This window comes from Oryzias latipes, chromosome 4 (genome assembly GCF_002234675.1).
Source record: "Oryzias latipes chromosome 4, ASM223467v1".
Classification (NCBI taxonomy): Eukaryota; Metazoa; Chordata; class Actinopteri; order Beloniformes; family Adrianichthyidae; genus Oryzias; species Oryzias latipes.
This window is the reverse complement of record NC_019862.2, coordinates 29,938,219-30,007,040: the sequence shown is the minus strand read 5'-3', so window position 1 is coordinate 30,007,040 and position 68,822 is coordinate 29,938,219. Positions and strand designations below refer to the sequence as shown.

At 42.6% G+C, this 68,822-nt stretch overlaps 4 protein-coding genes across 5 annotated transcripts; 3 read left to right on the top strand and 1 right to left on the bottom strand.

Moving 5' to 3' along the window:
* The first annotated feature begins 1,695 nt into the window (after positions 1–1,695).
* On the top strand, positions 1,696–4,418 carry LOC101158267 (sphingosine 1-phosphate receptor 3). The gene is made up of 2 exons (XM_004068348.4): positions 1,696–1,917; positions 2,320–4,418. The coding sequence occupies exon 2, from the start codon at positions 2,427–2,429 to the stop codon at positions 3,624–3,626; it is 1,200 nt and encodes a 399-aa protein (XP_004068396.1). The 5' UTR covers positions 1,696–1,917; positions 2,320–2,426; the 3' UTR covers positions 3,627–4,418.
* A 12,955-nt stretch (positions 4,419–17,373) lies between these two features.
* On the bottom strand, positions 17,374–44,467 carry LOC101158013 (SH2 domain-containing adapter protein D). Of its 2 annotated transcripts, XM_011474513.3 has the most exons (8): positions 44,238–44,467; positions 43,358–43,727; positions 41,609–41,759; positions 36,509–36,727; positions 26,395–26,472; positions 25,641–25,815; positions 22,804–22,923; positions 17,374–18,520 (listed from the first exon to the last, which is right to left on the bottom strand). In XM_011474513.3, exons 2-8 carry the CDS (start codon positions 43,685–43,687, stop codon positions 18,334–18,336), a joined length of 1,260 nt encoding a protein of 419 aa, XP_011472815.1. In that variant the 5' UTR covers positions 43,688–43,727; positions 44,238–44,467; the 3' UTR covers positions 17,374–18,333. The 2 variants fall into 2 exon arrangements, with proteins under 2 accessions (XP_011472815.1, XP_004068395.1); XM_004068347.4 differs by lacking the exon at positions 26,395–26,472.
* Positions 44,468–48,437: 3,970 nt separating this feature from the next.
* LOC101156486 (ankyrin repeat domain-containing protein 24) lies at positions 48,438–68,136 on the top strand. The gene is made up of 20 exons (XM_020702835.2): positions 48,438–48,735; positions 48,870–49,000; positions 51,762–51,850; positions 51,946–52,010; positions 52,084–52,141; positions 54,240–54,310; positions 54,383–54,489; positions 55,090–55,262; positions 56,363–56,411; positions 56,597–56,714; positions 57,449–57,568; positions 57,767–57,896; positions 58,008–58,138; positions 59,474–59,658; positions 60,821–61,557; positions 61,631–61,941; positions 63,367–63,600; positions 64,689–65,096; positions 65,680–65,745; positions 68,026–68,136. The coding sequence occupies exons 1-20, from the start codon at positions 48,664–48,666 to the stop codon at positions 68,092–68,094; spliced, it is 3,324 nt and encodes a 1,107-aa protein (XP_020558494.1). The 5' UTR covers positions 48,438–48,663; the 3' UTR covers positions 68,095–68,136.
* On the top strand, positions 56,444–58,668 carry LOC110014992. Its single transcript, XM_020702721.1, has 4 exons — positions 56,444–57,373; positions 57,449–57,568; positions 57,767–57,896; positions 58,008–58,668. Exons 1-4 carry the CDS (start codon positions 56,921–56,923, stop codon positions 58,235–58,237), a joined length of 933 nt encoding a protein of 310 aa, XP_020558380.1. The 5' UTR covers positions 56,444–56,920; the 3' UTR covers positions 58,238–58,668.
* Positions 68,137–68,822: the final 686 nt, after the last annotated feature.

Sequence of the window (68,822 nt, the reverse complement as noted above, 5' to 3'; positions counted from 1 at the left end):
CCAACCGGTCCGTCTGTGTCCGTTTTTGTCCCACAGGTCATAACAGAAATAAAAAAGCATCTTCATCCTGGGAACGTCTTGACAATTAACCACTGGCTCCAAACGGCTGCTTCTCCCAAAATGACTCAGTGAAAGCCCAGTGGGACATTTCTGCACAGATTTTTCCCTCTTTATTAAAGATCTTAGGTATTTTCTTCTTATTTCACTCCCACATGCATTGTATTGCACAATATCTTGCATAAATGACACTTCCTTAAGTATGATTAGAATCATTTTTGCAGGTGCGAAGTGATCCCTCTGCAGCCAACATCAGCTCAGCCTCTGGACAGATGTGTGGCAGAGGCGTGTGTGCGTGTCTGGGCGTCGTTGTGGGTAACGTCAGAAGGCGGGTGAAGGTCGAGGGCTTCCTTTTCCACTGCCACAGTTCCCACCACTCTCATCATTCCACAGCACCCAACTCAGTGTGGCATGCGTCAGTCCCTCTTGACTCACAACGCACATCCAGGCCCGACGGTAAAACGCACCAACACTCAAGCACAAACAGGTATGGGGGCGCGTGGTTCCTACAAAACCTTTAAGACAAGGCTGGTTTTCATGATCTGATGACATTTTCTCCAAAACAACCAGACTGTCTGATACCAGCTGGCCTTTGCGGTGCTTTGTGGGGTAAAAAAAGAGCTTGTCAAAGAGTCTGTACCTCTGTCGCTGCTCAGGGTAAAGTCAACAGCTGTGGAGGCCAATCATTAATCGGCACCGCCGAGCTGACGTCTGTAAGCGGACCGAGCGGCCTGAAAGTCAGCAGTTGGGCCAGAGGGGGACAAGAACTCCACTTTCTATCACTATTTACAGCTCTGTGTTAACCAGGTCTGTCATCCATCACGGTCTCATAGTTTCTGGCTTGTTCAAACTGTTCCAGCTTTTTCAGTGGCAGAGAAAAATAACCTGCACCCATGGGGACGAACATGGGGACAGACCAGTTTCTAGCAAGTCGTAAAAAGGGATCAAAGAAAAACTTTGGATTTTTCTATCCCTTTGCACACGTGGAAGCTCGGGATTGGGCAGAATTATTATTAGAACAAGTGCTATCAAGAAAAGCTTTCCTGAGTTTCCAATGAAATGTAGATTTTTTTTTAACACCCCATGTGTCGAGTGGAAAAGAATACATAAAAACTCTACGAAGCTTGATGACAGTCTTTGGTAAATGTAATGAACTATTGAGTAAATTCTTGAGTTTATTATTGGTCTTTGGATGCGGATATTTTCACAGACCGTGTGGATGGTCTTGTTAACAGAATCTTTGATGGGGATTCTGATGTCAGAGGCATAAATATTTCAAAAAGGAATAAACGTCAGGCCATTTCTGTGAAGTAAACAAAATCAATTCAGCTGTTGCTGCTGCAGCACAGAGTGCTGAAGACCAAACAGAGGGGGCCCAAACGTTGGCAGTTGGTCTGCAGCAGCCCCCCCTGCACGTGAGACACACTTCCTTCCAAAACTCCAACCTTGGTAAAATCTCTGAATCACCACTGAAACACCTTTCTGTGGAAACACTCATCAAAGGGGGACTCCAGGCGTGTGCCTCACGGTTTTCATCAATAAACGGTTAAGGGAGCCTCCCACCCGTTCTCTGTGGGAGGAGGCACAGCGCGGGACTGCAGGGGCCAGTGTGCATAGGAGGGGGGTGGGGGGGGGGGGGGGGGGTCCCGAACTCCAGTCATCAAGCGCGTTAGAAGGATACAACTGAACTGTGCAAGTCTTCAAAGGACTGACATAAAAACTCCGGACTTTTTCTTTTAAGTCTCCACTTTTCTCCCTCAATGGTCGTGGAGCGGCACGTTTTTTTTTTACGCACGAGGCGAGAATTACCGACCGTTAATTTCCAACGCGTGGGGGGGGGGATGCTCTCATGACCAGAAGGTAAGAAAAGTCGTTAAAACTGAAAATTCGAAGCAGCAGAAAGTTTTAAAAAGTTCTTTAAACAAAGTGTAAACGCAGGAAAGGATTCTGTCAAAGCAAAGATGGAAATATTTTTGCTGAATTTTAAAGTCATGTTCACTGAACCTCTTCTAGTGGACCAAAATATCTAATAAATAATCGATAATAAGGGTTGGAATTATCCTAGATGTGTCAGTTTTTCTTTGATTTGAGGTATTTTAACTTTTATCAAAATCTACTGTGAACATGGATGAATATTGCAGTGATCCCATTACTATTGAGGGTTTTTTAAAGTGCTTCTTTTAAGTTTTTGTACTTTCACAAACTTACATTTTAGAACCTAAAATAACACAAATGTTGTCTCATCTCCTCTGATGGAGGAAGGCTGCATGATGGGAGCTGGGACTCGTCCAGGCTGAGGAGCATCTGTTTCCAGAGCTGTGGCGCCCTCTGCTGTTCGGCTAAAGAAAGTCTGGACGGGGGGCGGCAGGATGGGGCGCATCATGGAAGAAGGGATGAACTTTGTCATCGTCAATCACTACAACCACTCGGGGAAGTGGGAGCGGCCCCGCAGCGGCGGGGCCTGCAAGATGGCCGTGCTGCTGTTCATCTGCGTGTTGATCGTCCTGGAGAACGTCACCGTGCTGCTCGCCCTGTGGAGGAACAAGCGCTTCCACAGCCGCATGTACTTCCTCATAGGGAACTTGGCTCTGTCCGACTTGCTGGCCGGCGTGGCCTACGTGGTCAACATCTTCACTTCGGGGCGCAACACCTTCTTCCTGACCCCCCGGCAGTGGTTGGCCAGAGAGGGCAGCATGTTCGTGGCGCTGAGTGCCTCCACCTTCAGCCTTCTGGCGATTGGGATTGAAAGGCACATGACGATGGTGCGTCTACGTCCTTGTGAGACGGCGGGCCGAGGTCGACTTCTGGCCCTGCTGGTGGCCTGCTGGCTTGTGTCAGTGCTGCTCAGCGCTCTGCCCAGCCTGGGTTGGAACTGCCTGAACAATCTGCCTTCCTGCTCCACGGTCCTGCCGCTCTATGCAAAGAGCTACATCGCCTTCTGCATAAGTGTCTTCAGCGCCTTGCTGGTGGCGATCATCATCCTCTACATCAGGATCTACCGCCTGGTGACGTCCAGCAGTCGCAGGGTGAGCAGCCGCCCATCGGAGCGCTCTCTGGCACTGCTGCGGACGGTGGTCATTGTTCTGGGAGTCTTTGTCATGTGCTGGGCTCCCTTGTTTCTCCTGCTCCTGCTGGACGTCGGCTGCAGCCCAGACGTATGCCCAGTCCTCTACCAGGTGGACTGGTTCATCGCCCTGGCGGTGCTCAACTCCGCCCTGAATCCTCTGATTTACACCCTGTCCAGCAGGGAGATGAGGGTCGCCTTCTTCCGGCTGCTGTGCTGCTGTCAGACGGGCATGGATGCGGCGGGGGCTCCGGCGGTGGGCAACCTTCACCTTGGCACCGTCATTCCCACAGCAGAAAACAGCAAGACCAGTCTGGGTGGAGGTGGCGGCGGCGTTCCTGGAAAGCCCTCAGCAAACAAAGGGAAACTTCCTGCAGCTGTGAACTCAGACTCCAAACATGGAGACCCTTCAGTCACCGCCGTGGCCCTCCCCTCGGGGCCCGCCGACCTGCTCTCGGCTGTGCTGGTGAAGGCGGGGGCGCTGCCAGCCCTCAACAAGTTCTAAATAAAACCCACTGACATTAACCTGCTGTCAGCCACTTTTAGTTTGTGCACTACAGCTCACGTTGCACGGAGAAGCGGACTCCAAGTTGGAACCAAACAGTTGATTAGAGCGTGTCTTTCTCTTCACTATTGATTCTGTCAGTTACTTTGTTGATGTATTTTTGTAGTCAGACAATCAATTTGTGGCACTTTTTCATGTAAACATGCGGGAGTTGTACCTGCACTTTTTTTTATCATCGCTATTTATTTTCTGTGAAAAAATATTTCCCACCCGAATAACTCGCGTGTATTTTTTGCTTTGTGTGCATTAAAAAAATTCCCATCACCGTATTTTGGAAACGATTTCACGTGGGAGACGGGGGCGAGCTGCCCGACTGACTGACGGATCGACTGACCAACCAGCGGCCTCATGAGGCTGCAACACTTCTCACACTCCAGAAATACAGACCGGGTATAAAAGGCACTGCTATTTCTAGACTCCAACCACTGATGGAGAACAGTTTCGGATTTGCCCTGCTGATGGCGCTGCAGGAGAAGGGATGTTTTTTAACCTCCACGTCTTGATTACCACTCTTGGTTTCATCAGTCTGAGCTCCACTGTGAGCTTAATTAACCAAAAAACACTTGCTTGCCATCAGCACATGTAGAAACCACTCACACATCAGCTGACTAACCACTAGTGAATATTAGTGCTGGATGTGACTTCTTTTTTTGTCGTTGGAATTTTCTGCCAGAGAGTGATGTAGTGCCTGACTCTTTTACAAAGCAAATAAAATTCTATTTCCTGTTCTGACATTTTTTTTCCTCGTCTCATTTCGTTTCATTTAATCGCTGCAAACCACTTGACACTTGCAAAAATTTTAGAGCCTCATTTTTGTCAGGAGCTGGGTTGGACCCGAAATGTAGGAGACAGGCCTTGGTGGCAGAAACTGAAACACTAATTATTGTCATATCATTAGTTTTCACAGCTATTTGAAAGGAAGTTCCATGTGACAGGATCAATAAAGTTCTATCGTCTTCTTGTTTCTGACAAAACCCCACATGAAAAAAGAAAAGATGACAAAGCAGATGGCATCACGAGGAACCAGATGCTTAAATAGGATAAAGAACAGAAAGAAAAAAACTGTGGATGATCCTCAACCTGGTGTGACTGACAACTTAAAACTGAACATTGAGAACCAAGGAAATAAAACTGAAAACACCAAATCCAGGAGAACGATCGTCAAAGTTTTTAGACATTCAAGATATTTAATCAGGTTTGAAGTGGATAAAACTTCCAGCTTTTCTCAAAATCAGCACAGTCCTGAGTGTTTTGTCTCATAAAGAGCTAGAATCTATAAATAAGAAAATCCTTTTTTTAAGAAGAATGTCAAAACCATTATGCTCCAAACTCTTAACAATAAAAACAACTTTAAAACTATAAAAACTTTAGTTTTTGGTTCAGTTTTATGGATGTTATTTTTAAGTTCAATAAATCTCGGCAAGTTAGATTGGCATTCATTTTTTAAACAAAGATTAAGATTTTATGTGAGTTTATGAAGATGGGTCAATATCTACCAAGATTCTAATTTTTTTACTTTTAAATGAGACATGTTCACTTACTACACTAGTTTTTTGTCACTGTAATCAAAACGAACTACAATTGGGTTCATAAAAACAAAAACAAAAAAAAACTATTTGTTTAAAACTAGCAAAATAATTATTGTATTGTAGCATAACATTGAATTTAAAGTAATTTTTACAGTTTTTTTTTTACAGTGGGATAAAAGTATATTTAGTCAGCCTCCACTGCAGGTTCTCCCACTTAAAAACATGAGAGAGTCATCATAGATAGACCGGAATGAGAGACAAAATGAGAAAAAAAATCATATTGACTGACTTTTAAAGAATTTCTTTATAAAAATTATGATGAAAAATAAGCATTTTGTCAAAAACATAAGTTATAGCAGTCAAACATTTTCTGTGACTCGTCACAAGGTTTTCACAAACTGTTGCTGGTATTTTGGCCCATTCCTCCATGCAGATCTCCTCTAGAGCAGTGATGTTTTGGGGTGGTCACTGGGCAACACAGCCTTTCAACTCCCTCGAAAGATTTTCTATGGGGTTGAGATCTGGAGACTGGCTAGGCTGCTCCAGGACCTTGAAATGCTTCTTATGAAGCCACTCCTTGGTTACCGGGGCACCGTGTGTTTGGGATTGTTGTCATGCTGAAAGACTTAGCCATGGTTCATCTTCAATACTGATGGAAGGAGGTTTTCACTCAAAATCTGACCATACATGGCGTCATTCATTCATTCTTTTACGCGGATTAGTCATCCTGGTCTCTTTGCTGAAAAACAGCCCAAAGCCTGATGTTTCCACCCCCATGCTTTATATGGTGTCCTTTGGATGCAGCTCTGCATTCTTTCTCCTCCAAACACTACCAGTAGAGTTTTTACCAATAAGTTGTGGTTTCATCTGACCATAGGACATTCTCCCAATCCTCTTCTGGATCATCCAAATGCTCTCTAGCAGACTGTAGACGGTTCTGCACATGTACTGGCTTTAGCAGGGGGACACGTCTGGCCCTGCAGGGTTTGAGTCCCTGGTGGTGTAGTGTGTTACTGATGGTAGCCTTTGTTACTTTGGTCCCGGCTCTCTGCAGATCATTCACTAGGTCCCCCGTGGGGTTCTGGGATCTTTGCTCACCGTTCTTGTGATCATTCTGACCCCACGGGGTGAGATCTTGCAGAGAGATGGAGGGAGATTCTCAGTGGTCTCGTATGTCTTCCATCTCCTAATAATTGCCCCCACAGGTGATTTCTTCACACCAAGCTGCTCACCTGTTGCAGATTCAGTCTCCCCAGCCTGGTGCAGGTCAACAATTTAGTTTCTGGTGTCCTTAGACAGCTCTTTGGTCTTGGTCATAGTGGAGTGTGACTGTGTGAGGATGTGGACAGGTGTCTTTCTATAGATAACCAGCTCAAACAGGAGCCATTAATACAGGTAACCAGTGGAGGACAGAGGATCCTCTACAGAAGAAGTTACAGGTCTGTGAGAGACGGAAATCTTGCTTGTTTGTAAGCGACCAAATACTCATTTTCCACCATAATTCTCTAACAAATTGTTAAAAAATCAGACAATGTGATTTTCTGGATTTTTTTTCTCATTTTGTCTCACATAGTTGATGAAAGTTACAGGCCTCTCTCATCTTTTTAAGTGGGACAAATTGGACAATTGGTGGGTGACCAAATAATCCTTCGATGTAGCTTATTTTTCTTTCTTTTGAATATTTGCGCGGCGGCCCTTGTTTCTAGGTTTAAATATCTAATTATCAGATGTCTTGCTATGTAAGAAGAGATCATTTTACTACATTTTAGTTACTTTCTTCTTGAGATTAGTGTTCGTTTCCTATTTTTAGCATCCTTCTTTTTGCAGTGCAGTTGCCTGTTTGCTCTCAACCGTCGCCTTGTCAACCAAGCTGCCGCTCTGTGCTTCATCTCCACATAATGTGTCAGGAATTAACAGCCTTTGAGTCTGAAATTCACTGCTCATCTCATAAAGGCTGAAGCCCAACATCACACACATTTATCGAAGCGGAATTATCCAAGTGAACAATTTATCAGCCAGAAGACAAAAAAGAAGTCCTTCTGTTTAACCTGTGACACTCATTTCTGAAGGATCTGATTGATATTCTCTGATCTCTATTCATCAGCAGACTTGGGTCAGATGCTGCTGAATTATTCAAAGAAATTCCTGAAATGATTGTGAGCGTTTTCCTGTCAGTGAGGTCACATACAGTATCAATTAGTCATGAAAAGTAGATTGCATGAACGAGCTGCGAAGGAAACTTTATCATACTGAAATACATTTTCCATTTTTAAAAATAATTTGGGTTCGTTGGGTTTCCTTTAACGAAGTTTGTTGCTGACCAGCAGGTTCTGCCTCTTGTACTGTACCATGAAAAGCAGGAAAATGAAACGTTGGCATTTCCTCCTCACTTCAGCTCAGATAAAACAGGACAGCAGAGTACCAAACGAGCATTATTAACTTAAAGGTCAAAGATTTTTCCCTGTCAGAAATGTTGGAGGACTTTTTAACACGATAGGAGGCCTTTAAAAAATGCACAGAATGGACCTTTTGCATCTGAATTTAGTGTGATTGTAAATCCAACACCTTCTTTTAATTCTCGCCACAGTTGTCCTGTTTTAATATATTGTATGTCCAAAAAAAGAGAATTTATTTTATTTTGGGGGAAAAAGCTGAATAAACTACATGTGGATCTGTACTTTAAACAGAATAAAACATATAATCAACAAATTAATTGTGTACTTAGTAAAAGTATAGTGATCACAACCTATTCAGACTTTATATATCAATTATTGTCAGACGGGTTGACTTTTATTGACACTCTCCAATCATCTTTGGATCTATTTCCAAAGCGTTCCCAGAGGTCTTTTAATTATGATTATCACGTTTTTAGGACAGAAAAAACAGTTTTTTTTATAAGAGATAGTTTCTGCAGAGCAGCAGGAGTTCATTAGAAGTTAGCCTCTGAGTTGTGGGCGGGACTGTTGGCGTGGAGCAACTCCACTCCCCTTCCCCTACCCATTACCCAAGTAACTTGTTGCACGCCTGGTGTAATTTCTACATCACAAATATCACTTTTTTTTAATTTTTTTTTTTCTGCTCCTGTTTCACAGTGATTTGAAGAACGAGATACTCAGAAATGCCATTTTGCATGTCATTTTCTTAATAAATGTTGTCCATCGTTAGAAAAAGAAGATATTAAAATCACCAAAAAGACAAGTTTTATCAGAAAAGATCTTTAAAACTCAAATTTTTTATGAAAAGAACACATAAAAAGAAAACAGCAAAAACAAAAAGGAGAGACTCTTGGACGTCAGTCTGGTTCGGTAAAGTCCTTTAAAATTTTGGCTGTATGTAAACACCCAAAATGTTAATGATGATCATTCATAGTTTAACACTATGTGCCCAAAAAGTTTCAGAGATCTGTGAGATTAATTTCTAAAGTTCTTCTGTTTGCATCCAGGCAGCATGACATGAAGGGAAATTCTCCAAAAATTAAAGGTAATCTGAGCAAAAGCGCTCAGCATTAACTCCCCTTTTAAATTCAATGGGAGCCGGTTTAGCTCGTGCTGGTTTGCGGCGCCTTCCGTCCGTGAAACCCAGGTTCGAATCCGGGCTGCTCCCTGTTCCCTTCTCTACCTCTGTGCCGGTCCCAAGCCCGGTTGCTTTGAGAAGGTTGCGTCAGGAAGGGCATCCGGCGTAAAACATTGCCAAATTTACCATGCGACTTGTTCGCTGTGGCGACCCCTGATGGGAAAAAGCCGAAAGAGAAACAACAGATGTCGAGGCCAAAGCCATCTCAGCTGTGTGGGGGTGGCACTCTTCAACAGTAAAGCTTTCTTCTGATGAAGTCACACAAGGAAAATGTTGACATTAGGATAAAATATTTGTCAAACTCATTTTTCTAACCATAATGTTGGGAGTTCCTCTGTATTTAGGGTCAGACCGAGGTCTTCAGCTTACAAGAAGCATTTCAGCATCCTAGCAGACCTTTATTAAACGTGGGGGGCTGTGCAGGAGTTAACTACCAGTTATGATCAGTACAGAGCAGATCCAGTATCACTTCATGCAAAACAACTTTTGACTGAAATGATGGACAAAAGTCCTCATCCAACCAGTGGTGTCCTGTAGTACCTTCCTTTGCCAGTTTTTCTTATTGTGTTTGGTTTTTTTAATGTTTCATTTTGGTTTCTGGAAATTACTTTTGTTTTCCAATTTTTGTTTTTTACAGAAACCGGCAAAGGTAGGTACTTTTCTTGTGACTGTAAGGCCATCGCGGATGTATGGACACCTCCTGTTTGAACTCTATAAATTTGGTGGATCCTGTCTTGGAGACGCGTGTCACATCCAACCAAAAAGTTAACTAAGCATAATTAATAGTTCAAAGTGACGGCTGGGAAAGGTGAGCTTTATTTTAGCTCCAGGTTTTCAAAACCTCTTTCAATTGCCAACGTTTTGATAGACTTTTTCTTCCAGCTTCATGACTCGACAAGCTTTGCCAAAGGGTGCTACTCACACCAAATAATGAAACTGTTGTATTTTTGTCATTACAGTGGAAATGATTGAAGGGCATCCAAGTTTTAATTTTTTTAATGCTCTCCCAATGAGGCTTCCACAGAAATCACGACTGTGGTTAAGTGGCACATAAATCTGACATCTATAAACGGATTAAGAATGTTATAAATAACAGATTCACGCACTGGTTTCCATTAGATTCTCAAACTGAAAGAGTTGAAGGAAACCAGCCACAATAAATATTAATAAATATAGTAGTAAATATTCCTTATTTTCATCTAAATGGAGGTGAAACAGATTATTTCAGTCACCTGGAACAGATGCTTAAATGGGCCGTGTGCTTATGCTGGTCAAATACCTTCATGAATCATGCCGGCTAAATAACCGTTAAAGAGCTTCTTTGAGGGTTTAGATACGGTGGATTTGTGTCATTCTATGTCTACAATACCTATTTGCATGTGACTAATGTGTACACAACAGAGGACAAGGGAATCACACCCCCTCCAGTCATCATGATCCTGGCTTTAGGCTGCCGCGTTCTGTGTGTGTGCTTTAGCGTGACGTTTCTGTGCTCGGCCATGTTGGAGCAGAAGAACAAAGACTCCATCTGGTCTGAGCCGCTGAATGAAACACCTCCTGATAGGATCTTTTTGATGTGGCGTGGAGGTGGAGAGGGGCCAGGCTCAACGGCGCGAGGAGTCTCATTTGATCGGGACGCTCACGCAGGGAAGCTCCCAGTTGGAGCCATTTCTTCCCTTTATGGCTGAACCGTGCTACTCTCACCAAGAGCGGCAGTCATTCGTTTTCCCTCACCTTTGCCTTCATAGCTTTCCAATCCAAGATTGTGTTCTGTAATTACACTTTGAACAAAGAAAGCAAAGAGCCAAGAAGATTTCGGTGATAAGCTCCTGTGGATCAGGGAGCAGCTGGGAAGGAGCTGAAGGAGAGGTGGCAAAGGTCACTGAGGGACGTCGGAGGGAGCCAGCTGAGATTTGGACTGGTGGACAGGCCTCTCAGTGTCCCATCGCCATGACACCTCCTGTCCAGTGCTGAACAAACAAGAAGAGGGAAAAGGTCATTTTATTTCTTTTTGCCCATCTACAACAATTAGCCCAATGAAAAAAAACATATTAGAACCAAAACCGGCTTTGTTTTTGGGGTACTTTCAGGGACCGTTTTTCTGACCCAAAAGAGCAGCCTTTAATACTCACTCCAATGATGGTGTTTTGGGTGTTTTCATCATGTTTTTAACCTTTTTTTTCTTTTTACAATGGAGGATATTTATAAAGACAATTATGATTAAAATTGCAAACTGAGTTTCTCTTTAGTCCTGAAACAGTCCAGCACATAACTGCAGGATGTAAGATGCTGGCAGGTAAAGCATACATGGAGCGCCACAATCAAGTGGCTGGAATGATATTCAGGAACATGTGTGCAGAATATGGACTGGAAACCCCAAGGTCAAAATGGGAAACACCTCCGAAGGTGGTAGAGAATGAGAGGGCAAAGATCCTGTGGGACTTCCAGATCCAGACTGATAGGATGGCAATGGCGAACCAACCAGACATTTTAGTGGTGGATAAAGAACAGAGGAAAGCCGTTGTGGTGGATGTGGCAGTGCCAAGCGATGGGAACATCAGGAAGAAGGAACATGAGAAACTGGAGAAATACCAGGGACTCAGAGAAGAACTGGAGAAAGCCTGGAAAGTGAAGGTGACAGTGGTGCCTGTGGTAATTGGAGCACTCGGGGCAGTAACCCCCAAGCTGGAGGAGTGGCTACAACAGATACCTGGAAAGACCTCAGACCTCTCAATCCAGAAAAGAACAGGAACAGCTAAGATACTGCAGGACCCTCAAGCTCCCAGGCTTCTGGTAGAGGACCCGAGCTTGGAGGAGAACCCACCCGCTGAGGGTGTTTTTTTTCTATTCTAAAATACTATTTTTAAGTACTAATTACTCAAGAACTACACAGTAAGAGCACAAAAATCCTTGTTAGGAGCTAGCTTTGTTGTGTGTATTAATATTATTTTTGTAGTAATACATAATTAGAAAATGATAAGGTGTTTTATTAGGAAAACAGAACGCGGCGACAATAGCGTTTCAATGCTCTGCTGTAAACTGTGTAATGGGGAGGGCATGACATTTCTAAAGCGGTTCTGGCTTAACCACGGCTGAGCGAACGGCCTTTCCAATGACGAAAGGCCAACAATGCAGAAGAAGAGTCAGAGCATATGACTGCGCATGCAGGGTTATGGTCTTTCACCCAGTACAAAGCCCATAATGTGGCCAAAAGTTCAACAGAGAACACAGATACAGTTTGCCACTCTGACACATAAACTGTCTTGTATCTCATCAATAAACGCCCCAAACCCAGTGTTTTGTGACCTACTGTCCTTTGACCCCTTGTTTACTGAGATATAACTCCAACTGCTGACATGCAATCCCTTTATCCATTCCAAGCAGATTCATATTCACATCTAGTTCTGGTAGGCACCACGGGAGCATTAAGGCCACATCAACCGTATCAGAGAGTCTCTCTTTACTCCCACAGGTTTCTACTTGTATAATGTGTGTCAGAAAGTTTACTCCAGAGTTCTAACCTCCAGCGCACAGTTACTAGATTGCGCACACTTGACTCTCATGAATTTATGAACCATCCCATAGTTAGTCTATGAAGACTATTGATTCCATCATAGTAGTAGGTTTAAGGGCTGTTACCTGGACTTTTCATTCATTTTCATTCATTCATTTATTTATTTGTTCCTTTCATGAAAATTGATGTTCAAATGTTTACATGTTTACATGTTTCTCTTACATATTGAACATTTTCATGATTGGAAGGGAGCAGAATTGAAGAACACAATTCTTATAATTATCTGCTCCCTTTTAAACATTACATTTACATTTCTCACACCATCACCTGTGCTCAGATTTCACAATGTACAGTTCCACTACACAGTAAATACATTCCATTCATTTAATACATACATTCCAAAAATTGCATTCAACAGTTTTTGAAGAATGGATGATAAATGGTAAGAAGTTCTCTTCTTTCTGGATACAATAACTACTAATTGTCAAAATTATCAAGTAGAATAAAGTGGATACATGAAGCAGAAATACCAATGTCTTGACTTTTGATGGATGTCATCATATTTTAGCGATTTTTGATGGATTGAATCAGGCCTTTAGGCTGAGAAAAGCATTGGCAGCCATCTTCAAGCAGCCATCTTGAAGATCTTAGACTTAGTTTTTAATTTTTTTAAACTTGTTCTGTCCAACAACTGAACAGATTAGAGCTGAAGGCCTTTTGTTTTGTGTTGGACAGGTTTTATTATTACAAAAAGAAGTTATATATCTTCGAAAAACCAGAGTGTAAACTTGTATAAACCCCATTTTGTTTATTATTATTTTTTAATTTTTATTTGTTACATTTAGTGTGTGTGAGGAGGGGAAGAGTGTGAGGGGGGTTGGGGGGTGGAAGAGAATTAAAGGGAGAGGTGGAGAAATTGGGGGATACAAGCGCTGATTTGAATGAGTTATTATTTTAAGCTGTGTAACAATTATACCCGATCTGCTGAGACAACAAATATTACATCAAAGGTGAAATTCTGACATAAAGATGAGCTGAAGATATATGTCCATCAATACACTGTGGGTTAGGAGGAGGGATGAAGCAGACAGGGAGCAGTGTGGCAGTGTGCACGAGCACGTGGGGGTGGAGATACATCCATACTGCTGAAGTGAACCGTGTGTTCATGAAGGGGAACCAGATCCTCCCAAGCCCGACCATAAGAGGGGGGGGGGACCCCCAAGCCAGGAGCACCCCTGGTGACGGGACCCACGAAGCCCAGGAGATGGGAGCCATAGGCATGGACTTAATTTTTTAAAGATAGAAGACCTTTCACCTCTTATCCAAAAGGCTTTGTTGACAAAGATTCCAGAGTTAGCTTTGCACTAAGTGAAGCTCAGAGTATTGTTTATTTCACTCTGCATTCCTTACCGACTGTTATATCTTGATCTTCTGTCTCCTGACATGTTTCGGTCTCTGTTTGCTTCTCGCCTCTCCAACTCTCCCCTGGATTTTGTCTCTCCTCTGATGATCTTATGCCTGTTATTGATCCCCGCCTGCCTGACCCTGATTTAGCTTTGTGGACTTCTATCTGTGCTAATAAACCTGCTGCATTTGGATCCAGCCATCTGCCTGTTCTTGAGACATAAAGAAAGTTCCAAGGATTTATTTCAAGAGGTATCACAATTTTATGTTTGGGTCACAACTGAAGTCGTGTTTGTTTTAGACCCAAAAATGTTAATGCTCCACCCGTTTGAAACCTCTAGGTTACATTTTGAATGAAAACTCCACATTTATAGAGGAGTCGAATCAATTCAATTTTATTTGTATAGCCCAAATTCACAACAACAGTCGTCTCGATGGGCTTCGTCGGTGTCATTCAGCCAATGGGATTGGCTGAAGGACCAGTGAGTTCAGTGACCACCAGGGGTTGATAAAACATGTTGCCAAGATGTTCAAAGGAAATATAATCTAAAGGGTTGGGGGTTTATGAGTCTTCCCTTTTTTGGTTTCCAGTCCCTTTTTCTCCAAAATTATTCAACAGTAAATATTTGTGGCGTAAAAAAAACCCAGATCAGACGCAAACTTTCAAATGATTGACGCCTATCTTCACCTCTGCACACAAACGCCGGCCTGTCTGCACACACAGAGGCAGGGAATTACCCAGCTGTGCACACAATGTCAATGCCACAAGAGCAGGATGGAGCGTACATGTCAGACCAGAGGCTGCTGCCCCCCCCCCCCCCCCAACCCCAACCCCAACCCCAACCCAGACACACTAATCCCTGCAGTTGTTGGCGGGCGTGGAGGAGATAGACTGAGGGTCAGAGGGAGCAGGTGTGTGCATGCCTTCAGAGGACTGCAATCAGAGAGGGTTTGGGGATCAAGGCAGCTGCTGTTTGCAAGGGGGGGTGGGGGGTGGGGGTGGAAAAAATATATCTTATCTGCTCTTTTCGGTCAGAGATATGCATGTTTACTTAGTGGTCTCTGAACTTACCCATATGTTAGTTAATCAGGTCAGGTGCTTACAATGACGTAGGTATGCCCCCCCCCCCCCTAATTAGTATAGTTTTCATTCAAAATTGAATGTAAAGATTTCAAATTTAGATAAAAATTACACTTAAAATGGACCCAAACATCTAAGGGTTGATTTTATTTTTTTAAAAGAATGTTAAACCATGAAATGAACTCGTAATCTTTATAAAACCCTCTTTCTACTTCTTACTAGAGGAGTGTTTCTGCAAAAACTCTGTCAACAGAGAAACGTTTTTGTTTTCCTGCAGATGTTTCTTGTGGTCAGAACGGGACAATTGCCCGCTGAAACACAGATTTCTGCAATGTTTTCAAACTATTTATCTATAGTATGGATAGTAAAGTATTTGTAGTTGCGCACATTAAAGACGTGTGAGTGATGCGGTCCAGGTTCTGTACAGCTTTTGGCAATTTTTTCCCCTGCGGACAGCCTGTATCCACATGTTGGGACAGTTGGAACTGAAGGTGCAGCGACTCCTCTCTGCGACCCTCCATAGGCCCAGACAACCAAAAAACCATGCAGGACCTGTCCGGGTCCATGTGGCTAAGGCTAAAAGTACAGACATTCTGTCCCGTAAAAGTGATGCTGAAGCCCCAGCATCCTTTCAGGATCTGCTGCTTGTTTTGGGCAAGCGAGCAGATGTGTCCTCGCCGCTGTGGTCCTGGGAAGATCACAGGTGTTCATTCCTCCCAGCTCATTTCATGGATTAACATCTGCCGTGGCTTCATAATTGTTGACACCACTCAGATGCTGATGTGACAGCTACACACTCACACCCACAGAGAGGATGCGCACCCACAGAACACGAGTGTTTTAAAGGTTTAGTGCCGTTTCGCTCCGCAGGCACAAAGAAACATGTGTTCCGAGCAAACGTCAGTCTGACTTCAATCAAAAAACATAACAAGTTTTTATAAAAATAAGTCAAATCAGAACCAAGAGTTAAAAACAAAAGCTCAAGGAGTGTGAGCATACTTGTCTGATTTTCATGCTGCCATGTTGTTATTATTCACATCCCTCCCCAGGGGGGCGTGTTTGAAAAATGGAACCGTCACCCCCCCCCCCCCCCCCCCCCCCCCATTTCAGCATCCAACTGTTACTCTTTGCAAACACCCCCACACACACCAGTTTGAAGTCTTGTTGAAAAGTAAAGCTAGGCGGCGGCGCCCCCCCCCCCCCCCCCCCCCCCCCAGTAGCAAGTGATCCTGCTCTTCTCCCCTCCGTCACGCGGGTAATCAGCCCCTGCTATTTCATTGGGCTCGGTAATGAAAGCAATCCCAATGCCTTTCACAGCAGCACAGCCCAAATAATGAGCGCCGCCTCACCCCTCCTCAGCCACACCCACGTCACCCCCCCCCCCCCAACCCAGCCCTGCTGTTAATGGATCAGGGGAAAGAAAATGTTTGAATATGCGAAGCCTGACGTCCTTTGTGCCTCTGTTCCTTCAAATTCTGAGCTGAAAGGGGAAGAAAATGTGATCGGTTATGCTCCAAATCACAGCAATCTTTGAGGGGTTTTCTGTTGGAACACAAATTATCCTCATTTTCCTGCACAGGCTGCTCACAGGCTAAGATTTCAGACAAAAAGCTACAAAAACTGGTTAAAAAAGAGCCAAGGAATGAAGCCTGTTGCCTAATTAGAGGCACGTCTTGGAAAATTAGAAATAAAACAAACATTGCCAGTTTTTGGAATATTCTAAGCAAAATCTTTTTGTTTTGTTGATTTGTGTTAATGAGCAAATGTCTAAATGTTGTTTTTAATTGTTGCTTTTAGCTTTCTAGTCTGGTGGCAACAGATGAAAAATAGCCGCTGGGCTAATGCATGCTCACTGCATGCAATGCTTTTAATGCTTTCTGTCCCTGAGAAATGGAAACACTGAACTGAAAGAAAAAAACAAAACAAGAAAATGAAAACCGCCTACACGTCCAGACCTCTTTGTAAAAACTCCAAAGCTTCTCAAACACGACTTTAAGACGTTTAGGAGCAGAATGATGAACGTCTAATTTTGCTGTTTATCTTTAGGTTTCTTATCAAAAGTTATCTGAGTTATACTAAAAACCACTAAACCTTTGAATAAAATGCTTTTCATCAATTCTATAAAAACGAAGTTCAGCAAATAAAAGTTCTTTCACAAATTGGCCAGTTTTATTTTATTTTAATCCACCCTGTCTCTGCAAAACTCTCAAAGATTTGGGTTTTGCTGGATGCGATCTAAGTGCAAACTCCTGCCGACAGCCGAGCCTGGTCATCTTTTTCCGTTTGGTCGGACACTTTTTTCCAGAATCGCAACATCTGAAGATTATCACCGGGACGACACAGGTTAATCTGGCCTTCAATCTACAGCCTTAAGGCTGTTTAAGGCAGGTCTCCATGGAGACGGAGCACAGCGGGATCATTTATCAAGAAAAAAAACAGGACAAAAGCTCTCCTGCAGCCTTCAGAAAGCATTTTTTTCTGTAATTATTTAGATATAAATATTTTCCAAAATCGGCTTTGGTGAAGTTCAGGTTTATATAAAAGACCCCAGAAAAACTTTTTAACACAGACTAAACAAAGCAATTCTTTGTGGACTAACATGTTTTATTTTAGCACATTTCCTTTAATAAACAATTATTTCAATTTGCTTCTTGTTTGTTAATTCAAGTGATCATCAGTTGTTATTAAAAATACTGCAGCCTTTGGAGAGCATTTTCAAGAACTGAACTCGTCAGAACGTGAAGGGTGGGCAGAGTGAAAACCTGTGTGAAAACGTGCTGCACATTGATCCAGTTTGCTGGCCTGAAAGTGTTTTTGCTTCATGCACAGACGGTCGTCGCCTAAAACAGCCTAAAACAACGAAAAACAGCATTTAGGACGAAGTCCGAGCCAACACAACCAGATGAGAAATAAACAAAGTCAACACAAATGCAAAGACCACACAATCTGCTTTTTACTACAAAACAGTCTTAAAGAAAAAGCAGTTTGGTTCAGTATAAAAAGGCTTTAAACTCCCACTGGGGTCTTACTGCTTCATTTTATTTCCATGTTTTACAAAAGGAATTCCAAAGATAAAATATGAACAAGATTTATTTATTTTTTTACCCCCCCACCAAACTTTTTTTTGGGTAATTTCATTGCGGCCTTAAAAATCTGTAAAATAGGACTTTCTAGGTTTAATTCATGTTTTTCTGCATAACTGGATTTTCTTTCAAAAATCTCTGCTGCGTTTTGTCTTTTTGTAAACTGTTGCATTGGTACATTCAGAGAGTTCTTCCAGCTGATTTCCATCCGCCGGGAAGGACATTTTAGAGAATTTAACCCGCTGGTGTCATCACACTAGTGATGGTAAATGGGCCTAAAGGTCAGGTCCTCCATTTGAAATGAATTGATATCCACCTAACGTGGTCCTTCGTTTCTCGAGGCTTGAAACATAAAAAAAAAAAAAAATGCAGTTAAAGACCAGAAAGAGGATCTGGGATCGTCCAGTCCAACATTCAGGTTTGCAGCTCCTTAAATCCTGCAGGAGGTCCAGGTGAGGTCAGGTCAGAGAGTCTGCACCAGCACAGGGAACAGCAGGGACAGGTGCTCGGCCCCCCGGATGGGGAGCTTGTGTGTGGTGTAAAAATGGATCAGCTCCGGGATGGTGTCAAAGGGCGGGCTGTTCTGTCCCAGCACGAACTTGCCGTCTTTACACTTGGCGAACTTCATGTGCATGAAACCCTGGCAGCTTCTGAAAGAGAACAAAAAAGCCAGGAAACAAGTTGTTGATGGAGGCAAAAAGAAGAAAGAGAGCGGGGGAGATCAAAGGCAAACGTGGAAAAATGGTGCAGGTGACAAAAGAGCGATGACAAGAAATGTAGGGCACATAAAACATCTCAGAGGCTTCCCCGCCGCTTCCTGCAAAGAGACAGCTTGGATTGATGTTCACCTATTCTCTCACTTTGTTTCAATCTAAAGTTAACTCCATGTGACACGAGTGGGAAGGAAGGAGGACTCCAGACGGAGGAATAAGTGGTGTAAAAATGCGAGGACATATGACGGCTGTGGACTCTGTTGAGCTGCGAACCTTAAAATGTCGGCAGATTTCTTCTTTAAGAGCCAGTCTACAGCAATGTGAGGCTAACTAAAGCAGAAAAGAACTCCTCTGATGGTAAACATGGATGCAAGCCCTCCTTTTTCGGGTCTAAACCACTTTGGAAGGACTTTCTTTGCATCAAAGTCTTTCATGTCGTTCACCACAGGGCAAAACAAAATATTTCACGTTTCCCACGTCTACATGAAGATCTCTCACTGAACATGAGATTGGTATCAGGACTGTTACATGAAAGCTCTATCTAAACCAAATTCCCCTTTCAGAGCCAAACTGCTGCTTCCGCACAGAAGGAGGCAAACCTCCATTGTTCCTGACTTCACCACTTTTGATATGAAGATAGAAGTGATACCCGGTGTGTTTTTATTATCTACAGCTAGCACATGGAAGCCACTTCAGCCTTCACATGAAGTATTTGACCCGCTCCACAAAGTCTTTCCATTACAGCTTTGCTGTCTGTGACAGTTTGCCTATCTGCTTAACTTTCTGTGAACTTTTAGTGGAACAAATTATTAACATTATTGTGCATTTTGTGGTAAATGCACCAAATTTAGGCATGGATGTACCTTAGTGTTCCCTCTCTCAGAAAAGCAATTCAAGATTTTATCTAATAAATTAAACATATACTAGTATTCTGTAGGTACCCCTCAGGTTTAAAGACTGCATTTTGTGCATGAACAGCCCATATTGTTGAGACCAGGGCTCGTAGACATTGAATGTTTTTGTAACAATTGAGTGTATGGCTGCCATCTTTACAAATGGCCACCCTTTTGGGTTTTGAGTCATGAAGCTAAAATGCTTTTCTGAAAGAGGGGATCCTAAGGTACATCCATGCGAAAGTTGGTGCTTGTACCACAAACTAGAAATATCAACCTAACAGGTTCCACTCTTGGCAGTACAAGTTTTACTAGAGATCAGAAATAACACAGTTCAGCACAGCTTGGCCTTTATAACAGCAGAAACATCTTGTTTTAAGCCAACATGGTCTCTTGGCCAGTTTGCTCTTTAATGCAAACATGAAAATCCGTCTTTTAGTTAGCATTTGTGTGGTTTATGTGAGTTATCATGAGCAGTTTCTCTTCTTTGCTTCGGTGCAAATACCTACATCGATAACAAACTGCACATTTGTGATGGCATTTTGGCAGAAACCACAAGCATTTCAAGCGAGTCCTCAAAAGGCCTTTTACTGCAGCCGCTCAGCATTTCCTCCAAACCCTTATCAAGAACCAGCATTGGCTACGCTCCTGTTGGGGTCAAACTGTTGTCATTCAGAACAGTAATCCCTCATTTGGCTCGTGCTCTATCTGCCAGGTGTTAGTCAGACTTCATCAGCTGCCTCTGCCATGTAACGAGAGAGGTTCCAAATCTGTGGAACCTTGTTCTGCTCATTGTAAAATAGGATTAAAATCAATCTGAACCTCCCTTATTCACTGTGTGCACAGGAATGCTGTGTGAGATTAAGTAAAGGTCAAAGCAAGCATCCATTTAAAAGTTGTTTTTACTTTTTTCTATCATGTTCTCCTCCAAAGAAAACAGCCTCGTTCCCATCAGGAGTTTCTGCCAAATCCGACTTCCAAGTTCCTAAATATTTCTCTTCATACTGTCTCCGGATTGCTCAACAGCAAGAACCACAATGTCAGAGGCTGTCCTGACACTTGCCTGTTATAAATGTCATGTGTGCAAGCTGGGAGAACAAGGTCCCAGTGGTGACCTTGTTGTTTTCACAAATGTGCGTGTGCGTTTGTCAACTGCAGCACATGAGTAATGCATGAGCGCGTTTTTATGTCGGCACAGCACAGCAGCTCCCTTCCCCTTCGTCTCCCTCTCCCCCAGCCTGATTCCCTCCTTGGATGTCCCACAGAAGGCAATTCATATTCATTAGTGGTTATGTGAAGGATGATGTGCGCAGTGAAGTGTGCTCTACCTGCCTGATTACCACTTAGAGGGCCCTCTGGGGCCGAGAAGGAAGGCCACAGAGGCAGGACCAGGATGGGTGTGCTGATGGGAGACGGGTGTACCACGGATCATGATTGCAGTTACAAAAGGGGAGGTTGGACCAGCAAAGCAGTGCTGCCTTGCATGTGAGCACAGAGGAGTAGGTGAAGGTGATTGTAGAGATGACGGAGCGACAGATGGAGAGATGTGAGGGAATATGTGAGTATCTCAGGTAACATCTAACACACAGGCATACAGAAATCTCTTCCAAAGCTCTAGTCACATGCAGCTGTATGGGGGGTTGACCCCATGGATACTACAGGTTATTGGGTTGTCCAGGTCCGTGGAGGGTCATGGAGAGGAGTGGCTGCATCTTTAGGGGACACAGGTGTGTTTTGCAATTCCCTTGAGCCTTAAGGTACATCATGCAAATGGAACGTACCATTGTTGTATGTGTGGTAAGTGTATCGCCAAGTATTTGTAAGGATAATAAATGCTGAAGGGAAATGCTGGTGTCTTTCGTAAGGTGCGAGTACTGGTCCCTTACTAATGGTGTGCAAATGCTGCATGCGTGGGGTTAGCACGTGATACTTAAGTGTTCGCAGGATGCCCAAACAAACTACAGTCTGACAGTCTAACTAATTTCTGAAGCCGTGTTCACACCAAACGCGATTCTGTGTCATGAGTGTCCAGTTTAAATATTTGGTCAATGTACAGATGCGACGAGAGGTCCTGCAATGCAATTAGAGAATCGGGCGCAGTGGGGCGGTCTGACAGCGGCGTGTATCGGGCAGCGCAACAATACGTCGGACACACAATGAATATATCACCGCACTGCATAGATTCAAACATCTGCACTTTGGCAAACAATCTGAGTCACTTCAAACAATCCTTCAGCTCTGGTCCGTGATGTGTTGATGATGTGATCAGCAGGTAAAGTCCAAAAAAATATGGAGAATCTAAACGATAATAAGATAATACCGGTAATTAAAAGATTTTCTAATTTTATTCTTGTTTTATTTTCTCTCTCCCTTGGACTAATGCGACAGAGTAAGTCATCAAACTGGGTCACAGAGGGACGGAAGTACCGCTGAAAGCGTCCGTCATTCAGACGCAGCTCCTGCAGTCGATGGTGAAACTCGCCGTCCCGGGAGAGTCTCTGAATGAGGTCATGAACCCAGACATGGAGACGTGATTACTGATGCTTTTGTAGAGCTCTTTAAAATAAATAAACCTGATTTCTCAACATCATCCGTGTCTTCTGTCCTTTGTCAGTGTGATATACAGTCAACGCCGAGCGTCTAAACAGTGCCAGAGGACATGAATTGGCAGTCCCATTAGTCCCATTCCACAAATCATGAAAAATCTGAAAGGATATAAGTATAACTCATCATCTAAGAGTAAAGTGCCATGGTGTTGGACGGCTGTTTGTTCCGTGGACCTGTGGAAGTCTCACCCATTGGCAGTAAAGGGGAACTGAGCACTACCTTCCCCTATTACGTCCAAATAGGAAGTACCAGCTGGCCCTAAAAAGCCAAAATTCCAGACTTCTATTGAGAAATAAAGAACTATTACTCAGTCAATCCATTTTTCAGAATAGACATTCTTGCTCTACTACCTTCTGTTAACATTTTTTTGCTTCAAGATACGCTTCAAGTTGTAAACTGACCAATTTAGATGCCTCAATAAAAGAAGTTAGCCTCACGTTAAACGTTCTAAGTGTTTGATTGACAGATTCTCCTGAGCCGCCCTCTTTCAATGAAGGGGAAGTGGCCTTCTAACATCCTCACTCCTGATTGAAGAGAGTGGTTGCCATAGAAATGTAAACGGAGGATCACATCTTACTGAGAATGTCTGGCTCCAACATGGAAAAAGGAAGGAAAAATGGCGATTTAATTGACTTCAATTGGTTGGAACCGGAAGCAAGGCATTTATGGATGATGTCACACGCGATTCGTCCAGTTATAATATACAGACAAAGGTCTCACCGTAAGGACAGGGAGTAATCAGAGCGGTTGGTCTCGCTGTTCCTCACCAGGTAGCTGCACTCCTTACACAGCGTCAGCAGCGTCTCTGCTTCCGAGCGTGAAAGTGAGCCGTGGTACCATCTGTTGGGGGCACAAACAGGAAAATCGCTACAAAAGCTTGTAAAAGTGGTCACTCTGTGCACAAATGTTGGCATTTTTCATTCATTCTGAGAATAGATCTGCTCACTTGGTAAAAAAAAGAAAAATAAACATTTGTACTTGTCACTTCCTTCTTTTTCTAATTATTTCAACAATTATTCCTTAGGAACTGAGTGTGAGGTATTCTAGATCAAATAGTTATCAACTATCCAAATAGCAGTTTAGATTCACGAGTTGTCAGATTTGAATCAATGGCAGAACAGATTAAAGAACAACATGAAAGAAATCGAGCGGAACAGTGAAGCTGTCCAGTCCTTTTGGACACATTTGGATATTTTGAGAGCAGCGTAGTGTGTCAGATTGCATATCTGTGTCTAAGGGGCCTTGTGTGCCACGTTTCATTAGTAAAATAGACCTTTCTGCATTCAGAGATGACAAAGCAAGCTCAATCAATGAAGCCTGAAATGAGGACAAAGGTAAATCCATGTCTACATTCTGACTTAATTGCTCACATTTGTAAGCCCTTCTGGCTCTATTGAACATAAACACAGCCTGGGGGGGGTTGTCCAAACCTTTAACAGATCAAAGCAGAGCAAAAAAAAGCTGCTTTGGCCTTTTTAATGAGGTCTCCTTTACAGTGATGTACTTCCTCAAATATTCATAAGCACTTTCAAAGACTGTGCATGAAAGCGTCGAGCTTACATCCACAAAACCAATAATTGACCAACAGGAGATTGTTTTCTTGTTTTAGATCAAATAATTTTCAAAGAATGCTGTTAATGTCCACCTGACCCAGGAGAGCTATTATCATTTTGGTGTTTTAAGTTAAGTATTTTGATGTGCCCCTCCATGAGTTGCCACCTTAACGTGGGGGAGGGGTTTGAGAGCTTGAATGAGCTCCGATGTTCGAGGCTAATGCCCCTGGTGGGGTCTACCATGGCAGACAGGTCCAGGGGCGGTTCAGAAGCCCCTTTGTGAGAAGAAACCAACAAGATCCAGTTACCAGGACCCCACTCTACAGCCAGGCCAGGTGACTGGGGTTCTACCCAGGGGCCCCAGTTGGGTCCAGCCTGAAGAAGGGGCATAGGATCACTCACATGTGGGCCCAACATCTGCAGGGAGCTCAAAAGGGCTGGTCAATGTGGTTTGGGAGGGTGTAAAAGGTGGGTGCCTCTGTGACCCAACAGTCATGGAGGTTGGCCTTTGAGACTTGTACGCCTCCATGGGAAGGTGTTCCAGGCACGTCCAACCGGGCAGACGCCCCGGGAAAGTCCCAGGACCTGCTAGAGCAGGGGTGGGCAATTATTTTAAGTCCCATTGGGCCACATTTGGTTCTAAAATTCGATAGAAGGGCCGGACCAGGAGCAGATGCGTGGAGTGAGAATGATATAACATGGAATGTAGATGAAAACATTGGGACTAAAAATTATATTCTAAAACAGAATATTCTACAGTTTTTAGTTTAAAACTTTTGCTCCCATTTTAGATCTCTTTTTTATTGTGAAGCCCTTTGGTACCTTCAAGGAGTTGTTAAGTGCTATATGAATAAAGTTTCATTAATTCATGAACCTTTTAATAAAAGAAATAACATTATTTATGAAATAAAACAATGACCAAATAACACTCTTTCTGTTTTTCAAATACAAAAATTCAGGAAAAATATACTGATACATTATAAATAAATAAATAAATAAATAATGGATCCACTCCCGTCATAATTCTGCAGAGACTTTTAGCTCATCACGCGACTCACAGTTTGCGCAGCTGGGCTGTGTCTTGCATGTCTGTTTCTCATCCAGTAATAATGAAAAAGCACATTTCTATGTGTTCTGCTGCAGCCACGCATATATCTGCATTACTTTTTCACCAGTACAGAGTTCCCTCGTTTATTGCAGTAGTTATGTTCTAACAATAACCATGATCAGTGAAATCCACGGAGGATGATCACAGACGTTTATGGCAGTAAAACTCCTCACTGCCTAAAAACACTTTTCTCAGACAGACATGAACATTTTCACACTTTTCTCTTGTTTAAATTCTCAAACCTTTATAGAAATCAGGTCCAGGATGTTAGAATGAAAACAAAGATCTGATTGATCACAGATTTCTGATCTGAAGAGTTCCGCGTTTCTGTACAGGAGACACGAGACAGTCTGAGGAGATTGATTGACAGGGTCTCCAGCCAATCAGGACACAGAACAGGGTACGCTGTTTAAAAAAAACAATTGCTCTAAATGACTGAGCCAAAGATGAACTGTGACGTAGAAAAGGGAAGCCTGTCTTCTGTTCTATTTGACAGAGATTTTTAGAGGGTTTCAGGTTGGAGCACAGACTGCAGAAGGGGGGAATAAAATGTCCCGTCTTGATCGTGTGGCCAGATTTAAAAAACAAAACAAAAACACGAGTCTTGGATATTGTTCAGTGGGCCGGACCAAACATGGAGGCAGGCCGGATCCCTGTGTTAGAGAGACTACATCTCTTGACTGGCATGGAAACGTCTCAGAACCCTCTAAGGAGAGGCGGAGGAAGTGGCCGGGGAGAAAGAACTCTCACCAGCACAATCATAATTAAAATATTGCTTTGAAAATAGATCAAAACATCACTGGAGTGGGACTTTAAACGATGTAAACTTGAAAATTATACATATGCATGGGGATCCAACAAAGTGCTCGGGGCTGAACAGAAGAAAACATACATACACCTGCTTCTCCAGAGGCAGAGTTGGGTCCACCCTTTCCCCCACCATGGTATGGCCGTCGTGCGTCATTCGGAATTTCACTCCCCCTCCAGCCAGCGGGCTGGACCTAGGCCCAGCAGGACACAGCCGCTCTGTGGGTGACGAGGAGCGATCCCACTCTGCGCCGTCAAATTGCACTGTTTGCACGAGAAAGAGAGTCGTGTGTTTAAACAGCCGCGGGATCCGAAAGGGATTAAACCTCAGAAGATGACGGCAAACAGAAATCCTGTTCGTAAATGTTTCAGGTGAGAAGCAGTCATGAGCATCCCATAAGGAGCAAGATCTAAACGAAGCAACAGAACCACAGCAGCTTTATCCGAACTGTGTTCATCAACGTTCTTCTGTGGCTTGGAGGATGTTACTGTCATCTCTCTGCTGGTATTTCAGTTATTTCTGGATTACTTTGAGCTTCCTGTTCCAATGACATTTTAAAACACACTGAGATTTCCACATTTGATTCATCTTTGCAGTGACTAAAGCAGACACCATGATTAGAAGGCTTTCATGCACGGTCGCAGCCAAAAGGAAGGTTTCCTAAATCCCCAAAACCTTGTGTTCAGCAGCCGTTAACAGGCGGCGACAGATGCAGGCGGTGCAGATGCTGCTGGGGGCGGAGCTGATGCGGGACAGCGGAGTGTCGGAGGCCTGGACAACCACGCGCGTTTCTGTTTGGCTTGATAAAGGAGAAAAGAGGGGTGTTTGGGGTGAGAGGTCACCTTGCTCTCTGATGAAGGACTCCTCCTCCAGCTGACCCACCGGGGCAGGCCAGGGCAACTCCGACAATTCCCTCATTTCTGATAGAGGAGGAGAGCAGGGAGGAAGAAAGAAAAAAAGCAGATGGGGTTTTTTGTTTTTAGTGTTTACTAATGAATAGAAAGCAAGTGAAAGAAGCGTTGATGAGTAACAAGTAAAAATGAATCTACGAGGAGATTTTCATTCTGAGAAAACAGGAAGAGATGCAGGGAGGAGAAGTGGGATGGGCTGTAGATTGCTAGAAGTTGTGTCACACAGCCACTACATACATTTTGAGTATTTTCTACGTATTACGTTTTTAGTCTTCCGTGATACATGCGTGATATACGTAATTCATACGTGTTTCTTGCGATCGTCATTCGACGATGTGCACACATGTCCGTCTGGCTCACGGGTCTTTACCTAAATTTGTTTTTGAGCTGATTTTGAGCTTCAAATGTTTTGGTTGGTTGAGAAAAGTTTGCGCATATTTTACATAGTTTATATGCCAATACCACGTAAATCTTACGCATTTCTGTGTAATTTTTGTGAGATGAAAATGCAAATTTGTGGCTCTCCGTGACCGTTTGACGTCCGTCCAGCAGACTTTTCACATATGTGCCACCAATGTTTAACTTTTATGTGGCTTGTCTCTGACATCCCTCCCTTCTTTCCTCTTCTTCTTTTCTGTCCAGTCTAACAAAAAACTAAGAAAAACGATACAAATGTAATCAATACAAATACATTTATTTCTAAATTACAGAAGGGGTTTATACAAATATACACCTTGTGTGTCAGGAGATCCACAACCTCCTGTTGTTACGGTAATATGTGCCCAAAACAAGAGGCCTTCCGCTCTTATCTGTCTGCTCAGCTGTTGGTCAGGACAAGTATTGAACGATGCAAAAAAAAAACTTTTATATTATTATATGGCGCACATATCACCTTCAAATTACATAATTGACGCACAAATCACTAATGAATGCGTATAAACAGCACAATAATCACGCACGGTTCATGTTCTACGTTGATTCACGTTTTCTTTGCGTGGTTTATTTTGGATACATCTGTGAAATTTCACGTAAAGACCACAACTTTTCTCACTTTTTCCACGTATATTGCACGTATGACCTATTTTCATCCGTGCAACATGCCCAAAATGTGGAAAACTACGCCCTCCTGTCAGAGAAAGTACTACAATCTCCCTGCTTCATCAGTCACATGACAAAAACACAGCCTCACTGTTTACGTCTATATTTGCCCCAATTTATCATGAGAGCTAAACTAAAGAAAAACAACAAGGATGAAACAAGAGGAACAGTGGGAGTCAGAGGCTGTGTTATTTATAACCATTTGAACTCTCTACTTCAAGAAAAGTTCGTCTTGGAGCAGATTGAAGAAAAAGAAAACTAATTTGTGCGTAATGAAACCCACAACACATCCTGACAAACAAACTAAGGCGCACAAGCGCAGAACTATTTCCTACCACTGTCCTACCTGCAGCTCAATGCACTAAAAAGGTGGAAAACACAAACTGAAAATAGCTCATTATATACTGCAGCTGCATACGCTAACAATCACCACAGCCGCTTCTCACACACACACACACACACACACACACACCCACACACCCACACACACACTCACAGGTACATTATGCATTGGCGCCTGTGTCGAAATGTAAATTCAGCTACTGCTCTTTCCAAAAGCAGATTACAAAACAAATAGAAGGAAAAGAAGGGTGACGTCTTAATGAGGTGACAAAAATCCAAAAACCCCCCAGGCCCGGCGACATCAAAGACCATTTGGATGGGCGTTTTGGAGAGACCCGGGCTGTACGTACAAGCTCCTCTCCTTCCCTGGTTAATTATTGAGCAGGCAGACACACTCCAGCACTTTCTGTGGCTCTCTGTGAATTATTGATGCATGGCAAAGTACAATGGCCCCATCTGGAGCTGGCTGCACCTCAACTGACGGCAGGACTTCTCAAAGGGGAGACATGCACGCAAGCAGAGTGACACAAACACACACACAAGCACACAAGCACACATCATTTTAAACACCAAAACTGATGCCATTCAGCTGTCAGCACATCACATCTGACACCTAATTCTTCAAAGAAACCTGGAAAAGTAAAAAACTTTACTGAAATGAGCACAACAGTGAGGACCCACTCAGATGAAAATTGTGTTTTCGGTCTTTTTAATGTAATCGTGTCGCTGTTTTCTCATGATGGAGGACATATATTAACAGAATTAAGCTTAAAATTACATTCCTGAGTACTTCTTTATTCAGATCATTGTGAATCAGGAACAGACGAAAAAATGCAGTTTGAAAAAATGGCATTTGCACTGCATTGCTAATGTTGGGTTGCGGTTGTGAGGGGCTGTAAGCTAGCAGGAGAGTGTGTAAACAGATGAACGATGGGAAGGGGAGGTGGGCTTACATCGTGCCACCAAATATTTGGAATTTCTAACCGCCGCTCTGCAGAAACTACGTCCTAGAAAACGACACAATTTAAAAAAATATTTGGCTAAAAATGAGAAAACCACTTGGTACGCTTTGAAAACAGATCAAAGGATGATCAGAGTGGGGCTTTAAGCAATCCAGGCGTTCATCAGCTTTATTTCTGACATTTTACGGGCTGAAAAAAAACTGGTCACTCAACTGGACTACAAAGAATAGTCATCACTACGGCATAAGTGAGAATTCAAAACCTTACAAGAGACGGATGGAGAGGGATTTGGTCGAGGCGGGAGCAGGAAATTGCATCTTTCATCCCCAAAAAGACGTTTGAGTAAATAGTTGGAACCAACGGCAAAATCTGTGTGACCTATGAATATTAATAGACAAAGAACAGCGCCCTGTGGCAGTCTATTACCGGGCCTGCTTGGGTTCATTATTCGTTTTTCACAGATGAAATGCAGCTTGGAGTTTTAAGAGTTCATGGAGACATAAATGTCCACTTCCCATCATAAATTAGCTCATAAAACACCGCTGGCCAAATAGTTTTTTTTTTGTTTTAATGAACACAACCTGTAATGAATAAAAAAAAAAACTGAGAGATGTATTTCATGTTACAGAAATAATAAAGGCCACTTTAACATGTGTGGTGGTCATAAGAAACAAATAAATATCATGTTTTTATTTATGTATATTTGGTTTAATAAACGTATAATTCAAATTGTTGAACAAATACTCTTTTAAACACACCTTGGTTGCAATGAAATAACATTTCTTCTTCTTAAATGTTGCCTTTCAGTTAATTCATTCTGAACCAATTCTGATTCCTGACACTGATTGCTTTTCAAAATAAAAGCCCTGGCAACAAAATACCTTTAGAAGAAGTTTTATTTTTGATATATGGCTGTAGTGCAGCGAGTTTAAAGGCTTATGTATTTATCGGTCATGTTTCACTAACTTGTTTTTAGCTGCCAAGCACAGACTGAGGCCTCTTTTTTTTTATAAATCCCATGCTAAAGTAAAGTATTTTAATGTACTTTTAGCAGGTATTTTGAAAAACCAAAAAATTTGTGCGTTTTGGATACAAATGGTAAACATTAAAAAGTTCCAAATAAACCAAACGTTCGAAAAAGTAAAAATAAATGGCTTCATTTTGTGGATCAAATATCAAATTTGGCATTTTCCAACATTTATGGGTTTGTCTGTTAAAAGAAATATCCCAAAGCTAAACCGGTCTTCTTCTACTGAATGTACGACTTTAACCCAGCAAATGCTGCACATTGATTGATACTCAGATGATGCACCTGGGAGACAGATGCTAATGCAGGAAGCCCCAAACGGCTGGGGAATTTTCCAGGATTAGCCTTTTTCCCCTCCACACGCACGTCGCCAAAGAAACACAGAGTCCCGTTTGAAATGCGCCGTCAAAGCCAGGTCATTTACTTGTCAGCGGGTAGAATCTGGCTTCCATTAACCTCTAATGGTAACCTGTGGCTCTGGCGTTTACAGAAAACTGTTGAAGCTTTAGGAAGATAAGAACATCTGCAGATTTTGGACTAAAGGTATCCACATGCGGACAACCGAAGCACTACGAAACATATTTACAACGATGATAACCCATTGTTAAAACACCTGACAGCAGTTTGTGTCATGCTAAACTCCCCTCCACCTCCAGCACCAGAGACATGCTAACAATTAGTTGAAGGGAATGAGCAGACTGTGTCTTTCATTCAGAGTTGCACATTGCTCCGGGTGACAGATAACTGCCTTTCCAGGCTCACCAGCTGCTCTCCCTTCCATTTTAATTGAATAGACGACAAAGACAATAAAACGGCCACATTGGGTCAATTAATGAACACATCTGCTTTTCCTGTATATCCTCTCCGCATCCTTAAAAAAATCGGACAAACAATAAAGGAGAAAAAAATACTGTTAGACTATTTCAATTAAAAGCTCACATATATACTTTATTTGGGTCTTCTCTGGTTTTATTAAAGGTCTCCCACCATATATGACTATACTGAATGCCTGTTATTCATCTCGTATCCCAGCATCTGGAGCATCATCGTGCTTCCCTCATTTTCTTGCCTTTAATGTCGTACTTTAATCTCCCTACTCATCTCTCATATTGGTCAGCAAGGCTGAAGCACAGAGGACATGTAATCCCATCCATGTCTGATGGGACTGGAAAGGAAAAAAATCAACAGGTGAACCTGAGACAAAAAAAAGGTGACAATAGATCAAAAAAAAAGGCCAAAAGTGGGGGAAAAAAGAGGAAAGCATTTCTTCAGCAGTGGCCCTGTTTTGATGAAGAAACTGGTCAGATGTCTCCGGGGCCGGCTTGGAGCTGCCGGCAGCAGCATCAATCTAAGCACGGAAATCTAATTTTCTTGTCCTTTGTGTTGCACAAGTGTGCACGGTGTGACACAACACAAAGGAAAAGTGTTTTTTGGTCGAAGCACCACTCACACAGACACGCCATATTTTAAGCCACCCTTCAAAGCTTTTGGTTTGTTATTTATTCTGGCTCCCAGGATCCATCTGACACCACCAAAGGAGAAGACGAGTTTAAAGGCCGACTCTTGTTGGTGTTTTTCACACTTTTCAGATAATGAAGGCCGTATCTTAAGAACCTTTGGCATTTCTTTATTGAAATCGCTGTGAAACAGGAGCAGACGAAAAAACGCCATTTGAAAAATATCGTACTTGTGACGTAGAAAATATGCAAGCTCACTGCTCAGCAACAGGGGAGGGGAAGGGGGGGCGAGGTTGCTCCATGCCAACAGTCTCGCCCTCAAATTTTGCTGCTCTGCAGAAACTATGTCCTAGATAACAGCAGGTTTTTGGATTTTGACTAAAAACAACATTCTCATAATGAAGACCACTGGGAACGCTTTGAAAATAGATCAAAGATGATCGGAGTGGGACTTTAGGTTAAAAAAAAGAATCATTTAAGGTCATGAAATTTGTAAAATCGTCCTTGCTGTCTCAAAGTTATTGCACCAAATAATTCCCCAGAGGGTGGTCAATAACTGGAAGATTGCTGGTTCAGTTTCGGCCCTGGGCCTTTGTCTTTGGGCAAGACACTGAACCCCACTGGTGGTGGTTATAGGTCGGCACCGCGGAGCCGCGGTCAGTGTATGAATGTCTGTGAGAATAGGACTGTGACTGTAGAAGCACTTTGGGTCTTCAAGGAAGCTAGAAAAGCGTTTTACAAGTACAGGCCATGCACCATTTTTCATGTGTTCAGTGACATGCAAACCTCAGAACTTGGTACTGTTGTACAGGAGAATTAACCCAATAAAACCAATCATATCACAGTTGATAAAATGTATTTCTGAGAACACTATTTCATTAGTTGATCCAAACGTCCCTTTAAAAACGTTTGCCCTGTAGTTCATCATCAATCCACTAGGGGCAGTAGAACGGCTTTTCGTGCTTAAGCATGGCTGCTTACATGAAATCCAAAAAACACGTTGGGCGGGAAACGTTTTGCTAATTTTCTAAACTTTATGGTGAGAAAAACTCATCGATTGTTTTTTTTTTTTTTAATGTCTACTTGTATCAAAAGAATACAAATTTGTGTTTATAAAGTATTCTTTATAATACAAATACACCATATTAAAATGAGGGGATTATTTCCTAAATGGGGGGTAAATAATAAGAGTTTTTTCCCCCCGAATACTCATGTCAATATTTCTGCATCTTAAACATTTTTCGTGAGCAAAAACGTACAAATGGATCATAATTGATATCATCTTTATCTCATAAAAAAGATACTGCAACTTATTTTGTACATTTAATCAAAGGGTTTAAAAAAACATCTGAATTTGAATTTTCTGTCAATTCTTTGGTGTAGTGCACTTGAAGAACTACATGCTATTGGACGCTGGATGTTTTTGACAGTATGCTATCCAAGAAAATGACGACAACTATGACTGCCTTTCCTTTGTTGAAAATGTCTTAGTTGAAACAAAAAGTAATCATTTCAAAGAATTGCATATAAAAAGCTCCGTTCAGCTTTGCCGATTCTGTTCAGGAATTCTGGTGAAGCAAAAAAATCCAAACAAACGTCTTTTGGCGTCAGCCTTCTCCTTGGTGTGGCGCATGTGAGGCATGGAGTCCTCTGCCGTTCCCTAATGAGCAGCTGCACTGGAACAAGTGGAGGATAAGTGCTCCGCTCAATAGCAGCAGAACGGTAATTGCTGGGGGTGGAAATGTTATTCGCCCCCCGCTCCCATTTGGCGTTCCAACTGATCTGGAGCTCGTCGTGTGACATGCTCGATCCTCCAGCCTTCAACCAGCATCAAATGATGGCAGACATTGTTGTGGACTAGGAAACGTAACCCCCACCCAACAAAAAAGAACTGGTCTGTTCATCACATGTGGCCATCAGAGAGCTAATGAGGAAGCTCCTCTCATTAGCTCTCTAATAATGTAAATTGACTGCAGGGCTAATCTCTCTCCGCTGGACCGTCAATTAACTTCCAGGAATTAATGAGGACTGTAATTCCAGCTACATGATGCTTCTGCTGACAGCTTTCCCTTGTAATTAAAACCTTCAGGGCTGGAAGAGGTCTGTCAGGTCCAGGTCCTCAGGCACTGGCAGGATCTTCCTCACAGAACTGAGAGAGTCTGAAGCTGTCATTAGCTGAGCCTTCTTGAAGAGTATTCAAAAGAATAGATTCTCAATCAGCCAATCACGTTTGGGTCTGGAGTGTGGGACTGTGATTGCTCCAATCAGACAGATTACATTTGAGGGTCTTTTTCTTTCTTTAAAGTTCAGATGCATGAACCTCGTCTCATCCCTGAAAGGGGGCAGTTAAAGTCCCACTCCAATCATTTTATGATCGGTTTTCAGATTGTTCCCAGTAGTCTTTTAAATATGATCATGAAGTTTTAGGCCAAAATTTTCTGCAGAGCGGTAGGTTATTAGAAATTTACCTCTGAGTTGTGGGTGGGGCTGTAGAAGTAAGCCCTCCCCTACTTCCCATCATCCCCTTGTTTACTCTCTTTCCTGCTAGTTTACAGCTCCTCACACCCCCAACTTGATATTAACAATTTTCTTCATACACGTCCTTCATCGTGACAAAATTTCCACAAAAACATGTTAAAAACACGACTCATCAGATTGGGCCTTTTAGATCAGAGCTGACAAACCAAGCCCAGCATCTCGATGGGTTCATGTTCCAGTAAGGGGACGACAACAAGGGGCTGCTGGTGCGTCGCAGTGCCCCCCCCCCGTTTGACTGCTGCAGCATCTCATCTCAGCAAGGGTCACATCAGCACGAAAGAACATCGACGGGGGAAACCCTTTCACCGCTGGGGTGTATATCTGTCAGGGTGTGCCTCTGCTGGAGGATGACAGATTGGTTTCTGAATCCCCCCCTCCCGTTGTCCCCGCTCGCCTCACCTCGATGAAGCCTTACGACCATTAATAATCCTCACAGCTCCCCCCAGTGAAGCGTTGGGCCTCCGTCAACATTCAGTGAGCTGCCAGCCACTGCAACCTTGGACGTCCCTCTCTATTTTTATCCAGGTTGCCTCTCCGGTAAACTGTTCTCCCTCTGCCGCTCTCCCCCCTCCTCCCAAACCTCACGGTTAACCTTCTTTTTGGCGAGCTACCGTATCTTCCCCTGCTGAACCATTCTGTGTTACCACTAAGAGGGTCAGGGAATACGGATTAGAAAAAGAACAAATACTGTTTGTGCGTCTACACATGAGTGACCGTGTGTTTACCGGGGAGACATTCCCCCCAGCTCGGAGCGCTTGTCGAGAACAGAGAAAAAGACAACTGAGGCTGCACGAGCGTTTTCCTCGGCTGCACGAGCGTTTTCCTCGGCTGCACGCTCTGCATCCCCGCAGGCTCCGCAAAGAGAGTGGAAAAACAAAAGGACTAACACGGCAGATGTGAGACGGGAGGCGATGCCGGCTTTCACGTGAACATTCATTCATGCTCTGATGAGTGCTGCTGACTCCTCCTCTGATGTGATGAGCGCGTATTTAAACAATGGCGTACTCACCATTTAACACGGCATCAGTCACACACATGTAGGCGTGTAATTAACTAAGGGGAGGAGAGCGGCAGTGGATGGGAGCGAGAGCGAGCCGATCCTGATTTATTATCCCATCACCTTGACCTTGGTGACACGAGGATGCAGCTCAATTAAGCCGACTCGGTCTGGAAGGTTTGACACAGATCCACTCCCAAATGGTTTATTTCTGACACTCTCACTGTGTTATTTGATTTTCACTCCTCTCTTTAACCGTATTCTGTTGATAAACATAGCGAGAACTGATGTTTTACAGCAAAGACAACCTCAGGAAAGTACTTTAAAAAACACTCCAGAATAAGAGAAGCATTTTAAAAAACCACCTCCACAGCAGACACTCTCAAAAGCAAACACAACGTCTCTGTCAGTTGTAATGATCATTTCAAAGCTTTTCCGGGCTGCGGTCCATCACATGCCTCAGAGCAAAGAAATCAATAATCCCCAGAAGGTGTTCCGCCGTAAAGAAGAGAGACATCTGTGTCTTCGTAGCAGAGACCGGGAAGGTCAGCGCTGCATTTTAGGTTAAAAAATAAAAGATGTTAACAGTGGGGTGCAGACACTACATTAGAAGGTCAGGACACCTCCATGATCATCAGCCGCAGGGCTTTTCACCTGCTCACAGGACGGGGCCTGACGTTAGCTTTGGGATATTTTAGCAGGAAATTTGCTTAAATAAATGTACAGGTTTTCTGTGGGGTTCAGGCTTTTCATCGTCAGCCAGGTTTGTCGATTTGCTGTATTTGAAACTACTGCCAACATGCAGAAACTGTGCAAACAGAAAGTAGCTATTGACCAAGACTCATCGCATGAAACTGAATAAATCAATGATGAGTTTAATAAAGAGCTAAAACACATTTCAATATGGGGCTGAATTGATGGGCCCCAAATGGGTTTGTCCCTGGCTGCCAATGACCCCTTGACCCCCCTCTGCCCTGAGAACATTTACCTAAGGCTGTCAATAAAGTCTCATAACCAAGTTTTTATATTTTCCTTCTCATTGTGCAGCTGAAAGGTCTCAGGACAGATCAGATGTAAACATTTTTGGGTATTTTGGTAGCATTTTGTATTTTTGTTAGAAGTTGTTCTTAATATTTTAACTCTCTAAATAAAAAATACAGTCAGTTTTAACCCCTATCATCCTTTTCTAATTTGACAAAATTCCAGGAGTCTCAAATGGATTTAGTTCCCTTAAATGGCCACTGGGGGCAGGTTTTACAGGGAAGCATTTTCCCATCAACGACTATTTCAGAAAGTTAAAAACAAATCATATGGAACGCTTGGACAAACCCACTTACAACCCACCTCATAGCCGTAATGGGCCTCATCTGGATCCCACTTATAAAATAGATTAGACGGGTGTTAATACATACTGGGTCTCGCCTACATTAAAGACAAATCCCACCTGGTGCATCCACTGGCAAAACCTTTCAGGGCCACCTTGGAACCTGTAGGACAAACCTACTTGGGGCCCATCAGTTCAACCGTATTGAAATGTTTATTGGGGGTGCTCTTTGATCAAATTCTAACGTTTTCCAGTGAATGGTGACTGGCACCATGATCCTGCGTGTTCTTGTCACAGTACCTGCAAAAGCTTTGGAGATGTGGTCCTTTTTCCACTCCCAGGGTTGGTCGTACTCATCCGCCGGCCTCTCGTCGTCTTGCGGCAGCCTGCTGCTCTCCTTGCTCTCCTCCTGAAGTTCCCCATACGAACAGCCCTGACGCTTCCCACGTTTGTCTTCATAGGGAGTATCGTAGAGCTGCACTCCTCCCCGCATGCGTCCCCCTTGGCCGCGCTGCAGCTCTGTCGGAGAATGTGCAGAACACGGCCGATCACGCACCCGAAAACCCAATTAGGCAAGAATTCAGGGGTCAGTCTCAGGTGAGAGTCTTCAGGAATGAAAACAGATCTCATCGGAAACAATGTTTTCAGTGACAATTGAGGACCTGAAAGTAAACAAATAACCAAATTATTTCTCCCACAAATGTAATCACTGAGCATGTCACAATGATGTTTGCACAGCTTTCCTGAGTCAAGAGGAATTTAGGTTTAATACCGCGTGGAAACTCCGCCTCCTCTGCCTCTTGAAGCAACCCAAAAGCAACCAGCTCCTTTCTCCTCTTCATACAACCATCGCTCTCTTAGGACTGCATGCATTAACAGCCATGAAACCATCTTCAAATGAAGTCATGGGGGTCATGACGGACTCTGACCTCTACTTTAACAGCCATATCTATTCAGTAACATCAGCAGCCTTTTACCATCTAAAAAACATTGCCAAAATCAAAAGGCAGACCTGGAGATACTTATTCATGCATCTGTCTCCAGTAGGTTAGATTACTGCTCACTGGCCTCCCCGAACCAGCAGTAGAACAGCTTCAGTACATCAGGAACGCTGCTGCTCGAGTCCTGACCAGAACCAGAAAGTACCATCACATCAGTCCTGTGCTCAGGTCTCTGCACTGGCTCCCTGTAGCTCACAGAAACGACTTCAAAGCAGCTCTGCTTGTTTACAGGTCCCTCCATGGCCTTGCAGCAAAGTACATCTCTGACATGTTAGCGCCATATGAACCATCTGGGACTCTGCGGGTGCAGCTAAAAGCTGGAACAGCCTACCTGAGGTTGTGAGACAGGCCTCTACTGTGCTAACATTCAAATCAAGACTCAAAACATTCCTGTTTAGCCGTGTATATGTCTGAAGGCTCCTTATCCCCACATCTGTTCATGTACTTTTCTCTTTACTGTCTTTTAAAGTAAATTTATGATGATTATGTACTGTATGTATTTCATCTTTGCACTGTCATGTATTGTGATTTTAATGCATTTTCCTGTTTTCTGAAGCACTTTGAATTACTTTGTGCTATACAAATGAACTTGCCTTGCCATTGGTTGGCGTGAATACTCAATTTTGATTGGCTGCAGGGTGTTCATTAAAAAAGGATACTGGAGACCCAAAAAAGAAGTTCCAGTCACACAGCCTGAATGTTCTATACTAATGCTCTGGCCTGAGCACCAGTTGACAACATTAATTTGGAACATAGGTGGACAGACGTTATCTCACAGTTCATCACAACAGCAAGACAGTCACTTTTAATCTATAACTATTGTCGTGTTCTCAAACGTAAAAACTATTTACTTGCATGAATGTTTTACTTGAACTCGATCTCACATTGTGGTGCACGTCTTGTTGTGCGTCGCTGCTGTGATGTTGTGTACGTTCCAACTATGGGTTAAGGTTTGTCAAATGACTTGTTATGGTAAGAATAAGTAGTTTGTGGTCAATATTTTTTCCTACTGTTTTTATGTGTTCAATTAGAGCACTCTGGACCTTCTGTTTTGTTAGTATTTTTTCACTAATCTTTAATTTCACACTAATAATTTTATAGCAAATATTAGGGGTGGCTAAAAATACATTAATTAGATAAATTAATCACAGGTCATGATTAATCATACAAAAATGCAATTGCATGACAACACTACTTATAAATATTTTAATTTTTAGTTAATGAAAGAAAAATGTTGTTGATATTTCTTCAATCAAAGCAATCTAGGAAACTACTTAAGGATTTTGTGGCTTTGAAACAAACTTTTACTTTCTCGTCTGGACTAAATCAAGTGGAAAGGGGTGAAGGTTCTCTCTGAAATGATGCTTTGGATCACTAACATGACGTTTGGCGTATAAAGCACTTTCCTCTGCTGGTTAGTCCTCAATCACCACGGTGAGCTGCAGGTTCTGTAGCAGCGCCACACTGCGTATCAACTAATCTGCTTATGGGGAAAAATGATTTAAACATCAAAAATAGCTAGTTTAAAGATGGATTAGATATTTCCTTCTTTCGTCAGACACCATGCGAGTTGTCCATTATCAGAAATGAATGGACTTAGCGTTGGACGGTTCACGCCTCCGCATCATCTACTCATTTCTGGTAATGAACACCTCGTCGGGCATTATCCCTGACAATTGAAATGAAGAAATGCACCATCAGATTTGGAAGATGCCTTAAAGCTGCTGCTGCAACAGTCACTGACAGTGTTTGATATGTTGACCTAAAAAACAGACGGCTCCCAGGAACAGGGGGTTCATGGGGGGGGGGGGGTCAGTGCAGCCTTACATAGAAAGAAAAAAAGAAAGGCTAAACGGTGAAAGGCACATAAAAACTTTAACCTTCACACGACAAGACACCACGATTGGGCGGCCCTGTCATCACCATGGTGACCAAGTGGAAGCCCTGGGGAGGACGGTGGGGGGGGGGGGGGGACAAGGAGAAAAGAGCAAGGTTGCAATGGGGAGGAAAGAAGAGGAAAGGATGTGGTTGAATGGGGAGTAGAAAACCGTGTAGGCTGATGGGAAACGAGAGGAGGAGAACGGCAATGTGAGAGGGGGGCCGGGGGGGTGGTGTCTGTCAACATTTGATGTTAAGTCAGTGAGACAGAAGCACAGCAGGGATGAATCTGCCATACCTGCACTGGGAGCCGGCGGTGTCACGCCAGCCTGAAGAGACTAAAGATGAAGGTCGGCAGATGAAAAATCTGATTTGAGGAAATGATAAATGCTGAGAAACAAAACGCCAAGAAAAACAAAAAAAACTGGTGGGGGATAAAAACAGGGGTTCTTTAGAAAAAAAGGCAGTGTGTCGAGGTGACATGGGGGGTGGGGGTGGGGGGAGCGAGAAGAAAGGCGAGGGATGAGGTGTGCAGGCGTGTGTCCGCAGGGAGACCCAATACAAAAAAGCAAAAACCTTGAAAAAGTAGAAACAAAACTGCTCGAGTCGTACAAAAACGTTTGGATATCTCTCGTTTTTAGGTTTGTCTGTGAGAAGGAAAATGATTCTTTCACAATCTCGTGTGCTTCTGGAATGAAAACAGCCTCAGACAGACAGACAAAAGCAGGCAGATGGATCATCTTGGAGTGACAGACTTCGTGGATGCTGCACCCCAAAGCTGCAGCAGAGGCAATCCTTTCCCTCCTCATTTCGGGCTGAGAAAAAGATGCCCCGCCCACTTCTACTTGCTTCCATTAGCCTCCCTTCAGAAGCGACAGGGCAGCGTGAGTGACAACGATGAGAGAACAGCACATGGACCTCACTAACAGACAGATTAGAGAGGCTGTCAAAGACTCCCGCCGGGGCTGGGAGAGCCCTCGAGATGCAGAGAGAGAGAGAGATGGAGAAACTGGAGGAGGGAAAGCTTTTACACTAAATGACTGGGACAGGAGTGGAGGGGCTCAGGGGGGGAAAAAGGCCAGACAGAGAGATGTCATGGGAGGAGAGGGAAATGGAAAACGATGGTCGTGTGCTACATGATGTGGCGGAAAGTCGCAAAGAGAGGACGGAGGACAAAAATGGACACTTAACAACGGAGTGAGCTCATTCACTCGTGGTGAATGAAAATGCAGCAGTGTGGACTGTTCCAGGACTCCAGCAGGCGTTTGTCTACTAAAAATTCACCCATTAAAGCAGACCCCCCCCCGCCCCCCCGTGACTCCAGTACGCCCTAAATGCAAGGATCTCACTTAACAGAAGCGCAATAACGAGGGAAGCCGCCATCCATCATCTTGGCTCGCATTGTAAAGAAACTGCTGACTCTGTAGGGACGATATTACTTCATGACATAATTGAAAATTGTATTCATTATTCAATTTCCCTGAAATGAAATAAAAAATACTTAATGTTTAAACAGCAGGTTTGATTTAGAAGAATATCCCTCTGTTGGTATGAAGGCATTCTCAGGGTACATGACAGGAGAGGCTATATGCAAAGATTAATGCTCCCTCTTGACCCGCCCCTCTGCCCTCTGCAACCCCGGTCAGAGCTGCAAGTATCAACCTCATAAAAAATAAAAAAATAAACCTTACTCAAAATGGTAGCTTCTCTGTTACCTTTGTCTCCATAGCAACCATTTTTTGGGAGTCCCTGAGGGTAACAAACAGGTCTATACCAATTTTCAAAGAACCTGCTAAAGTAATTTTGGGGATTTCCATGGCAACAGAGGGTTTTCTGTCAACAATGTCTACATTCCTGATATGTTCATATCAAATGTTATATCGTTTCATTCAGCGTGAGCCGAGGATTTATGTATGACGTTTTTTACAATATTCCAGTCAAAGTGAATGTGCGAGCAGCAGGGAAACGCCACTCCTGCTAGCTCGCCACGCTGACGCCGTTCAATCAGATCTACAAACTTTGAAACCAACGTTTTTTTCCACAAATAGCTTCTCAATGATGATTTTAGAGGCAATAGATGGATAGCCCAAGGAGGAGCTTAAATTTATAGAAACGTAATAAAGGTAAAGGTTCAAGATGGCTGCCTTTTTCTAAGGTCAAAGGTCAACAAAACTTCAGATGTGGTTGTAGACTTAACCTCGTGACATGTGTGGGAAATTTTCTGAGGTTTGCACAAATGAAAGTTTGTTTTTTCCCCCATAAGCGTGAAAATCCCCAAATTTCTTTGGTCCTGTGGCCATCCCATAATATAAACTTCCTTTGGCCATCCCCGACCCGCGTGTTTTGCTTTTGTGAGTGGATCTTGAAACATTGTTTTGAGCCCTTTCAGTTGTTTTTATGCTGTGATGTCATCAATTTTGGGAGTTTGGTGACAGGAATCTCCGTTCAACAGGCGCAGTAAGACAGATGCTTTGTGCTTCAGTCCAGGACGGCTGCGGGACAGAATTATAACCCCCCTGACCTGTGATGACCCTTTGGGCTTCGTAGGGTTCCATGTAGCCGTTATTCTCCCCAGGAGCGGGTCCGCGGTCCGGCTCCTGTCTGCGCTGCAGTCGGGCATCGAAGGGGTCGGAGTAATCGGTGTCCCCCGCCAGTGGAGCTGACGGCACCACCTGCAGGGAGAAAGGCCAGCCTGAAGGAAGATTCTGCACCATCTTTCATACCAGGTCAGGAAAAAAACCAACTGAGCACAAGCTGACCTGAAATCAAACCCTCCTAGGTTTCCCTTCACAAACAGTGAGCCAAAAACCTCGGTAACACAATAATTAATGGGAATTGGCATCTACAGACCCATTTACACACAGATGGTGGCAAAGCTGCCATGCAAGGTGCTAACCAGGCCACTGGGACTGTAGGGACGCTGTCTTGCCCAAGCACACTTTGACACACGTGCTAGCAAAGTGGGAGTTAAACCTGTGATTAGAGGTCGACCGCTCCACCTTTGCACCACGCTTGACCTCAGTTAGTTTTAAACAGCATGTAGTGACTGCTAAAATTCAGATTCCAAAAGTCAAACCTGTTATCTTTGTTAGTTTGATCAAATCTCTGAGAAACAGAATCCAACACAAAAAATGATTCAACTGTGCTTTTAAGACACTAAATGTTTAAAAAAAAAAAAACCTACAGCCACACAGACGTTTCACACGACAGTAAATAGACTCTGTCTTGACTGAAGGTGGTTTATTTTTGGCTGCAGAAAGTGTGGACGGAGATTAAAGAGGCAGATATGTGGTTTGTTCCTCAGTGCGAGTGCAGGAGGGAAACAGTGGTCGTCTGGCGCGCTGACAGACAGCAGCGTGGCCGACCATATGGTCGCAAAAACACGTGCGTGCGTTTTTCTACATCCTTTGTCTCCCAAACTCACAAAGAACTGCTGCAGAAATTCTTGTTAAACATGCTTAATCTGTCAAAAAGTACACCCCCAACCCCCCCGTGGGCTCCGTAACAGGTTATGCGTCCATCTGCATTGATAATCAGAATGCTGATGTTCCCACAGACCATGGGAAATTAATGGAAGAATGGGGCAGAGAGGGGAGCTATTGACATCGATAGAGAGCGTTTCGTCAATCCACTGAAGGGCTTCTGCACTTTCCAGCATTTTTTTTCCATCAGCAGAGTCAGGGATTTGCCTGCTATAATGAAAAGCCTCAGATATTTCTTAACTCACAAGCTGAATTATTGTGCAGACAACACTGCCGTGAAATCCTGTAGCCTCTGCTGCAGCTGCTCTCTCTCTCTTTTCCCCGTCCCAAAAAGCACAACAGCCCTGACAACGGAAACACCTCTGCAGCATTAATTACCCCTCCCTGTGGCTCTTGTCCGACCAGGTGGAGCCTCACATGTGCTCATGCGAGCGGCTCTCTGCCTGCAAATCCAAACCCCATTTATTATTAAAGGACGAACATAAACTCAGGGGACTGTGACCCCCGCAATGTACGCTCAAGCTATTTATGTTTTTCCGCCTGTTTATGTGTCGCATGAGCTGTTGGTGATTTATGTAATGAATGCAGATCCTCTGTTGCACATTCCGTGCCGGATGGCTTTGGAATCTGATCGATAAACCTGCCACAGCGGTCCCAAATGAGGAGACATGAGGAGGTGTTGCCCTCCGCTTGCTTTTGCCTCCTCATCTCCAGCCCACCAAGAACCAGACGCGTTCTGTCACAGCGCCTACTTTGAAAAGACAAACGCAAGAACTCTGGGGCCTTACAGGCTCTTGCTGATCCTCCAAAGAAATGGCACTTAGGAAAATCTTGGTGCGCCCCAGTTCCTGGGAGTCCACTTTGATGAGTCTGTGTTTGGGAGACTTCACATCCACACCGGCCGGCTTCTTTGGAGAGCCGAAGACCGGCGTGGCGGGTTCGGAATTCCCAGACTCCCCTTTGGGCCTGCTCTCCAAATCCTCATAGGGGTCTTCGAAATCGAGATCCCTCTGGAGTCGATACGCCTTTAGGATCTCACTCTCTGTGTAGTCAGGTGTGGGCGGCTGTGGGGGCACCTTCCTCCCAAAGCTCAGGTAGTCCTTCAGCCACTTTGCCATCGTGGCTGACCTTTTGGAGGAGTGAGTGGAGGAGTATGAGCTGCAGAGAGAATGGAAGGATTATTGCACTGACAGAGGAACGAGCAAAGATTTAATAAACCCAATTTATTGGGGGGGGGGGATCCCCCCCTCTCCCTCCCCTCCACGAGTTCTGCTTCTTTCATTGCGCAGCTTTCGCTTTCTCCAATGATAGACTCGCAATTTGTGAGCTATTACAAGCTCTCGCGGGACATTAAGCTGCAGTGACAGCTGCGTTTTACGCGCTCCTTTTGTTTTGGGCACGCAGCAATAACGTCTAGCAACAGGACTTTGCCCACAGGCTTCAGATCCAGTTCACACCCCTGCAATAAAGTCTGCCTTAGTTTAACCGTTGTGGTTTCTCATTCCATTTTTATTTTGATTAAACAATAATCATAGCGGACTTTAAACCTATTTGGGAAGCTGCGAAACTAAACTTGTGAGATCATATCTTCACCAACTTGAAGAAATATTCATCAAAAAGCTGCACCGAAATGAAGAACGCCGCGCGTCGAGACGCACGAGCCCTTACCGCGCCAGTTCCGTCTCACTTCAGCCACTTCAGATGCTCAGTTCTGCGTTTTTTCATGTCGCTGACCGTCAACAAGAAGCCACAAAACATTTAATTCTTATTTTTTATGATTCTGAAGTGGCAGGAAAGAAAAAAGAAGAAGAAGAAAACACTGCAGTCTTTCTTTAAGGACGCGGCGGCGGCGCGCAGAAGTTCCTCTGGCGGCTGAACGCGAGTGAACGGGGAGACGGGAGAGGAACTCAGCCGAGCGACTGAAGGGGAGGCGCTCTGTTCACGGAGGAAAACCCTTCCGCTCCGTTTTCCAATCACCGCTCATTCGTGTGCATGATTGTCTGCGCATCGCACGGGATGCAGCCAGAACAATTTCCGCTCAGAGCCGCGCAAAAGGCGCACGAAAAAGGACTGAAAACAGCATTTCCAGATATGACAGCAGATCAAGAATAATGCATAACATATGCATTATAGATTGCGATGAGGTCATGGGGTAAATCTGTATTTTGTTGGGCTTCAGCATCACATCCAGCCTCTGCTTTTGGGCAGATGTGTGGACACAAAAACTCTCCTCTCCTCACAGAGAGAATGTGACAAAAGCGCTCAGGCTTGTCCACTCTGATAAGGACTAAAGAGCATTTGTGAGTTTCATTCCCTTTGTTGGATCCCCCTTTGCTCTCAGAGTGTGTCATCCTCTCACACATGTGACATTTGTCCACGCTGGTAAATTGGATTGTATGCTACACTGGGTGAGGGCTATCCAAGTCTGTCAAAGGAGCGTACATGCTCCCCCCCCCCCCTCTCTTTATGAAGCTGGAGAGTTTCTCCTGGGGGTGGTGGGTGACTGGATGAGGTCATCCACCATCAGCAGCAGCATCGGTAACCCATCCAGACCCACACGTTCTCCCCATGCTGCATGCACCATCACCAAAACGCATGGCTCCACTTCGGGTCCCTGCAGTCCAGTCTGATAACAGAGGAGGCGGAATGACGTCACGTCAGCTCACCTAGAACGAAAACCTCTCAGATGTCTTTAAGACCCCCTCAAAATATATTTAGAAATGTGTTAAAACCCTAACAGAATCTCACATACACAAAAATCAGTCATTATATCAACTGGCAGAAAAGATCAATGTGTCGTGTGGAATGCCCCCCACCCCCCCACCCCAAGGGAACCTGGATCCATTTATTCATCAAGGTGATAGAAATCTTCACCTGGATCATTAAACCACAAAGGAAAACAAATCAAATGTAAAAACTGGCTTAAAAAGATGTTATCTTTATGAATAGACCTCCTTCTATTAAAAAAAAAAATTGCATTTAACATCTTTGACTATGGCACCCCCACCCCACCCCCACCCCAGTCACACATTCTCCTTGTCTCATTTACACTGCCTCCTCACTCCAGCACCTCCTCTGAAACCCCCCTATACAGGCAGGAACCCTGGAGCTTGCAATAAATGTGTGTTTCCATCCTCGCCCAGTAAAAGCCACGACTTTACAGGGAAGGGCAAAAGAGGGGAAAAAATTAAGGAATAGATGGAGAAGCAGAGACAAAGTTCTCAGAGAAGACATGCAAAGGCATAAATGACCAAAAATCAGCGGCTAAAAAAAAAAACCCACACTTTCAGCCAGTTCACTATGCTCCAATATGAAACAAACACACGCAGGCTAACAAGGTGTAGTGAGTTTTTGCAGAGAAACATTCAAGCTTCCTTATTATAAATATAAACAGCTGAACAGTTTTCCTCCAAATCCCTCTTCTTAGACTTACATTTAAAAAACACTCTCTTGTTGAAGGGATTCAGCAGCTGATCTAAAGATCTGTGGCTCTTTCTCTTTTGCATTGACTGCCCTCTACTGGCAGACTGTGCGCATTACAGGTTCAAAACTAAAAACACTGGAGGGTCTGTGGACTTTTCCTCACAGTCTGACCAAACTGAGAAAGAAACAAACTCATTGTAAATCAAAAATGTATCGTTGAAGATGCAAATGTTTTGGCAACCGTCCAAATGATTCCAAGTGGCCCAAAAGGGCCAAACACGTGGATCTAATGAGCTGTGGCTCTTTTCAAAATAAGAGTAAGAAGCGACATGTGGATTCCATCATTCCCTTAAAGCAAATGCACCAAACCACAGACGGAAAAATTAAACTGTCATATGTGAAATTGGTGCGTGCACATTTCATGCATCTTCTAATTACCAGATTCTCACTGTCGGTGAAGATAACGCTCAGCACTGCGAAGCTGAGGGAAAAAATGTAAATCAAATTAACCTGGAATAGCTGTTTTTTTCAGAGCTAAAGAGGTGGCAATGATGTAAATAGCAACAACAACAATAATAATAATAATAATGACAAGATTAACTAGGTGAAAAAAAGAATAAAAATAAAACAAAAATAAGTCTCAAACGTGACCATTTCAACTGTTCTAGAAGCTTTTTTTAGGGCAGGATTCAATACTATTTACATCCAGAATCCTTTCTTTCTGAAAATACAAAATACTCTTTTTTTTTGGGTGGGGGGGGCATATTTAGTCATAATGATAAGTAAGTTAACTACATTTTCTCTGCATTAAATCTCCCTTGAATAAATCTTTCCATTGGATGTTGCGTTTTTCCGGGTTCAGCCGCTCCAGGCGTCTCATTGGTCGCCGTTTTGTCTGAAACACAAATATTTTCCCGCCGCCGCGCGTGCCAAAGGTTAAAAGGTCAGCCAATGAATGACAATCCAGGTTTGTTTTTTTATAAAACATAATCAAAACCTAATATAATGCAACTCAAATGCTAATAAAAAAACTTTGTAAAATTGCTAATAGTTGAGAAAACTTTTCATATGTCATCCATTTCCACCAATGAGGTTTCGATCCGGTGTTTTGCTTTTTCCCAATTGGTTAGTTTGGCACTGGGGGCGGGTGCATCTCTGCTGTGGGTCAGATAACGCTCAGGTTGGTGTTTTCCTGTGGGCAGGTGATGGTAGAGCCCACGGCAGACTGACGTCAGTCCTCCACAGGTAAGCTGCAGGTTTAAGTGGTTTTAATGCACTGATTATATTGAAGCCTGAACCTTTGTCTGGGTATTTATTTCTGTTCTTTTATCTAGTCTTCCTGTTGATCCAAGAACTTCAAACTATTATGAAAAGTCTTAAAGCAAAGTTCAAGAAGAATGAGGTAAAACCTACTTTTGCTTTGTTGATCCTTCCAGGTGTTTTGAATAGAAATGTATTCTTTGTCATTATTGTCATTTGAAGAGGAAAGTGTGCATCCGTCCCACTCGCTGAAGGGTTCAGTTAGTTTTTTGTGCATGTATGTGGTCGAGCAGGGAGGATTTCATGTCACGGAGCAGCAGGAGAGCCCGGCTGCTAGAATCAGTGAGATCAGGTGACCTTCAATTATTCACAGGTACCAGCGCGGCCATGAAGTCCTCTGAAAAAGAAAGTCCTTTTAATTTAACCCTAGCTTTACACACGTGAACAAAACTTTATGAACAAAAGCAGAGTCCGAATATGAATGACTCCACATTCAAACAGGATAACAGCCCGTGTTTCATGCACTTCTTCTGCATTTATATAATTTATATATTCTTTTAAAGTATTGTATTCAGAAAAATCTACTTTTTTCTGTTCAATTACATTTTTTTAAACGTTTCTATTAAAAATATCTTCTTTCGTTTATTTAAAAACATCAGTTTTGATTTGATTTGACAAAAAAAGGTTTTTCAATCATCTTCAACCGTTTATCAAATTGATTTGGAAAATGTAAACACAGTTTTTTTAAGCGTTGTTTACATTAATGTTGACGTTCTGTTACGTTTAGTTTAATCCACAGTTGCCTTGACCTCATTTTAGGGCCTTTTGTGGCTTTTTAAATGGAGAACAGCACCTTATTTTCACAAAACTAGAACAATTCAAAGCATCGGGACAGATTGGAGTTCATTTGCCCCCCCCATCCACTTTTGCTGAGCTGTTACATTGCAAGGGCCTGATCTGTGACTGCAGAGAAACTGATCTGCCGTGCGTTCCCTGACAAAATGGAGAGAAAGAGGGGCGAATGAGGCAGTATGGAAATGACCATAAGGAGGGCAGTGAGCGCAGAAGGGGGGGGGGGGGGGGGGGCTGCAGTGGACACACCGGCAGTGTCCCCTGCTAGCAGCCGGAGCAAGACGAGAGGATGCAGAGAGGGGATGCTAGGGTCTGTGTCGTGGTGCAAGCAAACTCTCCCCCCCTGGAGGTTGGATTTGAGGATATTCGCTGATGGAGGACCTCTGCCGTGAGGTCGTTCTGACCTCAAAGGGGTCTTTCGGATGGATCCCATGAAATTCTCAGAGGGATTTCTGTAATCTGATGTAGACAGAGAGCAGAGCCTCATCAAGTAGGGCAGTGTGTGCTGACTTTGTGTACTGTAGCCACATTTAGTAGTGTGGGATGCCCGGCTAGCATCATGGATCCTCAGCAGCCTGTTTTTAGCCTGATGAAGCGCTTCTGTCCCTGTCTGAGCCTGCTGCCACTACCAGTAAGTCTGCAATAAGTCAAGGGAAAAAAAACTTTTCTGCATCTGATTCTGTTTTGTGCAAACTTGTTGTTTTCTGATGGTTCTGGTGAATTAGCATCTGCTGACCTCCTCTCTTGCTGACCTCCTCCCCTCAGAGTCAGGACTGGAGTAAGAGTGATGAGAGGCTCCTGCAGGCCGTGGAGCAGAACGAACCCGACAAGGTCTCGGCCCTCATCGTCAAGAAAGGCCTCTGTCCCACCAAGCTGGATGCCGAGGGGAAGTCAGCGTAAGCTTGGCACTTTGATTTTTTTCTACTGTTGCACCTAGAGAACTATTTTTGACTGAATTTATTTCAGAGGTTGTCATGTTTGAGTAAAACGTCACTACTGGGACTGTAAATAAAATATATTTGTTGAATAACAAAGATTTTTTTATCTGGGAGAATCTTCAAAAAATGTTTTCTAGATCTTTAAATTCGATCATCTTCTGATCTATTTCCAAAGCCTTTCAATTATGATTATTTTTAGGCAAAATCAATACATCTGTGTCGTTTTCTGGGACATAGTTTCCGCAAAGCGGCAGGAGTTCATTGGAAATTCATGTCTGAGCTGTGGGTGGGACCATTTGCGCAGAGCAACCCCGCCCCCACTTCCCCTCTGTTGACACGAATGGAGCCACAAATACTTTCTTTTTCCTTTTTTTTTTTTTTACTTTAAATTTTTATTTGACATTTTACAATTGTTCAACAAATTCAGTCCAAAGGGTTGCTTTTCCACTTTTTTATGTGTTTTGTCTTAAAAAACATCAGAACTTTCTTGCGGCGTTGACAAATTCTCTCCATCTTCTTTGTTATTCTCAAAGACCATCGATCAAATCACAACAGTTCTATCTTTCAGGCCGCACACAATTCATACAATTAAAGTCATTCACCTCTCCCACAGTTCCAGTTACCACAGGTGTGCCCCAAGGCTCTGTCCTAGGGCCCCTGCTATTCATCATTTACCTTCTTCCCCTTGGTTATATCTTCCGTAAACACAACATCCACTTTCATTGTTATGCAGATGATACCCAGCTCTACCTCTCCTCCAAGCCTGACTCCCCTCTCCAAATGCCTTCTTGAAATAAAATCCTGGTTCACTGCAAACTTCCTTAAATTAAATAGTAACAAAACTGAACTCCTCATCGTAGGAACAAAGACCACCCTAAATAAACTCCCTAACTTCTCCATTTCCTTCGATAACTGCTCCATCCTTCCCTCCCCACAAGTTAAGAGTCTGGGTGTCATCCTTGACAGCATTCTCTCCTTTACTGCCCACATAAATAGCATCACCCGGACGGCCTATTTCCACCTCCGAAACATCCGGCGTCTCCGCCCCTCTCTCAGTCCTCACTCCACGGCCATTCTAGTCCACAGTCTCATCACCTCTCGTCTGGACTACTGCAACTCCCTTTTATCCGGACTCCCTTACAAAACCATTCACAAACTACAACTGCTCCAAAACTCTGCTGCCCGGATCATAACACAAACCCCCTCAACTATGCATGTCACACCTGTTCTACAAAAGCTTCACTGGCTACCAGTGTCTTTCCGGATTAACTATAAAATCCTTATCTTGACCTACAAAGCCCTCCATAACCTCGCCCCCCATATCTGTCTGACCTTATCCATGTTGCCATTCCCACCCGCTCCCTTAGGTCTGCCTCTTCACTCCAGCTTGCTACACCCACCGCTCGGCTTGTCACTATGGGGGGCAGAGCTTTCAGCCGCTCTGCCCCCCAGCTCTGGAACTCACTTCCCTCAGGTCTGGGGAACATGAACTCACTCCCACAGTTTGCTAAAAATCTGAAAACCCACCTCTTCAGAAAAGCATACCCACCCTAATTAATTTTATGATTACAATGTCTTGTTTGTTTTTAACTAATGTGTCTTTCTTTTAACTGTATTTTATTGTTCTCTATCTGTAAGGCGACCTTGGGTGTCTAGAAAGGCGCCATATAAATAAAATTCATTATTAATGATTGTTGAGAAGCAGCATCATTCTACGTAATATCCGTACCAACTGAATAAACATACTCGTTTAGGGGGTCCATCTGCGTTTTCTCTGAAAATAAAAAAATGTCTTGTATGTTTGTCTAGTCCTCATCTCAAGGAGCTCCTTTCCTCTCAGCATTTTTTCTTCTGCTCCTGATTTACAACAATAAAGTAATCCTCAGAAATGCAATTTCAGCTTAATTTTCCTTAAAGAGGTCCTTCAACCTCAGAAAAATGCCCCCAAGAACATGGTAAGAACTGCATTTTCATTGTAGTTGGCCTTTAATGCTTTTTGTAACTGAATAATTTCCTGCAACACAATGCAAAAGCTGGTTCTTGACTAAACCACAACTCAGCAATCTGTAGCTGTGAAACTGCTCCAAAGACTCGTCGACAAAACTCCGTATTTCACAAAAGTTCTGCTACTCGTCAGCCTCGTAGAACAGTGAGGCTGCTGGATGTCCGTCTGTTAAACTCCTGTGAAAACCTAAGCTTTTAAAGTTACCTGTTCATTCACCTGTTCTGTTTTTGCCGTGCACCTGCTTATTTTTTTCCATCAAATCTTCTTGCACAGCTATATTTAATGTATTACTTGATGATATTTCAACGGCATTTGCCTCACCGACCTGCTTTTGTCTTTGACTTTTGACATTTTTGTTACGGCCCCAGCATCGTAATATCAGTTGACGCTGCACAAATCTGAATATTGTTATGTATGATGCATTAAACAAAGCCAACATGGATTTTCCGTTTCAAGACCTTCAACAAACACTTTCTGTAGGTGATAATTCTCTGGTACTCCAGAGGATTTTCTTTTATATTTGAATTTGTAACACAAAGAACAGTTTTTATTTCTGTTGTTCTTTACTAAAATGTGGCTCAGGCTTTGAAGCAAACAATGTTTGTCTTTTTTATCCAGATAAAACCTTATCCTGGTGAAGGTTGTACAGGTTTTAGGCTAACCGTAGAGATCAGCCTTGTTGGTCATTTTCTCCTCTGTGTTTTCGTCTCACAGGTTTCACCTGAGTGTATCCAGAGGCCGGCTCGACTGCCTGGAGGTCATCATGTCCCACGGAGCAGACATCAGTCTTCCTGATGGGGCTGGTGAGGTTCCTTCGGGTGAAAATGTCTCTGTGGAGGAAAAAATGAAACATTTCATTCATTCATTCATCTTTTCATGTCCGTTTGACGGATTGAAGGCCTGAGTGGACTTCACCTCGCAGCCAAAAACGGCCAACCTGAGTGTTTGAAGAGACTCTTACAGGTAAATCTCTGTATAACTGTACATGCATTATTAAACGAGCACATTTTTCTGTTACTGATGGTGTTTTTCACAGGAAAGGTTGTCTGTGGATTGCACTGACAGCACTGGCAGAACTCCTCTCCATCATGCAGGTACGAGCTGCAAACATCCCAAACTGAGCATTGACCTAAAGCCCTGTGAACCGCTCACACACACAAACATTTTCCTTTTTATTCTCTTTTTGTCTCGCTCAGCGATCTGCAACCTGAGGCTCCGGAGCCTCTTTTCCCCCCCCCTCCAATATGCTTTGGTTTTGCAGAAAACTGCTGATGATCTGGATAAATTATGGGCTTTTGGTTAATTTGTCTGAGTTCATTAAGTTTAGTCATTTTTAACGTGTCCGATAATTGATCAAATTGATAGTGAAGGGTTTAATCAATGGTTAGAATAATCTCTAAGCAAATATTCTGCTGCACAACAGTTGCTGTTTAGAAGAAAAGTTCAAGCATAAAAGTGCCTTTAATTGGATAAAGTGTTTTTTTTCTCAATTCTAAACCAGCATTGCCCTGTTTATATTAGTAAAAGGAGAAAAAGGATGAAGGAGCACTAAAGTCATAGTGATAGAAAATGTGTGCAGTCTTCTTTGTTTCTTTAGATCCTAGTGATGGTTCTGTTTTGTTCAATTTTGAGTTTGGATTAAGTGAAAATAGAAATAAAGGGGTTGATACATATTCTAACCTTTTTCAAACTTTTGTTCAACATTGTATTTCTGTTTATTTTTGTTTTTCTGATTCAAAAAAAAAAAAAAAGGTCATGTCTGACTCTCTTTGCATCTTTAATTCAGGTAAATCTACTGATGCATGGGGCCCTTATTCGAAACATTTTATTTTGAAAGGAACTTGTGCCGCTGTCAAAACGAAGAGACATTACATAAATAAATATACTGGCTGGGTTTTTGCCCAAATGGCTCTTTTTTAGCATTAACCCTTGCATTATCCTCACATGCTACTCACACATTTCCCCCTTGGGGTCAATTTGACCCCAGGGATATTTGCCTTCAGAAAATGATTTACAAATAATTGTTAACCAAGTTTTTTGTGTTAGGGCACATTATTTGTTTGTTGAATACATAAATAGCCCCTTGATAATGAAACAGATCAGTGGGTTAACCTCTTCTCTAGCGCCACCATCAGGCCAAACGTATAAATTAGAAGTGATGTATCTTGAAAAGTTTTCGTACAAATCTTTTCTTGGGGTGCTCATTCCAGACTCTCACAGAATAAAGCCTATTGAATGATGTTAGTGACCCCCTTTCCTTTTATGAACATATTTACTTATTTTTGTCTCCTTTTTTGTGATATATTTGTGGTTAATCACTATAAAGTCTCACTTACGCCTCTTCTTTTGTTATCCGGACTTGGGACAGAGTGGCAGTGGCAGAGTTAGGGAGTTTTTTCTTTCTTTTTTTCTTCTTATTTTAATGTTTTTGTGTGAAACAGAAACTCATGATGAGAACGCTTTTACTGTACACAGGATGTGCAAAGTGACGTTTAGCAAAGTAAAGTGGCTTTCAAGTGTTACAGTCCAGCATTATAATGTATATATAAAATATATAATCATCAATCGAAAATATTTTACTTGAGATGATGATTTTAGAGGGGAGACGTGTAGTTGGAAAGACTTGGATGTGATCAACTCACAAGCTTACGTTGGCTTCCTCGTTTTGGCAGGAGTTCACACCTCACCACGAGAAACATCAAAGTTCTCGTGAGAAAATATCTGTTTTCTCCACCCCCCCTGTTATGTATCCACTCAAAAACCTGCAGGTGTGGGGATGTTAGGTCACAAACGTAGACAGATAAGTTTTACACAGGTAAAACAGCCTGGGGTCAAATTGCCCCCTGAGGGACACCAATGTATGCAAAATGTGATTAGCACATTGCAAAAAATACCATCACTACAATTTTATGCTTAATCAGTTTTCCCCATCAAATCAGTAAAGCCATGAAATATGAAGTAAAAAGAAAAAGGTTAGCTATTATTTTTTCATGACAAACATTGGATTGGGGTCAAATTGACCCCTAGGATAATAGGAGAGTCAAAGGTTGCAGACCTCTGAACTAAAGCAGACCATAAAACCTGCAGTTTTTCCATCATTCAATCAAATCTTGAAGTTGTTTAGTAGAAATGCATAACTGCAGAGATTCATCGTTAAAGTAGGACTTTTTATGGCCCCATTTGATCCAACAGCGGTCAGCGGTTGCCTCGGCTGCTCTGAGATCCTTTGGGACTTTAAAGCCAATCTGGATGTTCAAGACAGTGTAAGTTATGAATGCAATGTTTAATATGAATGCAAGTGAAAAACCATTGATTTCTCTTTTCTTTGATGTAAGGATGGAGCCACGCCGCTGATCCTAGCAGCCCAAATGAGCAGACTGGATCTGTGCGTCTTCCTGTTGGGTCGAGGTGCTGATGTCAACATGCAGGACAGTCAGGGAAGGTAGGGACAAAGCTGCTGCAGGACTTTCTGCTTATCTTTGCCCGCAGAAGGATCCTCCTCTCACCTTCAAGAGTGGGGGAGTTGTCGTCAACTGTTATTTATACTCATTTATTCAACTCAATTGAGGAAAAAAAGTTTCTAAACTTTACTTCTCTCGAATTAAATGGAGTAAGAAAATGTGGAGGGGGAAGAATGCATGGACGAACTGGAATGTTCGTCAAAATTATTTTTATTTTTACATAATTTTACATGGCGCTCGCTTGTAGACCATAAAGACTAATAGAAGTGGTGCATTGTAAGTAGATGAACACGAGTAAAGCTTTAACTTTTGTATTTTCTTCTGTCTCAAATGTTGTCATCATAACTGTTCTTGTTTTTACCTTTAACCCTTTCATGCCTGAAATTATTTCCAGTTCTAAAAATGTCATTAATAAAAAAAAATGGCAATAACAAGGCTCCCAATGAAATAGCTAACATATTTGATGACATAAATCTGACGCAGAGACCAAATCAGGACTTTTTACTTTGTTGGATTGCGGTTTTATTGAAGTTTTTGTGAACTCGGACTGATCTTTTGTCGCTTTGTGTTTGGGTTGGCAGATCGGCCTTGATGATGGCGTGTGAGAGTGACAGCATTGAGACGGTTGAGGCGTTGTTGAGGGGCGGGGCCAACACACAGCTGGTTGACTCTCTTGGACACAAAGCTGTTGACTACAGCATCACAACAGGCAACCAAAGCATCATTCTCACGCTGCAGAATGGGGCACCTGCAGGTACAGAGTGATAAGACCCGCTTCAATTCTCATCTGTGCTCAGACTGTTTCTATAATACAAGAAAATGTTAAGATGTAAATTTGCAAATATTAGGTTGGGGGTGTGAGGGGCTGTACGCTTCGGTGGGCCTGAAGTGCAAATCACACCAACAAATTACTCGACAATTAAAGGACCACAACGACAATCAAAAGAGCAAAACAAAAATACCCCCCCCGAGAAAAAACGTTGCTTTATAAAAATTAAAACATTTCAGAAACCGAAACAATTCCAACGAAATCAAATGAAATAAAAATAGAACAAAATGAATTTCCAGAAATCAAGATCAAATATTAAAAATAGAAACATGGTAATAAACTAGAAAAGGTAGATACTACGGGACATCACCGACTGGAAGATGACAGGTGAGTTTTTTCAAATGTGTCTTCAATGTCCGCATGCTAACAAAGGTTTTATGATTAGTACGCTGCATATCCAGTATCCCTTAAAGCCAAATTACTTTTGGTTGGAATGATGGAAAAACGTCGTTGTCCAATCAGTGGCGTCCCATAGTACCTTCCTTTTCCGGTCTCTTGTTGTATTTCGTTTGTCAACTTTTCATTTTGATTTCCAGAAATTACTTTTCTTTACTGAAACCTTTTGTTTCTATTTTGTTTGTTTTGCTTTCTAAAATGTAATGTTGCTTATTTCATTATTTGTTTTATTTTTTAAATTGTCGTTGCGACCTTCAATATGTTTGTTGGTGTAATTTGAACTTCAGGGCCACCGTAGTAACCTCGCAGGAGAGCGCGTAAAAGGATAGCTCAGTTGTAAGTGATGGGAAGGGAGGGCGGGCTTGCTCCAGACCAACACCACAACTCTGAGGTGAATTACTAATTAACTCCTGCCGCTCTGCAGAAACTATGTCCTAAAAACCACACAGGTTTTTTGATTTTGGCTAAAAAATAGCATGACCACAATTAAAAGACCACTGGGATCGCTTTTACAATGGATCAAATGATGATCGGAGTGCGTCCCTAAAACAGCTCATTCATGAATATCTGTAGAAAACGCTGGAAAAAGTTTTAATGTCATTTTTTTCTTCATGCATACTTTGCTTCAGGCAATGGAGACGAGGAGGTAACGTTGAGAAGCTGCGTTTTTCAGCTCTGAGGTCACGCCCTCATGCTGGCCGATCATATTGTGCATGTATTCCAATATGAGGTCATCATCTTTGTGTGCTGCTTTTTCTGAGATGGCTTTGCCTCCTTCTTCCTTTCGTGCTCACAGAGTTTGTCCCCTTCTCTCTGCTTCCTCCGTGTTTCTTGTTAAGTTGAGCTCGACCTTTGCTTGTCAGTGATCCTGCTCTCGCCTTCACGCAGCTCACCCCAATCCCCTCGGCTGCCTCATCGGTGCAGGGGGGCACCGCCCCTCGCAAACGGAAAGCTCCCCCGCCGCCCCGCTCACCGCTCCAGGTACCGTTCAGGCAGAAACCTCTCCCGCTGTGTCGGAGCCGTGCTTTGTTGTCATCTAACGGACCTCACTCTATTTTTGTACCCTTTTTCTGGAGGAAATCATCGAAACTCCTGATCAAATTCATTTCAATTGACTGTATATGAGAACTGGAGCGAGTGAGTGTGATGTCATCCATACAAAATGGTTTACTTCCAGCTCCGATTAAATGAAGTCAATTCAAACCCTATTTTTACAACATCAAGCCACCACGTTGAAGCCAGATGTCATCAAAAAGCAGGGATTGGTCCGAGTCGATCTGATTCCACGTTTCTATGGCAACCACTCAGGTCAATCAGGAGTGAGCTTGTTGGACCGCCACGTAAAAGTTGTTTATTGCTTTGTAGAAGTCTATGGGATTTTGGCTTCTTGGAACCAGCAGGTACTTCCTGTTTGGAACGCCAGGGGGGAGGGGCCACTCAGTTCAGTTCTTATAGTCAGTGGGGTCTCCTTTTTTTCTTTATTTAAGCATTCACTATTTTTTTTTTTTTTTACACGCTTCATAATCCTGCAGGTCCCTGGTTTGCAGCCTTCTCCAAAACCTTGGAGTCCCGCTCCAACGGGGAAGTCTCCTGAACCCCAGAAGTCTCCCTCCCCCTCAGAAATGCAGCAGTCAGCCCAGGTCGGCGCCGTAAACGTCGTAAACTGACTGAAATCCAGCCCATGAGAACTTTTTCTGCTGCTTTGATTGATGAAGGTGGAGGACGAAGAGGTGTTTGAGGAAATCCGCCGGCTGCGTCTGGAGAGAGGCCGTCTGCTTCAGAAGATCAAAGCCTTGGAGCAGCAGCAGCAGAGCGCCCTCTCCGCCTTGGAGGAGGTGCAGTGTAGCAGTGAAAAGTCTCCACAGCAAGATTTCCCTGCACTTTGCTGTAACACATACGATCGAAACCTTTTTTTTCACCATTCAAAACATTCAGAACAATTTCTTATTTACAATGTTGGCCTAAAAAAAGGATTTGTCTGTAGGATTTGATGTTTAGTCAGGTCCTAACAGTGAGTTTGACATGTTGAACAGCTGTCCCAGCTGAAGCAGCGTCTAGAGGAGGCGGAGTCAGAGAGGGACAGGCTGCTGGAGGAGCTGAAGGGGGGGCATGTGATTGGAGCAAGTGACTCTGAGGACATGGATGAAATGTTTGACTTCCCCGGTATGCAGACGACACATGTTTTTCAACACAGAGGATGCTCGTGGACGGAAGTGATGTTGGTCCTTTTTATTTAATTTTTTTTCGCTGTGTTGTCTTGAACTTCCCTTTCAGAAAAGCTTCTCTCCAAGCGCTCCAGAGCCTCGCTGGCTGAGGATGACGCAGACCCGGAAACCGTCACTGAGCTCCGCAGACGAATCGAGGAGCTCACGTCCCAGAACTCTGAACTTGTGCTTAAAGTGCAGGCAAGCAGCCCTAAAACGATGCACACAATGTGTTGTACAGTCAATTCAACACACAGCTCCCTGGAGCTCATTAATGTAAAAGCATCGTGGGTAAAGTGATTACCAAATGGGTCTGTGGCAGAGGTCCTGTTTCAGGGGGAAGCCAAGTGATCCGACTGGAGCATTAGCAACGACCTCTTCAGTGTTAAAGTGCTGAACTGATGCACTTAGCTAATTGTGTTCACACTGGTATAAATACAGCCGACTGTCACCAAATGCAGATGTAGATTTGTCTGCAGCTGGGAGCCAATGTGGCTTCATCAGGTCAAAGCTGAGAGCTTGACTTCTCCTTAAAAGGTCTAGCAGAAACATCAGACTGTACCAAAACCTCCACGAGGGGTGTCAATGCGTCAGAATGGATGATTCTGCTTTTATCCAGGACAGTCTTGTTCCATTCTGGGAGAACTTCCAATAATGCTTTAAAGACGTCATGCCGTTATAAAGCAAAACAAATAAAAAAATCTGTGTTGTTTTCGAAAACAAGGTTTCTGCAGAGCTCCCTGCTTAAGCAAAGGAGAGCTTGTTGTCCGTCCAGCGTATTTTCTATCTACGTCACAAATAAACTGCATTTTTTCATCTGCTCCTGATTCACAACAATTCAATTAAGACATACTTAGGAACGTAGTTTGAGTTTAATTTTAATCAAGATGGAATTTCTTGAAATAAGTCCTCACATGTTTTTAACTTATTGATAAATGTTGCATATGCTTTTTTATAAACACATTAGAGCTGCACAACATGAGGGAAAACATGCGATGTTCCTCGGTAGAGATACATGACCAAATAGCTGAACAAAAAACAATCAATACATCATTTCCATTTAACTGCAACAGTTTTATCTAAAGACCCACTCCAATGAAAACCATGGACATCTATTTCAGACACTTCTTGTTTTTTTTTGTTTTGTTTGTTTAATCTTGTCTTTTTTAAATTTATGTCAAAAGTAAAATACACAGTAACAAACAGATTCTTGTGTGAGACTGTCACGTGACATTGCATAAACCCATGAAAACAAAATTGCAAAAACCCAGGAACATTTTTCTCTTGTCATTTTATAGTGTTTTTCATCCTTTTACAGTGCTTTTCTACTCTTTAGAAAGCCCAAAGAGCTTTTCAGTCACAGTCCCATTAAAAAACATTCACACTGTAACCACCAGGAGCACCGTGGGGTCTTTTTTTCCCCCCAAGCCTTTTTAAATGAAGATGACATGCATGGCACCAGTGGGTTCGATTTTGACAAAATTGCAAAAAGTGGGAATTTTATTTTGGAAAATGGGTTTGTTCCTTCGGTGAAAGTTTTTTCCATTCTTCCTACAGATGTTGGAGATGTTTGAGAAAGATGACACGGACATGCAGGCACCCAGCACTGACTCTGTCCCCTTAGCTCAGTATGAGACCCTCAGGAAGGAGTATGAAGCCCTCCAGGAGCGCCTCTCTCAGGAACAGGCTTCCGATGGCGACTCCACCGCAGCGGAGGAGCAGTAAGTCAGTGGATGTTCATCTGGTTCTCCAAGTCTGCACACCTTTATTATTACCAGCTACAGACCACAAGCAGGGGTTTTATGTGATTTCAATCAGGAACTTAGATGGATTTTTAATATTAAGCCTATGATATTAATTCTAAATGAGTTTTATAGATTTATAGATTCTAAATGCTTCAATTTTTGAAAATTGGACAAAAAGTTCAAATTTTAGAGAAATGTGAATCTGGCTATTTACAATGGAAGTAATTAGTACAGTTAAAGTAAAAAAAAAAAAACATTTTTAATTTTTGTATAAAGTATATGCTATACTACCTAAAATCATTATTTGAAATAACAGCTTATTACAGAATTTACAGTATCCAGTGATCCTTCATGTATCATTGGAGTTGTATTCTACTCTCAAAGTTCAAACCTTTTTGTAGAAAAACAAATCCAGTTTCATCGAATGAAAACGCTCTGATCATTATCAAAGATTCATGTCGATTTGTTTACTGATTCTATACAGAACACACGGCGCAAAGGACATTGATTGACAGTAGTGATCTGCAGCCAATCAGGACGCAGAACACAATGCACTGTAAAAATAAAATAATCCAAAAAATTCTAGATGGACTGCATTATAGGCATAGACCAAGCAATGGAAAACTAAAAGAAAAACAACAATGAAAGGGTTAAAATCAGTTTGTTTACAAACATCAGTGGAAATAGCCAATCACAGGCCAGTATTTAGCCATGTGACCTCCAATGGTACTGTTCAACAAATCCCTGCCATCCTTGCTTTAGCTTCATGTTTTAGGCAGGTTTTTGGTCTCTAGGGATGTTATTTCTGACTAATCACACTATCTAATCCTTAATAAGTTTAATTTTCAAAAGTGACAAATACTGGTCATTTACTTCTGCACAGTCAGGAGTGGAGAAGCCTGTGAGCTAACTGTAAAGCTTTGGCATTACAGAGTGATAGGTTGAAGCTCTGGGTTTCCTGCTGAACTGCATGTTAAATGCAAACGCATTGGTTTGTTGGTTCCTGAGCTGGTCCTTAGAGGATGCATGACAGGAATAGAGACTTCACAATAAAATCATGGACTCTTCCCTCCTCGTCATGTATTGCTTGCACGATTCCTTCTGGAGGTGTCACCTTCAACTTTCCTCGGTTTTAAAGGGACAACCAGAAGCCCCAGACGGCGGGTGCAGATCCAGAGAGCCTGAAGGCCCTGAAGGAGAAGCTCCGCAGGATGGAGGAGCAGTTAGCCTCTTCTCAGTCTGAGCTGGAGGAGCTGAAGGAGCAGATGCGTCTCGGGGTACTTTCCGTGGAGTGTGGGGAGGGGGATGCTGCAGCAACAGTTGCTCAAGCTGCAAATCCGGAGCAGAGCCAGGAGGCGCAGCAGCTGAGGGCCAGGGTGACCGAGTTGGAGGAGGAGCTCGCGAAGCAAAAGGGCGAGGCTGAGGGTCAGAGCCAAGAGGACGGTGACATAATCAAACAGCTGAACGAGAAAGTGAAGGCACTGCAGGCTGCACTGGATCAGAAGGAGTCGGACGAGGACTCCAGCAGAAAGGCAGAGGAGACGGCCAAGTCTCTTCAAGACAAAGTTGTTGAGCTGGAGGCGGCCCTGGCAGAGAGTAGGACATCAGAGGCAACAGATGGAGATCAGGCCCGCCGCCTTCAGGACCGTGTGACCGAACTAGAGGGGGAGCTGAGAGAGCGTGTCCCGCGCTCGGAGCTGCAGGAGGTGCAGGTGACTCTGAGGATCCAGTGTGAGCAACTCGCCAGGGAGAGAGCAGATGTGGCTAGAAGGCTCAACGATGCCCTCCTAGAACTGGAGAGGCTCCGCCCTCCTCTACATCGAGATGGTGACGATGAAGAAGAGGAAGACCATTCTGAGCCCTCTGTCATGTCAGGTGTGCAAAGGTATCTCTTTTTGAGCACCGAACGAGCATTCATGATGACGATGTAACGTCTCCGTCCCATCAGAGCACTCCAGTCGCACCGTAGCAGCTATGAGGGAGGAGCTGGAGGTGGCCCGGCAGGAGGCCGCGCAGGCTCTGGAGTGTCTGTGTGCAGAGCGCGAGGGTCGGGCGCAGGATGCCCTGCAGCGGGGAGATGCTGTGCCTCTGGCGAAGCACAAAGACGCGCTATCTGCAGTGTCAGAGCAGCTAGCTCAGACCCTGCAGGAGCTTCAGGAGGAAAAAAGTCTGAGGGCCAGTGCTGAGGAGAAGGCCGCCAGACTGGAGGCCAGACTGCAGGAGGACGCTGTTCCCAAAGAGGAGCATGACAAAATCAAGGTCAGACCAATTACAGGAGTCAGTCAGGGGGTTTATTTTAAAAATCAGTGTGTATGAATTATAACTACAATGATTCATTTTGAGTAAAATTTGTTGCAAATAAAAAATAAAAAAATTAAGTTTTGTATTTTGGAATGAAAATGGATGAGGATCTGAAATGAGAAAACAAATACAAAGACGACTTTGGTTCTGGTTCTGTTCATGCAAGTTATTAAAACAAGACATTAAATCATTTTTTTAGTTTACTAATATTCTTTTTCTCTCAACACAAGCCCATCATACTGTATATACAGTTCACAGATTATCAAACATCTGCTCTCAAAACAGAAAGCATTTGACCAAAAAACTATTGTAGTTAGGAAGATAAAAGAAGTGATAAAAATTAATTTGTGTCCGTTTTAAACATTTGTAAGTTATAATTGATATACTTTGGGTTTATGCATTTGGAAGCACAATAAAACTTTATTTTTTCCCATCCAGTTGGAATTATTTCAATTTTTCCTTAATGTTTTAAATATTTCTTTTCATTTTGACAAATCAACAAAAACAAAAACAGAAGTTCTAGTGCAGGAAAAATGGAAGGGAACCGAACAAAGAAAACCTGTCTATCGGCCACTTTTTCATTTTTTGAATTAAAACAATTGTACAGTAAAAAAGAAAAATATATATTATATACAATACATAAAATATGAAAACGGTACGTCAATAAACATATTTATAAATACATTTCACAATCAAGCATGTTTGTGGTTTACATCAAGGTGTTTTGCTTAGGATATCCTAGACATTAGTTCTAATAATTCGTTCCTGGAATTAGGCAGCACGGCTCGTTTATTGTTAAAGAAGCTCTTCCTTAACACATTTTATGAAGGGTTTCTCTAATTGTTTTAGATTGTTCCAGGTCTTGAGTTGAAACACATCTTTCCTTTGTTTTAATCTAAATTGTGACAAAGATAAAATCAACTATAATGACTTTGTCTTTTTTTCCTTCTTTGTATCTTGTGTGGCAGACAGTTCTGCTGTGCTTCATGCATGAATGTTTAAAAATCTTTGGTGGAATAAATCCTTTATTTTCAGTATTTTTAATTTACTGAATAATCGATTGGATAGATTTCTGCTAGAGATAATTCTTGATCCCTTTAAGAAGAAAATTAAATTAAAACTGAAATATGTGCCGCCAGGATCAGCAATTTTGTTTTTGAGGATTTTAGAATTGTCTTTTTAATTATCAAGGGAATTTTATCACACTCATATTTTCAAAGAGGAACCATCTGGTTTATTTAACAATGTATTTTTGCTTCAGGCTTTTAGAAATATACACACCAGCTGCTGCACGCTGTTTTCTGTACAGCTTTTCCGTCTCCCAGAAAGCTTTGCTGCCGTTTTGACAGCAGGATTGTAAACATTTGTTTTGCTGTATGTCAGGCAGAGCTTGAGCGCACCCTACAGGCCAGCGAGAGCAGTGCAGCTGCAGCTCGGGAGGCTCTGGATGAGAAAGAGATGGAGCTGAGAGAACTGAGGTCTCAGAGGGCTGCAGAACAGGGTCTGATCTCCAAGGGGGACCACGAGGCCCTGCGGCTCTCCCTGCAAGCGGAGATCAACGCCATCTCTGCTCGCTTTAATGACCTCACTCGGAAACACGAGAAGACGTGCACTGAGGTAGGGGTTTGAGCGCCGACTGTACATGAGAACTGGACCGAGTGGGTGTGACATCACCCGTAGAAACATGTCGGTGAAGGTTCTCCTTCATCCAGGTGGATCCATCGTGGTCCATACAAAATGGCTTACTTGGCTCCAACTAAATGAAGTCAATTCAGTCGCCATTTTGTTTGCATTATGGACACCGCCGCGTTGGAGCCAGACGTCATTATGTAGCAGTGATTGGTCCGAATCAGTCAGAGTCAACATTTCTATGGAAATCTCTCTCGCCAGTCAGGAGTGAGCTCTTGAAGTCCACACCGCCTGATCTGTAGTCGCCATTTTTCCAGAAATGTCACATGATCAGGGGGAGAACTTGATTATGTTCACCTGCTGGGTTGTTTCTGTGATGGTTTAAGTATGGAGAAGGAGGGCAGGTCCTAGTATTTTTTGTTGTTGTTGTCCACTTCATTTATCAAGTTTTTTTGGAATGATTTTGGAAACCTTAGAATTCTTTTTGTTTTGTTTTTGTCCTAGAAAAAACATAATGACTTTGTGGACCGAGGAGTATTTATTGATTTTGGCGCATTGCAACTGACATGGTAATTTGAAAAAGGAATGTATTCCCAAACATTTCTGCTTCATATTAGTACAACGCTATTCAATTCAGCTTTATTTGGACAGCACTGCTACAGAGCATCTCAAAGTGCTTCCCATGTTAAAATAGATATTAGTAAGATAAAAAATAGTAGTTAAAATAGTCATAGTAAAAACAACACTAAAATGAATAGATAAATAAAAAGACATTAAAAAAATAACCCAGCACATGCACATCCCACCAGTACAACCAAAATAAATAAATGAATTGTTAATTAGATTTATAAAATCAAAGGAAAACGTGGACGAGTAAAAACTATGTAAAAACTTTACCAAAAAGATGAGTTTTAAGTTTTTTCTTGAAAACCTCCACAGTGGATGACGCCTCAGGCTGTTCCACAGGCGAGGCCCACAGCGCTGAAATATAAAATAAAATATCAAGTTTTGTTGTCAAGGAACTGCAAATGAAACTTGCATAGCAACAGAATAACACGACTCCCTAACTGGTTCAGGTGTTCCAGGTCCAGAGGGAGGCCCTCTTCCACAAAAGTGAGCGACAGGCGGCCGAGTCGCAGCTGGCGGCGGTGCGGCAGCAGCTCTCTGAACTCCAGGCCCAGTCCAGTCACATCCAGGAGCTCCACAGAGACATCCAGGAGTCCCAGGGCCTTGTCAAGGAGAAGGACCGCAAGGTGGGCGACCGTGGATCCAGGAGGGTCAGAGGGCAGGAGGATCAACTCATTTTGTCTTTGCAGATTACAGAGCTGTCCAAAGAGGTGTTCCGCCTGAAGGAGGCGCTTGGGGCTCTTTCGCCTCCTCTCGGTATCACCTCCACCTCTTCCTCCTCATCCGCCCATCATGGTAACCCTGGGCAACAAATGGCGCTGCAGAACAGAATTGCTATACTCACCCAACAGCTCCAGGTGAGAAAGGTTCTGCTAGAAAAGCATGTGATGTAAAATAGAATAAACGCCAAAAAAAACAAAACTATTTTTTAAAGACATTAAATCTCTTACGACGAAGCATTAGGGCTACCATTACAGAAAATAAAAATGGATATGAGAATAAGTCTAAAAGTCTAAAATGTACAAGAATAGCTGTCAAATTATCAGAAGAAAAAAAGTAAACATTTTACGAGAATAAACTTGGAAAATAAAAACTGTTGGTGTAATCGTCCATCTACATGACCATTTCTGGCCATGTCAGACGCCATCTCGCTGTTTTTCTTACTAAACAACCTTTTACCTCATAAATCTGTGACTCGCATCTCCTCAATTTATAACCTATGAAATCATAACTTTATTCTCATAAAATGTTTACAGTTTTATTCTTGTAAAGTTGGTGACGTTTTCATAATTCTGAGACTTCTCTTGTAAAGTATTGATGTTTTTCTTCTAATTTTATGACTATTCTTGCAGATGTTTTACTTAATCTGATATATTTATTCTATTTGTACTGTCTGTCGTACTTTATGGTAAATTCTGACAGTTTGACTTTTTTTTCTAGGATTGGGAAAGAAAGCACAAACAGGTGGTTGCTGTGTATCGCTCCCATTTACTGTCAGCTGTGCAGGTCAGTTAGTTGATTCAATATAGACTCACCAATTATAATATACCTTAAAAGGGAAGGTTTACATGCTCTTTAGAGACCCATTCCAACAAAAAAAAAAGTGTTTTTAACATGTTTCTTGTGGCGTTTTTCTGAAAATGGAGGACATATTGTTGAAACTAGAAGTCTACACACACAAAAGTAAACATTTCCTGTTTTAGGTCAATCACAATTAACACAATTATTTCTATTTGCTAAATATCAGAATAATGAGACTATGGGTTTTTTCTTTAGACACGTTTTTATTACTTGTATCAAAGTCCAAAATTCACATGCGCCAAGTTTACTATGCCTTCAAACAATTTTGGAAACTCCAGATGATGGCGTCATCTCTTTGGAAGCTTCTGATACGTTTTTCGACAGCATTTGTGTTAATTGGAAACAGACCTGTGGATATAGTGGGGCACAATTAAAACACACTTGCTTGTTTGTTTGTAAAACATCATAAGACAGTCAAAAGAAATCAGTCAAGATGCTAGGAAGACAACCATCTGGTTCATCCTTGGGTGCAATTTCCAGATGCCTGAAGGCGCCACGTTCCTCTGTTCAGACAAGTATAAACATCATGGGAACGTCCAGCCATCGTATGGCTCAGGAAGGAGATGGGCAGATTTTTTTTTTACTTTGGACAAACGCTCAGAAGTTCTAAAACATGAGACACTGTGAAAATTGACATTAAAGTTAAAAATGCTTCTTCTGCTTAGCTGAGCCATCATTCTTTTGCTTATTATTGCTGTTAATCTAATCCCAATCACATGTGCAAAATAATTATGTGTGCTTCAAATCTTATCGTTTTGTTTTAACAAACAGTTCTTAAAGAATACAAACTTTTTTTATCAATAATTTGCTCTGCAGGATTCACAGATCACACACAGGTCTGTTGATTCAATGTCAGCAGATAAACTTTAAAGTATCAGAGGATCCTCAACCATAAATTCACAAATCCTACTTAATAAAAATGAATCAATGCTACAAAAGAAAGAAAGTATGAATTATTGTTAAAATGTTCAAAAAATGAAAATGTCTTCATCCAAAGAGACAAAATTGTGAGTAAAAATAGCTGGTTCGGTTTTAGATCTTCAGACACCATGTTAGATAAATATTGTGATTTAATTGGTTAGAATCTGGACCAATCAGCAGCTGTTTGATGGCAGCTTTGTCACACTAAACTGAAACTAATGTCAGCAAAATCAAAGATAGGAAAAAAGTGAGATTTTGACACAACGCATGCAAAAACACGTGTTTTGCAAACGCAAAAACATTTTTTAAAGAAAAAAAAGTTTTGAAAGCAAAATAAAAAATAATTGAAAAGCAAATATTTAATATTTTCATTTGCAACTCGTAAGGTTTTATGTGTGGTAGAAATATCACTACATATGGGTCAGTTACACCAGTTCCATCAGGAGGAATGGGGCAAAATTCCCACCAAATCTTGGGAGAAGCTTGTGGAAAGACATCCAAGACCAGGGGTCCCCAAATCCAGGCCTGGAGGGCTGGTGTCCGACATGTTTTCCAACCAACCTGCCATTGAAGCTCCTTATTGACTAAACACACCTGATCCAGGTAAACCACAGCAAATAAGGCCGGTTTTCTGGAAAACCAGCAGGACGCAGGCCCTCCAGGCCAGGATTTGGGGACCCCTGTCCAAGACGTTTGACCCAAGTGCAGCAGTGTAAAGGCAATAGTACCAAATACTAATGAAATGTATGTAAACTTCTGACTTTGTCAAATAAAAACTTAGTATTAAGAATAAAAGTAATAAAAACTTGTCTAAATAAAACCTACAGATACTTTCATTATTCTGATATTATTCAAAAATAAATAATTTTGTTGATTTACCTAAAACTGGAAAAGTTTACTGTTATTTCATGTCTGACTGAGTAAAAAAGGCATTTGTGTGATTTTATGTGGTGTATGTAAACCTCTGGTTTCAACTGTTTATGAAGAAAACAAAACTCAGATTTGCATTTCTGAGTATTTTTTATTCAAATCGCTGTGAATTAGGAGCAGATGAAAAAATGCTGTTGGAAAAAGCCTTACTGGTACAACAAAGGACCCACAGCAACAACAAACCATAAAGCTTTGAAAATAGATCAAAAGATGCCATTACTTTAAAAGAAACAGAAAGAAAAATCTTTAACTTAATAAACATGTAAAGTTTGGAAGGAGATGAGCATAAAACTACTGAAACGTTGATGTCTTTGAAATGCTATAATATAGTTTGTGCTTTTGTTTTGAAATCAGGGTCACATGGACGAAGAGGTGCAGCGTCTTCTCTATCAGATCCTGAGGATGTCACAGCAGGGACCATGAAGTCTTTCTCCTCCTGCAGCTTCTGCATTTTAACCTTCAAGGTCAGAATTCATGAGGCCTTGTTCCCAAAGCCAAACCCTGCAGTTTGTGGTCAGATATTGCTGCATGTGACTCTTCTTCCAAGCTAAGCATCAGCTTAGCGATGCCTGATCAACAGTTGAGCAGTCACATGACCCAAAGGGGAGTGCCTTTATCGTTTGTTAGGAGTTCATAAAAGCAGGACGTGCCTGCAGATGAAGTGTTGATTTTGATGGCAGAATCGTGCTCTAACTGTGTTACTTGACCACTCATTTTATAACATGTTGTTATAATAAAGATTTTTGCTTTGCACATGTTTATTTTTCATGATTGAATGCATAGAGTCCAATATTTAAGTTATGCATCTTCCGACTTTTTATCATCTACTTGAACTGAGCCTTAAAATGTAGTTTTACTTCATTTTCATTAACCCACTCATACCAGGGTCACTAAAAGAAATAAATACTCAGTTTTTAGTCCTTAATTCTTATTTTTTTGGTTTAGATTGCTTTTTTCACAAAAAGTACGTGGTGCGGCGGATTGTCACGGTAACATGACGGCTCGCTGAGCCGGCACCGACCTCGATTGCAGCGGCAAAGGATAGCGATATCTATGCTGATGATCACGATGTGTCAGTAAAGCATCAGATCAGAGAAAATCACCTCCTACCGCTTGTTTTTGTCCAGATGAAGCAAAAGGTTGTTTTAAAG

What these genes read in the sequence shown, in the direction of transcription:
- LOC101158267 (XM_004068348.4), top strand. Translation starts at nt 2,427, where the DNA reads ATGGGGCGCATCATGGAAGAAGGGATGAACTTTGTCATCGTCAATCAC.
- LOC101158013 (XM_011474513.3), bottom strand. Translation starts at nt 43,687, where the DNA reads ATGGCAAAGTGGCTGAAGGACTACCTGAGCTTTGGGAGGAAGGTGCCC. An exon ending in TGGAGGATCAGCAAGAGCCT is followed by an intron (nt 41,760 to 43,357) that starts GTAAGGCCCCAG and finishes TTCTCCCTGCAG; the next exon opens with GTGGTGCCGTCAGCTCCACT. An exon ending in GATTACTCCCTGTCCTTACG is followed by an intron (nt 18,521 to 22,803) that starts GTGAGACCTTTG and finishes GTTCTCTTTCAG; the next exon opens with AAGCTGCCAGGGTTTCATGC.
- LOC101156486 (XM_020702835.2), top strand. Translation starts at nt 48,664, where the DNA reads ATGGATCCTCAGCAGCCTGTTTTTAGCCTGATGAAGCGCTTCTGTCCC. An exon ending in AACTCCTCTCCATCATGCAG is followed by an intron (nt 52,142 to 54,239) that starts GTACGAGCTGCA and finishes TTGATCCAACAG; the next exon opens with CGGTCAGCGGTTGCCTCGGC. An exon ending in ATCTGGATGTTCAAGACAGT is followed by an intron (nt 54,311 to 54,382) that starts GTAAGTTATGAA and finishes CTTTGATGTAAG; the next exon opens with GATGGAGCCACGCCGCTGAT.
- LOC110014992 (XM_020702721.1), top strand. Translation starts at nt 56,921, where the DNA reads ATGAAGTCAATTCAAACCCTATTTTTACAACATCAAGCCACCACGTTG. An exon ending in CCCTCTCCGCCTTGGAGGAG is followed by an intron (nt 57,569 to 57,766) that starts GTGCAGTGTAGC and finishes CATGTTGAACAG; the next exon opens with CTGTCCCAGCTGAAGCAGCG. An exon ending in TGAAATGTTTGACTTCCCCG is followed by an intron (nt 57,897 to 58,007) that starts GTATGCAGACGA and finishes CTTCCCTTTCAG; the next exon opens with AAAAGCTTCTCTCCAAGCGC.